At 35.5% G+C, this 60,948-nt stretch overlaps 3 protein-coding genes across 3 annotated transcripts; 2 read left to right on the top strand and 1 right to left on the bottom strand.

The window, feature by feature from the left end:
* Window positions 1-26,550: 26,550 nt before the first annotated feature.
* supt20h (SPT20 homolog, SAGA complex component) lies at window positions 26,551-44,346 on the top strand. The gene is made up of 24 exons (XM_087806791.1): window positions 26,551-26,675; window positions 27,102-27,196; window positions 28,848-28,883; window positions 28,971-29,096; window positions 29,210-29,336; window positions 29,400-29,503; window positions 29,613-29,729; window positions 29,887-29,940; window positions 31,224-31,363; window positions 31,602-31,758; window positions 33,367-33,426; window positions 33,522-33,602; window positions 34,529-34,698; window positions 34,762-34,794; window positions 34,863-34,965; window positions 35,035-35,143; window positions 36,461-36,604; window positions 38,499-38,811; window positions 38,874-38,986; window positions 39,896-39,951; window positions 40,332-40,442; window positions 41,908-41,992; window positions 42,362-42,450; window positions 44,197-44,346. The coding sequence occupies exons 2-24, from the start codon at window positions 27,194-27,196 to the stop codon at window positions 44,344-44,346; spliced, it is 2,481 nt and encodes an 826-aa protein (XP_087662917.1). The 5' UTR covers window positions 26,551-26,675; window positions 27,102-27,193.
* A 613-nt stretch (window positions 44,347-44,959) lies between these two features.
* On the bottom strand, window positions 44,960-48,855 carry exosc8 (exosome component 8). Its single transcript, XM_087806793.1, has 11 exons — window positions 48,814-48,855; window positions 48,602-48,638; window positions 48,468-48,531; window positions 48,314-48,387; window positions 48,170-48,215; window positions 47,936-48,041; window positions 46,646-46,691; window positions 46,487-46,583; window positions 46,288-46,408; window positions 46,116-46,222; window positions 44,960-45,088 (listed from the first exon to the last, which is right to left on the bottom strand). Exons 1-11 carry the CDS (start codon window positions 48,828-48,830, stop codon window positions 44,970-44,972), a joined length of 834 nt encoding a protein of 277 aa, XP_087662919.1. The 5' UTR covers window positions 48,831-48,855; the 3' UTR covers window positions 44,960-44,969.
* Window positions 48,856-49,253: 398 nt separating this feature from the next.
* Window positions 49,254-58,622, top strand: alg5 (ALG5 dolichyl-phosphate beta-glucosyltransferase). Its single transcript, XM_087806794.1, has 10 exons — window positions 49,254-49,504; window positions 51,663-51,831; window positions 52,734-52,780; window positions 53,936-54,004; window positions 54,063-54,155; window positions 54,217-54,330; window positions 54,399-54,458; window positions 54,880-55,031; window positions 56,990-57,075; window positions 58,194-58,622. The coding sequence occupies exons 1-10, from the start codon at window positions 49,433-49,435 to the stop codon at window positions 58,307-58,309; spliced, it is 978 nt and encodes a 325-aa protein (XP_087662920.1). The 5' UTR covers window positions 49,254-49,432; the 3' UTR covers window positions 58,310-58,622.
* The last annotated feature ends 2,326 nt before the right edge of the window (window positions 58,623-60,948 follow it).

Genomic DNA, 60,948 nt, shown 5'->3' on the forward strand with positions numbered 1-60,948 from the left:
GATCGTTGTTAGAGTTTCCTCTCGTTCCTGCCACTGACGCCGAGTCACCAGTGATTTTCAGGACGTGGTCCAGATCTCACCTGTCCAGCAGAACCAGGAATAAAAGGTCAATCAAGCTGTGATGCCTTCAATGTTGTAGGAAAAGTAAGCGATGATTTGTGCTTTTACTTTTAATAAAGCTTATTTTTAATATTATATTCGACTTTATTATTGCACGTATTTTACCTCACATTGCCCTTTATTACTTAATTATAAATAAAGTTCATTGTTGTCAAATTTGTCTAAAATTTACTTGTAATTAAATGTTACTCGCTACTAAAATGTTTATTAATTTAATTATACAATGTACTACGTCTAGAGGCTATTTATCTCTAACTATTATTGAATTTATATTTTGTTTTTTTCTTTAAGCATCTAACATAAGATAAGTCTCTTGCTGTCATTCATAAAACTTAATTTTAATTAACTTTTACATTTCTTTTTAGGTTATTATATAAAAATCCCATATTATATTACTAAATATTGTTCAGAGAATAAAAATCTTTGCCATTGGACTTTGTATATGAATTTCGCTTCATTTTTAAAGCATCAAAATCAAACTTCAAATAAAAAAAACATTGCATTTTATACACTATTATTTTTATTATTATTTTTATTTAATGAATAAAAAAAATTCTGTGTCAAATTCAATTTGTAAAAAAAAAAATCTGTTTAAATGTTTCAATGTAAAAATGTATATATAAATATATATATATAAAAAAAATTAAATCTAAGAAAAATTCAATGTTTGAAAAAATTAAATGTAAAATGTCAATGTTTCAGTGTAAGAAATATATTTTCAAAGTCCGATGTCACAGATTTACTTCCGTATCTTTCACCTGGAATTTTCTACCGTCTGAAAATGACGTTGTGTTTAAAAAAAGGATGTGATTTGTAGCAGAGAGTCAAGGTAATGTATATATATATGTATATATATACACGTCAGGTCAGATCTCGCCCACGGTCTCAGTCCAGATGAATTTACTCTGAGATTTGCTCCCCGTCTGCAGACCTGAACCTTCCGCCCTCACCGACGTCCACTTTCTAACTTTTCCGACTGAAACCCTATATTCCTTCTCCCACTCGGAATTCCGACTCCGTGGACAGAACATCTGCGATGGCTGGATCCGAATGTGTGAAATAAAAGAAGGTTCAGTTTCCAGACATACGATCAGATTTATTCATTATTACGAACATGAGATGATGACTTTGAATGATCGCTCTGAGCTCACGCTTGTTGACTTTGAACCTGGAAATCGATGATCGTCTCTGGAAAATGTTGAAAATCAATTTCTTCCGATGGAGGATTTTTCCGCTCGTCCTGGACCGGGAGTCACCTGAAGACCTTGGGAAGATGATTGCTCTGTGGGTGTGAAAGGAATCCTGGATGGACCGGCGGAGGTCGCAGACACATATTTGACAATTAGAAAGAGAAAAAATCCAGAACCGTCTCCTTCCCTTGAAGCGTGAATAATCAAGGACTACATGAAGCAGAGCTCGAAGGGTTTCAATTATTACTCTCATCAAATGTCATGAAGAATCTTAAAAGAGCCAAAGAGCAAACCTAGAGCTAATGTTTTGCTACTTGGCTACGTGAGGAATAAAAGATAAAAAATCACCTCCATTAGTTCTTCATCTTGACAGTGACTTTTATAATCCTACTAGCGACACCAAGTGTGACCAGACCCTGATAGTTGCGGGGCCACAAAAAAACAAAAAAAGATTATAGTTTATCGATTATTACTGTCTGAAATGTGTTTTAATATTGAAAAGCGACCGTGTTTTTCTCTCAATTAACATCAGCTTGTGACTCTTGACGTGTCAAGAGGATATTTTCGGTTAAGGTTTCTAGTAAAATAAACATGTCAACTAGCAAAAATAAGAAAAACACAAACACTAATGGTTGTTTTTTTTTGTGGAGAAACCAGCCCAGGGCTCCTGCTGATTCAGCGTTTTGGTGAGATGTACTTTTTAAGCAATAAATGTTTTTGTCGTGCTACTTTGAAACAAAAAATCATTTTCTTTAGGACCAAATTGAAGCAAAACAATCTCCAACATCTTATGTTTCAAACAATCTTAGATGTAGTTTAAATTGAGTAAAGTACTCAGAGAAAAACCCTAAAATAAAAAAGCTTATACAAGTTTATGTTAGCTACAAGCTAACGTAGCAAAACTGCATTACAAAATAAACTTCAAATTCATTAGCATTAATACATTTATTGCAGAAGCTCTTCTTTTTAAAGAAAAAAATAATAACAAATACATTACTGTCAAGTTTTGAGATCAACATCAGGAGGTTTTCCCAGCATGCAATGCAACAAAAGTGCCTGTTCTTCTGATAACACAGTTAAGCTAACTTGGTGTTTTAAAGCATTTTTGAACAGTTAAGTGATGTTTCTCTGGTAGTTTAATGACATTTTATCTGTCTTTTAGATTTTTTTGCAGTTTCCATTTTGTTTTGCGGTCATAGAACAGGAAAAAAGAACCTAAATATACAAAATAGATACATGATTTGTGTCATGAATCACTGCTTAAGCACGGTCAAGAAACTAAAACATGAACGTTCAAGATGATCCACATTTTGTTCCCCGAAAACTTTGACTGGTCTTTAATAAATATGTAAAAGTTATTCATAAGGAAAAATCAAAACCTTCTAACCATAAACTAACCAACTATAATCTCTCAGATTGGCGAAGACGTTTGCGTCTCCGGGACGAAGTCGACAAGTGATATTTTCATCATCAAGTAAATGCAGATTATGAATCATTTCAAAAACAAGGCTTCGCTCACAGATTCATTTTCCTTTGACTCCGGCTGGTGTTTGAATGTTTCATCTATTGGGCGACAGTCGATACCCTCACCTCCCTCGGCGCCTCGGCTCCCGTCCACCTCTGGACTTTCCAAAACTAATTCATGTGGTCGGTCCGTCTGTGTTTGCAGCCAGCGGAGCGAGAAAAGAGATCCATTAAATACCCCACGACTGACATTAATGGAATAAACAGACTTGATACTCGGAGCCTGATGTGGCACCGACAGTGATGTCATCGCTTAAACACACACTCAGACACACACTCTGTTGTTCTCGCTCGACACTCTTTCCTCTGCCGCTCTGACAGGTCCGTCGAGAGCGTTCACGCCGAGGAATTTGAGATGAATCCCCCTCACGGTTGTTTGCGTTGCACTGACAGCTGCATGTGTTTCTCCCGATCCTGACCCCGAACATCCGTGGCCAGATCTGGAGCGCCGCCATCCGTCCTGTACCCGAGACCAGAGGCTCACTTTCACCAGATGACAGGTTCGATTCCGTCTCGTGACGGCTCTCACAACAGGATTAAACGATTGATCTGGTGGTGAAACGGATTCTGGATCAGTCACGTAATCAGTTTAAGGATCCGTCTCGTCTGCAGATCCTAAAAAACTCTGCAGCCAGAATTCTGAGCCGCTCTAGTAGAAGAACTCACATTTCTCCGATCCTTAAAACTCTTCACTGGCTGCCAGTTTCTTTTACTTGGGTGACTTAGGTCAGTCTGTCAAACTGAGCCTGAGAGACCTGGGTGTTATATTTGATAAAGACATGTCTCTAGTTCAACACTGTAGAAAACTGACCGCAAACTGTTTCAACTGAGAAAACTCTCTAAACTTAGGAAAATTATGTCACAACACGATCTGGATCTTATAATCCATGCGTTTGTGTCTTCTCGTCTGGACTGTTTCAACAGTTTGTTTTCATGTCTAAACAAGAAGGATCTGTCTCGCCTGCAGTTCATACTAAACTCTGCAGCGAGAATTCTGAGCCGCTCTAGTAGAAGAACTCACATTTCTCCTGATCCTTAAATCTCTTCACTGGCTGCCAGTTTCTTTCAGGATTAACTTTAAAATTCTGGTTCTTACTTTCAGATCTATTCATGGTCAGACCTTCCATCACTGATCTGATCCAGACTAACACCCCAGCTCGGGCTCTGAGGTCTGTGGATCAGAATCTACTGATGGTTCCTGAACTTCCGGACCAGAGGAGAGAAATCCTTCCAGACTGTTGCTCCTAAGCTTTGGAACCATCTCTGTGTTTGATGATATACTGACTCCTTCAAGAAACATCTGTGTTTGATGATCTACTGACTCCTTCAAGAAACATCTCTGTGTTTGATGATCTACTGACTCCTTCAAGAAACATCTCTGTGTTTGATGATCTACTGACTCCTTCAAGAAACATCTGTGTTTGATGATCTACTGACTCCTTCAAGAAACATCTGTGTTTGATGATCTACTGACTCCTTTAAGAAACATCTGTGTTTGATGATCTACTGACTCCTTCAAGAAACATCTCTGTGTTTGATGATATACTGACTCCTTTAAGAAACATCTGTGTTTGATGATCTACTGACTCCTTCAAGAAACATCTCTGTGTTTGTTTGATGATCTACTGACTCCTTCAAGAAACATCTGTGTTTGATGATCTACTGACTCCTTCAAGAAACATCTGTGTTTGATGATCTACTGACTCCTTCAAGAAACATCTGTGTTTGATGATCTACTGACTCCTTCAAGAAACATCTGTGTTTGATGATCTACTGACTCCTTCAAGAAACATCTGTGTTTGATGATCTACTGACTCCTTCAAGAAACATCTGTGTTTGATGATCTACTGACTCCTTCAAGAAACATCTGTGTTTGATGATCTACTGACTCCTTCAAGAAACATCTGTGTTTGATGATCTACTGACTTCTTCAAGAAAATAGCAAAACGAACTATTTTCTTTGCGATATTTCCTTCGATCTATGTTCTTTATACTTTGTCATCTCTTACACTTTGATCTTTTGTTTGCACTTTAGTCTTGTTCCTGTTTTTATGAAACTTGGATGGATGGATTGGATTAATCCGGATTTTCCAAAGGAGTATAATCCATCCATCCGTCCATCCGTCCATCCATCCATTTCTTTAAAGTTTTTCTACATTTAATTCCCATAATCCAACTTGTAATCCTGCCACGTCTCAGGATCAAATGTATTCTTATCCAACTGAAGACACAACACAAACTGAAGGTTTTATCCAGATTAAAACAAGAATCCAAATCTGATTTTTAAGAATCCTTCTTTTCATTCTGAACAACCAACTCTTCTAAGATTGTATTCAATCCACTAACTGAGATCTGATCACATTACCTTTGACACAACATTCTCATGGAGTATTAGTTAAGAATTTTGGCATTAAAATGTTTTACAAAACCATTGGAAAAGAAACAGAGAGTAAAGTGACAATAATGTATTATTAACCAGGAATGAAACGACTGTTTATACGACTAACCCTAACTTTGCGTCCGTGAACGGCTACCATTGTTTTTTTCCCAAGAAAAGCTAAATATTCTCTCTCCGCTTTCTTGGAATTCAAACAGTCTTGTGGACTTTCATCCTCGTGGGCATGTTTGGAGTTCTTGGCCTGAAGCGTGAAGCCTTCAAGCAGACGGACAGCTACAAGGTGATGAGACGTCTCTCTGTTCGCAGATGAAAGATCTGTGGGTTTAGAGGAAGGTCGTCCTCTCGCTTTACATCCAAGTGTCAACTCGTCACCGAGTCTTCTCCCCGGTCACACCTTGGGAGCAGACGTTTACATCTGTTTTCAGGGGAAAGGCTGCTCTAAATCGGAGACAGTGGTCCTCAGTGGAGAAAACTGTGAAAAGCGATTCAGTGTCTTCGGTCTAGAGGAGAAAGATCTGAAGCAAAATGCAAAGTTCTGTTTAAAGGACTATCTATGGTCCTACTTTCATGTGTGGTCACATAAATAAGCGTCAGAGGTAGGATGTCTTGTTGACGCCTGCCTGGGTAGACGTTCAAGGGCATGTCTGAAAGGAGTCCCCGGGACATTTCGGAAACTTTTAGGAAGACCTAGAAGAGATTTGTCTGGGATTTTGGGGGATTTTACTTCCATTGTGACCAGATCCCAGAAAAAAAGATTGATTTATATCTGTTTATTTTGGGAGAGTCGATACAAGGAACTCACGATTTGATACTGTGGCAATATTTGGCCCCTGATAATTATAATAATATCACGATGTATGCGATATTTAATATGTTGCGAGAAATTTCATGAATGCTATATATCAGGATAAACTGTATGTGACTGAAAAAAATACCCACAAAATGAGACAAGATGAGATAAAGAATAAATATTTCATCAAATAATTCATTTGCAGGTTTAACACACTCACAGACAGGACAAGAGATTAAGTACTGACAGTGACAACCAGTTAAATCTGTTATGTGTGTCGTAAAATGTCAATATATCGATGCACAGATATATATTGACATCTTTTTTTTTTCTTTCTTCTTCTTATTCCACATTACTGTATATTATTAAAAAGAAATACTGTATATTATATACACAAATCATATTATATTTTATCATAGTTCTTTTATGGTTTATATTTCAATAATATGTGTATAGAATATAGAAAATATTCACAGCGTTTGTTCATTTTTGTGTTGCAATTACATCCTCCCGTAGCTAAAGCGACAACAAAATCCTGTGAGATCCTGGCAATGACTGAGGACGAGAGGATACAGTCAACTGTTAGCAACTTTTAAAGCTGATGTCTGGACATATTTTGAGTTTGCAGTTCGAATAATTAAACCAAAAAAAAGGGGGAACCATCACAAATACTTTATATTGTATTGGATCCTATCGTTAACGGAATATATTGTATCAAATTGTGTTGTAGAGTGTATCGCTACAGCTCTAACTTGGGTGTTTTTTGGGTGAATTCTTGACTATAGTAACGCAGAAATTATGCTAAAAAGCCACTAATAAACAGGAGGGATTAAGTACTGACAGTGACAACAGGGTACATTTGTTATGTGTGTTGTAATAAAATGTCGATTTATTGAAACACAGACATAGATCGATATCTTGTTTTCTTCTTTTTATATATATTTATATATATAAATATATATATTTTATAATATATTATTATATAATAATTGGGGGGTGGCACAAATCCTATTATATTTTATCAAACTTCTTTTATGGTTTATATTACTAATACTATATTACTTTTTCTATAGAAATTATATAAATTGCATTTTTTATTAACAAAATATTAACAGCGTTTGTTCACGAAATCCTGTGAGATCCTGGCGATGACTGGGGACGAGAGGATACAGTCAACTTTTAAAGCTGATGTTTGGACAGAGTTTTCGGTTTTGCAACCAAAAAAAACTGTCACAAATATATTCGGATCAGATCCAATCGTGTATCTCGAATCTTTAAGGCCCTAAAACTGAAATGATGCTAAAAAACTATCTAACAGGAGAGATTAAGTATTAAGTATTTTTCTCACTCCTACTGTTATATCTATAATTTGTGTATATTTTCTGGGAGATCTTCATTGTTACTCCCTTAAGATCGTCAGTGTTCATAATCACGGAACAATGGAAGACATGTCCAGTAGATTGAAGGACAGATAATCCTCCCCAAACATCTGAATCATGTCCTAACAAATGTTTCTTCCATTAGAAAAATCTGCTGCTTGAATATGTTTTTCATTGTCATCTGGACCGGCCTCGCCTCTAATGGAACGTTTGTGCCGCACATTTGTGAAGTGATTGCAGCCTGTAGATAATTACGCCGGACAAACGCAGCCTTGACCAGATGAATCATTGATGGATCGCTCGCGTCTTTAGCAAATAAACACAAACAGAAGGAAAAGTTCAATCACAAGTTTAAACATTAAACGGCTTTGGAATTTGGAGTCAAACTCTGAGCTAATACGTCGACTATCAAAACTTTCTAAACACTTGGAAACTGCAATTATTATGTAACGTGTTTTTCTTTCACTTCTGATGGTCTAGTGTCTTCGAATGCTGCTACAGTATTAGCTTGAGTGAAATACATTGATTTAATAAGAGATTAAGAGAAAACGTTGGCAGCTCTGGGTCACAAACTGGTTCCATGTTCCCTTCTACGCTGATGACACGTGAGTATACGTTTGAAAATCGTTCTGACTGACTCGCGGTGGTTTTTTCAAGTGATAGTTCTCCCAAATTTTTAAATCCAAAAGGCAGATTTACACAATATGATGGAAGTGACCAGTGATAGTCTTCTTTGTACACAAAAATTACAATTGAAAACAAATACATCGAAACTGCTCACCTGTAATTTACCTTTGCTGTTGAAGCCCCAACATGAGAAAATACTGATAACTCTAATAAATTCTTCAACAGGAGGGTGAGTAAAAAAATGAAGAAGAAATGTTGACTGAACAATCACTTTAAAAGACGATAAGAATTTTTTTCAGCTCTTTTCTTTAGCTTTTATCGAAGATCACCACATCTTTATGGGGTTTTTTTTTCAAAATAAAAAGCGATGTTTCTTAAATTATAATTACTAAAATGCAATTTCATCTTTGTGTGGTTTGTTTTGGGTTGTTTTTTTTTTTCTAAATAAAAGGCAATATTTTTAAAGTTTTAACAAAAAACATAAAATGCAATTCAATTATTTGGGTTTTCATTTTGGGATTCTTTCAAAATAAACTAAAACTTTGCGTTTTTTAAAAATATAATAACTAGAATGCAATTCTTTTTTTTTTCAAAATAAAAAGTGTTATTTTTAACGTTATTATAACTAAAATGCAATTCAATTGTTGTCTGTTTTTTGGGGTTGTTATTTTCAAAATAAAAAAGCAATACTTTTAATGTTATAATAAATAAAATGCAATTCAATTTGTGGTGATTTATTTTGGTTTCTTTCAAGATATAAAGTGACATTTAAAAAGTTATAATAACTAAAATGCAATTCAATATTTGTGTGTTTTTTGGGGTTGTTTTTTTTTTCAAAATAAAAACCAATACTTTTAAAGTTATAATAACTGCAATTATAAAAAATGCAACTCAATTTTTGGGAATTTCTTTACTCATTTTGTCTAATAACATTGTTTTCTATTTAAATTTAGAAATATTTTTTTCATGCAGACACGTTCATCTTCACCGTTTATTTATCAAGCTCGTCTGACAAAAAAACATACCAGACAAAATTTTGAAAATAATTGAATCCCATTAATCGCAAAATTATACTTTCCTGAAGTGTTTTGTTCATTTTTTGTTTTCAGAAAAAAGTTTCAATCCTCCAAACAGTTTCAAAAGTATCTGAAACCTCCTCATTCTTGCCTCCTCTGTGAGCCTCTGTTGACCGGGGGTTCCAAAAGGCTGGGCTCACTGGGGGTACCCTCATTTACCAACAGTAAACAGAGCAACAGTAGACTCGCCTTCAAGTCGCCGCATTTTTTGCCGTTGAGGTCATGTGACTGCGAAGCGAAAGTATATGTGACGAGTGTTTGTTTACTGTGCAAACAGAGCGTTCTCATTACTGCAGTATGTTCGCTGTGTTTGTGGCCCACAGAGAGGAAACACACCTACACACACACACACTTGGCATTTCTCTGCCACCTTGAATTGTTTATCACGATGTTTGTTTGTGTAAAAGCTTCAAGAGATATTCAATCATAATCTGCTCCCGCTGTGCGCTCATGGCGCTGCTTTTTTTTCCCCTTTAACCTGAACAACATTGAGTGAACTTGAGAACCCCTGCAGGTCGGAGCCAGTCCCGCTCAACACATATCTGTTTGGCCCTCAGAGTGCAGGGCTGGAATGTTTTTTTGGTGGGTTGTGTGTGTGTGTGTGTGTGTGAGCGAGTGTGTACTTCTCATTAATCTTCATTATCACTACCAACTATTATTTGAAAAACCTTTCATTTGTGTTGAACGTAAGTTATCTTTGAATCCCTTCCACACGAGCCTGGTCGACGAAAACAAAGATATTTTATTCTGTGTTTATTTAAATCCACTCTTGCTCAGATCCTTCAAAGTGTTAACACGTTCTCATTTTCACTGTACTTTGTGTTTGTTCTTCAGCTCAACATCTAGAGCTGAAGTCATCGAGCACAAACATATATTTACTCTACTTGTCCAGAAGTTTGTTTAATTGTAAAAATGCATCATGGAAAAATAATATAAATCGTGAAGTGTTTGCTCACGCCTTAAATCAGGCAACAAACATTGATAGTCAACTAGAAAGAGTGCATTTCCCAGCATTCACACAATAAACAAATATGCATTAAATTATTGTATCGATATATTTTTGTTCTTCTTCACTTTTTACTTAAGTAAACAGACGTGTTTTTTTTCCAAATTGTTTGTTTTGGTGGTGCAGTAACGTCCTCCTGCAGGGACAATGAAATCCCCAACAATGACTGGGGATGAGAGGATACAGTGGACTTTAAAGCTGATGTTTGGACATATTTTGTTTTTCAGTTGTATTAATTCAAGAAGAGAAGAACAACAAGAAGAGAGTGAAACAACAACATTCAGTCAACTGTATTGTAACTGCATTGAATTGTATCATTAACTGTATTGTATCTGTTTATAATTGTATCGCGAACTGTATTGAATTGTATCGTTAACTGTATTGTGACTGTATCCAATTATATCGTTAACTGTATCCAATTATATCATTAACTGTATTAAATTGTATCGTTGACTTTATTTTAAGTGTATTGAATTGTATTGTTAACCGTATTGTGTCCAATTATATCGTTAACTGTATCAAATTGTATGGTTGACTTTATTTTAAATGTATCGAACTGTATCGTTAACTGCATCAAATTGTATAACTAACTGTATCGAATTGTATCGTTACCTGTATTGAATTGTATCATTAACTGTATTAAATTGTATCACTAAATATATTGTAACTGTATCAAATTGTATCATTAACTGTATCGAATTGTATCGCTGACTATATTGTAACTGTATCAAATTGTATCGCTAACTATATTGAATTGTATCGTTAACTGTATCAAATTGTATCGCTAAATATATTGTAACTGTATAAAATTGTATCGCTAACTGTATTGAATTGTATCGCTAACTATATTGTAACTGTATCAAATTTTATCGTTAACTGTATCGAATTGTATCGCTAACTGTAATGTAACTGTAACGAATTGTGTCGTTCAGATTAGTTTATGGCTAGATACCTAACTTGGCTTGTTTGTTAACGTGAGCGCTAGCAACGTTGAAATGATGCTAAAGCGCTAGCTTATATGGTACTAACACAGATGAGTAAAGTCGCTTTTTATACTTGTGTGTTTTTTAAAACGCAAATTGCTCCACTAAACGTTTGTTGTTCAAAACATGCCTTTTTGTGTCATTATTGTGACATTTTGTGTCATTAATGCAAACTCCAACTAGATTGTTAAAGCCTAAGGCAGAACCACTGCCACCTAGTGTTTAGGTTTATATTCTCAACTAACTACTTCTTCTAAATGTTTTGTTAAAAACACTGCATTATAAAAAAAAGTATAAACGCAGTGGTGTATTAGAGTTATTTATGAGTAACCACATGAATTATGAGTGTGTGTGTTACTAGAAAGGCCTATTTTGGAAACACAGGGTAACTCAAGTTAAAATGCCAAAGTGAGACAAGATGGACGACTGTGTCTGTCAGTTTTATGAGGTTTGTGTTGAGATGTGTTGAAGCTTGTTCAGTCGCTCTATCATTTTAGCGCTCGGCTGTGATGGACCATTAATCACGATGATTAAATGAACAATAGAAGTTTCCCGTAACTTGTCAAACACTGGCTTCGGTCGGGCGACGAGCAGCCAAGGCTGGAGAGAGATCAGTGTTGATCTTTGAAGATCATGTACAAACAAAACACCAGTGAAGCATGTGAGCCTCCAGTGGTCGAGGGTTTGAATGAACCTGGTCCTCGTGAGATCAGCGTTAATGTTGTGTTCATGTTATTTTAAGTTGCTGTTTTAACATTTCAATTTAATCATTGAATAGCGTTTTATAACACATTATTTCAGCCTTTTTCTACCAGTTTCCTCTATTTTCCTTTTATATTTCTACTTATATTGTGTTTCTTTATTATAATTCTCAACTGTTTATTATATATTTTTGACATTTCAAGTTACGATAAAATTAGATACAGTTAACGATACAGTTAACGATACAGTTAATGATACAATTCGATACAGTTAACGATACAATTCGATACAGTTAAAGATACAATTAGAAAAAGTTAAAGATACAATTAGATACAGTTAACAATACAATTAGATACAGTTAAAGATACAATAAGATACACTTAATGATACAATTCGATACAGTTAAAGATACAATTAGAAACAGTTAAAGATACAATTAGATACAGTTAACAATACAATTAGATACAGTTAAAGATACAATAAGATACACTTAATGATACAATTAGATACAGTTAACGATACAATTAGATACAGTTAAAGATACAATTAGAAACAGTTAAAGATACAATTAGATACAGTTAACAATACAATTAGATACAGTTAAAGATACAATAAGATACACTTAATGATACAATTAGATACAGTTAACAATACAATTAGAAACAGTTAAAGATACAATTAGAAACAGTTAAAGATACAATTAGATACAGTTAACAATACAATTAGATACAGTTAAAGATACAATAAGATACACTTAATGATACAATTAGATACAGTTAACAATACAATTAGAAACAGTTAAAGATACAATTAGAAACAGTTAAAGATACAATTAGATACAGTTAAAGATACAATAAGATACATTTAATGATACAATTAGATACAGTTAATGATACAATTAGATACAGTTAACTATACAATTAGATACAGTTAAAGATACAATTAGATACAGTTACGATACAATTCGATACAGTTAACGATACAATTACGTACAGTTAACAATACAATTAGAAACAGTTAAAGATACAATTAGATACAGTTAAAGAAACAATTAGATACAGTTAACAATACAATTAGATAAAGTTAACAATACAATTAGATACAGTTAAAGATACAATAAGATACACTTAATGATAAGATTAGATACAGTTAACGATACAATTCGATACAGTTAAAGATACAATTAGAAACAGTTAAAGATACAATTAGATACAGTTAACAATACAATTAGATACAGTTAAAGATACAATAAGATACACATAATGATACAATTAGATACAGTTAATGATACAATTAGATAAAGTTAACAATACAATTAGAAACAGTTAAAGATACAATTAGAAACAGTTAAAGATACAATTAGATACAGTTAAAGATACAATAAGATACACTTAATGATACAATTAAATACAGTTAATGATACAATTAGATACAGTTAACGATACAATTAGATACAGTTAACGATACAATTAGATACAGTTAACGATACAATAACATACAGTTAACAATACAATTAGATACAGTTAAAGATACAATTAGATACAGTTAAAGATACAATTAGATACAGTTAACAATACAATTAGATACAGTTAAAGATACAATTAGATGCAGTTAAAGATACAATAAGATACACTTAATGATACAATTAGATACATTTAACGATACAATTCGATACAGTTAACGATATAAATTGATACACTTAATAATTCATAATGACAGTATCATAAACATATATATTGAATATTGTACTAACCTTATTATTGCAAGATAACATAAATAATGTAATGATTAAATTATACTTGTATTTGTCCAAACAACATCTTTGAATTGTTCAAATGACTTTAGTTGCTAAATCATGTCAGTCGATCCCTCACATAAGCTTATGGTTCATTAGTTTAGATGCCAAACAAAAGTTGAGTCTAAGGACGTGAAGTGACAAATCTTCAGACGGCCACAGGCTTCATCTGAACTATGAAGTTTGACCTACATTTGTAACCCTGCAGACGGCGTTAAACAAAAACCTCATTAACAACAAAACGCCTGGAGTTTGACAGCTGGAGAGTCTCTGACAGTTTAATGGTGATCCAGTCGTCCTCGAGTGACCTCTGACCCCGGAGATGAGTTTAAAGAGCTTCTTCCTCTCGGGGTCACACTTGGATATTACAAACAAAACGTCTATGAATCAACTCCTGAGATGTTTTTTTTTAAACTGACACACGTGGTTTCATTTCAAGAGTGTGTTGGCTTGAGTAGAAGGACACGTTTAATTAAAGCCTCGACTGAACGACATAAATAAAACAAGGAACATATTTTTGAACGACGTCCAGAGCGAGTGGACGAGTCTCTCTTCTCAGAAACCAACCCTGAGATCGACAAGAAAAAACTTTCCATCAGTGGATGTTAGTGTAATTAACTGTACGTCTGTTTTTACCGTTTATATCTCGCATATCTCTCTTCTTCACGTTGGATTAATTAAAGGTATTTTTTTATTTCTCTGTCCATTGTGAATATATGTAATACATGAGGTTAGACAGCATTTTTAAAGTGGTAAAAGAAATTGAGTTAAATCTATTAAATCTCACAACGAAAGCTCATTTCTATTTAAGTATCTAGAAAAATGAAGAAAAGAAAAATAATAATAAAGATTTACTAATTATCTGAGAGAAACGTATTCATATTTACTGATTGTTTCTGTGAATGCATTTGCATTAATATTATTCGGATTAAGTCAATTAATATATATTATTATTATAAAATAATAAACTATATTAATAATAATTGTAATAATTACATTGTCACTTTGTATATAAATGGTATTTAGAAATATTGTGTCAACAAAGACAAATAGTAAAATTAAATTGATAATCAATATTGATTTAAAAGTATTGATTACATGAACTAAAGTTTAACCAAAAACTAAACAAGTTAAGGTAAGGTAAGGTAAAACTTTATTGATCCCTCAGGAGGTCTCCTTTGGGAAATTGTTTTTTCCAACAGCCAGCAATTTTCCATAAACAATACAAAATAATAAATACAAATAAAATAAGAAGAAGAACATAAAGAGAAAAAGAACAAGATGACACAATCTAAGAATAAAGATAAAGAAAAAGAACAAGATGATACAATCTAAGTATAAAGATAAAGATAAAGAACATAGATCAAAGAAAAATAACAAAGGATACAAAGACTAACATAGAACAGAACATCCAGATACTCTCACTCCACTCCTGCCCCCGAACTCAGAATTGTACAATTTAATAGCCCGAGGGACGAATGAGTCCCTGAGTCTATTTGTCTTGCATCTGGGTAGGAGCATCCGTGCTTCATCTGCTTCTCTGCTCACTGATGACAGTGTTGAGAGGATGACTGTCATCATTCATGATGGACAGTAGTTTGTTCAGTGATCTCCTCTCAGCAACTGTCACCAGTGAGTGACCAAGTTACAAGCTGATAAAAGCAACAGTTGAAAGGGGTTGGATTTATATTTTGAGTAATTCCGAAATCTGAAGAAAAACAAAGTAGGATTTATTAAATATCAGTGGGAAACTTGTTCAAATCAACTGACGTTGTTTTCATTTTTGGGGGGTTTTCAAGTCATATTTTACACAGTCCTTTATTGGTTCATGGTTCATTAGGTTTGTTTAAAATAAAATAATGTAATTTTTGGCAAATATTCTCTGCGTCTTTTCATTTTTGTGTTGCAATTGATCTTCCGGCCACTAGATGGCAGCTGTCATTACATCCTTTGCCATATAAGGAACGATCAAATCAGACTCGGCTGATGACTGAGGACAAGAGGATGCAGTGGACTTCAGCTGCTTTTTACTTCTCACACATCTACTATCAAACTCTCTTGTACCTTCTATCAAACTTTCTCACATCTACTATCAAACTCTCTCGCACCTTCTATCAAACTTTCTCGCATCTACTATCAAACTCTCTCACACCTACTATCAAACTCTCTCACACCTTCTATCAAACTTTCTCACGTCTACCATCAAACCCTCTCACATCTACTATCAACTATGGCAAATATTCTCTGCGTCTTTTCATTTTTGTGTTGCAATTGATCTCCCGGCCACTAGATGGCAGCTGACATTACATCCTTTGCCATTTAAGGAACGATCAAATCAGACTCGGCCGATGACTGAGGACAAGAGGATGCAGTGGACTTCAACTGCTTTTAAAGATAATGTTTGGACATATTTTGGCTTTTTATTTCAAATAAACTCTCTGACATCTACTATCAAACTCTCTCACACCTTCTATCAAACTCTCTCGCACCTACTATCAAACTCTCTCACATCTACTATCAAACTCTCTTGCACATTCTATCAAACTTACTCACGTCTACTATCAAGCTCTCTCGCACCTACTATCAAACTCTCTCACATCTACTATCAAACTCTCTTGCACCTTCTATTAAACTTTCTCACGTCTACTATCAAACTCTCTCGCACCTACTATCAAGCTTTTTTACACCTACCATTAAACCCCCTCACATCTACTATCAAATATAATATATTCTCTGCGTCTTTTCATTTTTGTGTTGCAAGTTATCATCCAGCCACTAGATGGCAGCTGTCATCACATCCTTTGCCGTTTAAGGAACAAACAAATCAGACTCGTCCGATGACTGAGGACAAGAGGATGCAGTGCACTCCAGCTGCTTTTAAAAATTAAGTTTGGACATATTTTGGCTTTTTAGTTCTAATAAACTCTCTGACATCTACTATCAAACTTTCTCACACCTTCTATCAAACTTTCTCACATCTACTATCAAACTTTCTCACATCTACTATCAAACTCTCTCGCATCTACCATCAAACCCTCTCACACCTACTATCAACTATGGCAAATATTCTCTGCGTCTTTTCATTTTTGTGTTGCAATTGATCTCCCGGCCACTAGATGGCAGCTGACATTACATCCTTTGCCATTTAAAGAACGATCAAATCAGACTCGACCGATGACTGAGGACAAGAGGATGCAGTGGACTCCAGCTGCTTTTAAAGATAATGTTTGGAAATATTTTAGCTTTTTAGTTCTAATAAACTCTCTGACATCTACTATCAAACTTTCTCACACCTTCTATCAAACTCTCTCGCATCTACTATCAAACTCTCTCGCATCTACCATCAAACCCTCTCACACCTACTATCAACTATGGCAAATATTCTCTGCGTCTTTTCATTTTTGTGTTGCAATTGATTTTCCGGCCACTAGATGGCAGCTGACATTACATCCTTTGCCATTTAAGGAACAAACGAATCAGACTCAGGCGATGACTGAGGACAAGAGGATGCAGTGGACTCCAGCTGCTTTTAAAGGTAATGTTTGGACATATTTTGGCTTTTTAGTTCTAATAAAGCGGAGAAAAAAACACAGTAAACCTAAAATTTAGTGTCCTCTAACACTGCTTCGAAAATTGTGCAAATGCTTTGAAATATAGTATAGAAGTTTACATGCACTTCCTTTCAGAACATCATATTTTGTCCAATACAATGTATTGTTTTTGTCATGTGGTACATAAGAATTATAACAACAACACACAAGCATTGTTAAACGTTACATTTCTCTCTGCGTTCGGACAACTTTGGACAACTTTGGACAACTTTGGACGACTGTGGACGACTGTGGACGACGCTATCGGTTCCTGACGTCCACCACGGGGCCGACACCTCCCTCGCTCCCCACGTTTCCTCTGGTTCCTCCCAGAGTTTCAGGCCAACAGTGACGTCCAGCCTCACGTATCCAGCTTCGTGTGTTGAATCTCTCGCTGGAATCTTTTTTTCTCGACTCGACACAGGCGACTGTTGGACGTGATCCTCTCCTGGAGACGATGCCAGTAACCACAGCATGAGAATGAAATACTTTTACATTCATGAAGGTCGATACTTTGGCTCGTCCAGTAATAATTTAATAGTTCCTTAAAAAACAGATGTGATATTCCACTAAAAAAAGAATGGATTTTATTGTTTAATTAATAAGTCGTGTCAATCTCTTTCAAGTGTCTGTTATAGACATATAACGAGCCCATAATGCACTGCAACAGTTTATCATTAACATTTTAATGACTACTATACTAATAGCTCTCATCGATTCAATGTGCGGTTTGAGGTTCAGATGGCGGTCCATCTGTGTGAGCAGCTGCACCAACACGTTACAACAACAAGTCATATTGAGAGTTTGGGAATACTTCTGAGATACTTCTGAGAACTTCATTCGTTGGAATCATGAACTCAGCCGCGAATTATCCGAACGTCAGCGTTTGAATCGCCAGCCGGTGACATCATCGCCATGGAAACGGCTGCTGAGTAAAAAAAAACAAAAACAAAAAAACATTATGAATTGATATCAATGTGAGTTTGATTTTTTTGAACCAAACATTTCATATCAGACCCTCTCACACCTACTATCAAACTCACACGCCTACTGTTAAACTCTCTCACACCTACTATCAAAATCTCTCACATCTAATATCAAACTTTCACACATCTACTATCAAACTCTCTCACACCTACTTTAAAACTCTCTCACATCTACTATCAAGCTCTCTCACACCTACTATCAAACTCTCTCACACCTACTTTAAAACTCTCTCCCATCTAATATTAAACTTTCTCACACCTACTATCAAACTCTCTCACATCTACTATCAAACTCTCGCACATCTACTATCAAACTCTCACACATCTACTATCAAACTCTCTCACATCTACTATAAAACTCTCTCACCTCTACTATAAAACTCTCTCACATCTACTATCAAACTCTCTCACACCTACTATAAAACTCTCTCACATCTACTATACAACTCTCTCACATCTACTATCAAACTCTCTCACATCTACTATTAAACTCTCACACATCTACTATCAAACCCTCTCACATCTACTTTCAAACCCTCTCACACCAACTATCAAACTCTCTAACACCTACTATAAAACTCTCTCACACCTACACTCAAAGGCTCTCACATCTAATATCAAACATTCTCACACCTACTATCAAACTCTTTCACACCTACTATAAAACTCTCTCACACCGACTATCAAACTCTCACACACCTACAATCAAAGGCTTTCACATCTACTATCAAACTCTCTCACATCTACTATCAAACTCTCTCACAACTACTATAAAACTCTCACAACTACTATAAAACTCTCACATCTAATCTCAAGCCCTCTCACATCTACTATCAAACTCTCTCACATCTACTATCAAACCCCTTTCACATTTACTATCAAACTCTCTCACATCTACTATCAAACCCCTTTCACATTTACTATCAAACTCTCTCACCCCTTCTATCAAACTCACTCACATTTACTATCAAACTCTCACACCTACTATCAAACTCTCTCACATCTACTTTAAAACTCTCACATCTAATCTCAAACCCTCTCACATCTACTATCAAACTCTCTCACATCTACTATCCAACTCTCACACACCTACTATCAAACTCTCTCACATCTACTACAAAACTCTCACATCTAATCTCAAACCCCTTTCACAATTACTATCAAACTCTCTCACATCTTCTATCAAACTCACTCACATTTACTATCCAACTCTCACACACCTACTATCAAACTCTCTCACATCTACTATAAAACTCTCACATCTTATCTCAAACCCTCTCACATCTACTATCAAACTCTCTCACATCTACTATCCAACTCTCACACACCTACTATCAAACTCTCTCACATCTACTATAAAACTCTCACATCTAATCTCAAACCCCTTTCACATTTACTATCAAACTCTCTCACCCCTTCTATCAAACTCACTCACATTTACTATCCAACTCTCACACACCTAATATCAAACTCTCTCACATCTACTATCAAACTCTCTCACATCTACTATCCAACTATCAAACTCTCTCACATCTAATCTCAAACCCTCTCACATCTACTATCAAACTCTCTCACATCTACTATCCAACTCTCACACACCTACTATCAAACTCTCTCACATCTACTATAAAACTCTCACATCTAATCTCAAACCCCTTTCACATTTACTATCAAACTCTCTCACATCTTCTATCAAACTCACTCACATTTACTATCCAACTCTCACACACCTACTATCAAACTCTCTCACATCTACTATAAAACTCTCACATCTTATCTCAAACCCTCTCACATCTACTATCAAACTCTCTCACATCTACTATCCAACTCTCACACACCTACTATCAAACTCTCTCACATCTACTATAAAACTCTCACATCTAATCTCAAACCCCTTTCACATTTACTATCAAACGCTCTCACACCTTCTATCAAACTCTCTCACATTTACTATCAAACTCTCTCACCCTTACTATCAAACCCTCTCATATCTACTATCAAACTCTCTCACACTTTCTATCAAAGTTTCTCACATCTTCTATCAAACCTAGCCAGCCGGTGACATCATCGCCATGGAAACGGCTGCTGCGGTAAAAAAACAAAAACAAAAAAACACTTTGCATTGATATCACTGTGAGTTTTATGTCTTTGAACCAAAGATTTCATATTAAATGCAGCTTTGAGATGAACGTGTGAAAAACAATCTGCTCAACTGGACGTATTTTCCCCCCTTTTTTTGGCTGATATCGTGTAATTACGTGTCGTAACGTACAATATTTCAATAACAAACCTCGGGCAGACAAACAGCTACTAATGAGTCCATTTACGAGGCTTTATATCTTTCACAGCCAAACCTGTTATCTTACGAGTCTGTGGCTCAAATCTGACTCAATCTCACTTTATAATGACTCGTTTTTTCCTCCAAAACTTATATAATGACTTAGATTTCGGTGCAGCGTCTACATCTTTTATTAAAAAAGATTTTGAAACCGTTTAATAGGTTATATATTTTTATATCCTCGTTGCCTCCGGAGAGTTGGATCCATTTACTTTGGCCACGATTCATGTGGAACCAAATTAAAGATTAAATAAATCCAGGATATTTGATATGAAGCAGGATTTTGTACATGTTTTTTTTTTAATAAATGTGTCTCATTATCAGAGTTTAACTATATTTGACATTAAAAAGAACATGATAGTGTTTCAGGTTGAAAAATTAATAAAGAGTGATAAACGTTGTTTCTTGTTTTTAACCAATATTGACATTTATTTGATTGACATGATTTGTATTCTTTAATAGTCTTAGTAAAAACTACTATCAGGATTAAAGAGCTCGCTTGCACAACACACACAGTAATAGTGAAGAAGACCCGCCGCTCTCTTTACATAGAAAGCGAAGGATCCCGCAAAGGATTTTGTGGATCCAGATGGTGATTTAAAGACACTTTTTAATTGAAAAACATCCGCTTTGATGATAAATGTTTACCTAAAAAATGTAAAGAGACCAATACCAATCCAAAAGTTAATCTAAATCTTACTTTACTTTAAATTAAGTGACAATTTAATAAAAAATAGCTCATCTCAAGCATTGAGCAGGATTAAAGTTTTCAATTTTCAATTCCATATGACTGTTTGATAAATGACTAGAACTGAAATGTAAACTATTATATTGTGACATCACTGACGCCTCGATGGAACCTGATCTCCGGTTCAATAGTGAACTGGAGGTCAATAGATCGTGAAGTTTGACACAAACCTCTGGTTGTTTGATCTTCTCGCTTCATCACCAGAAAGAACCTCCAAGTTATGACTCTTTAAATTCCATTCCTGTGATGCATATTTAATTTATATTGACTAAATGCAGGTTGAAGGTTGAGTGTCGTTCACAAATGTTGCCTTTGAGCAACAATAAAAAAGGATCCTGTGGTTCTTGAGCAAACAAACTGATAAAAGACTGAAACGTTGAGCAAAGTTTCTACATGTGATCCACAGCACTGATGGAAATATATGGATTATTGTTGACATGTGGTTTTAAATGAGAGAAGATTATGTTTTTCACACTTTGAATCAAACTCACATTTACTATCAAACTGTCTCACACTTTCTATCAAACTCTCTCACATCTACTATCAAACCCCTTTCACATCTACTATCAAACTCTCACACCTTCTATCAGACTCTCTCACATCTACTATCAAACTCACTCACATCTACTATCAAACCCCTTTCACATCTACTATCAAACTCTCACACCTTCTATCAGACTCTCACATCTACTATCAAACTCACTCACATCTACTATCAAACTCACTCACATCTACTATCAAACCCCTTTCACATCTACTATCAAACTCTCACACCTTCTATCAGACTCTCTCACATCTACTATCAAACTCACTCACATCTACTATCAAACCCCTTTCACATCTACTATCAAACTCTCACACCTTCTATCAGACTCTCTCACATCTACTATCAAACTCACTCACATCTACTATCAAACCCCTTTCACATCTACCATCAAACTCTCACACCTTCTATCAGACTCTCTCACATCTACTATCAAACTCTCTCAGACCTTATATCAAACTCGTTCACATCTACTATCAAGCTCTCTCACATCTACTATCAAACCCTCTCACATTTACTATCAAACTCTCTCACACATCTAAGGTAAGGTAAGGTCAAACTTTATTGATCCCTATCAAACTTTCTCACATTTACTATCAAACTCTCTCACATCTACTATCAAACCCTCTCACATTTACTATCGAACTCTCTCACATCTACTATCAAACCCTCTCACACCTTCTATCAAACTTTCTGACATTAACTATCAAACCCTCTCACATTTACTATCAAACTGTCACACATCTATCAAACTTTATCACATTTACTATCAAACCCTATCATAACTACTATCTAACTCTATCTCACCTACTATCAAACTTTCTTACATCTTATATCAAACTCTCTCACACCTACTATCAAACCCTCTCACATCTTCTATCAAACTCTCTCACATCTACTATCAAACTCTCTCACACCTACTATCAAACTTTCTCATATCTACTAACAAACTCTCTGACATCTACTATCAAACTCTCACACCTTCTATCAAACTTTCTCACATTTATTAACAAACTCTCTGACATCTACTATCAAACTCTCACACCTTCTGCCAAACTTTCTCACATCTACTATCAAGCTCTCTCACATCTACTATCAAACTCTCTCAAATCTACTATCAAACTCTCACACATCTACTATCAAACTCTCTCACATCTACTATCAAACTCTCTCAAATCTACTATCAAACTCTCACACATCTACTATCAAACTCTCTCACATCTACTATCAAACTCTCTCAAATCTACTATCAAACTCTCACACATCTACTATCAAGCTCTCTCACATCTACTATCAAACTCTCTCAAATCTACTATCAAACTCTCACACATCTACTATCAAGCTCTCTCACATCTACTATCAAACTCTCTCAAATCTACTATCAAACTCTCACACATCTACTATCAAACTCTCACACATCTACTATCAAGCTCTCTCACATCTACTATCAAACTCTCTCAAATCTACTATCAAACTCTCACACATCTACTATCAAGCTCTCTCACATCTACTATCAAACTCTCTCATATCTACTATCAAACTCTCACACATCTACTATCAAACTCTCTCACACCTACTATCAAACTTTCTCATATCTACTAACAAACTCTCTGACATCTACTATCAAAGTCTCGCACCTTCTATCAAACTTTCTCATATCTACTAACAAACTCTCTGACATCTACTATCAAACTCTCACACCTTCTGCCAAACTTTCTCACATCTACTATCAAGCTCTCCCTCACACCTACTATCAAAAATGGATTCATCCAGTTTTAATAATTCAATCTAAAAATGAAGTCAATTAAAAAAAAATGCTCTATAGAGAACTTAATGTCACAAATTCAGAGAAAATAAGGCTTTGAATTTTTAAAAACCTTTATATTTTAAGCAATTTGTACACTAAATAGTTTTCCACTGACTCATTGTACACGTTATTTTTACGCTGAAAAATGTTGTTGTTTTAAAAATTGAGAAATAATTCTTCACACATTTTCATATTATCTTGTTTCAAAGAACATCTTGATTAGCAAATTAATTCACTTGTTAAACTCAAGTAAGAAAGGATTTAGATCTGCTATCAAACTGGCAAATGATTCTGGAGCGAGAAGGTCAACGAGTTACTGGAAACCTGCAGCAATGCATGAGATACAAGCAGGAACCGGTCCTGAACAGAACCACACCCAGAACCATCTCTGCCCTCCTTCATGACCTGCTGAGGCTGAAGCAGCAGTGATGACAGAATCCTTCCAGAGTCAAAGCAAAACAAACACAAAAAAATCAAAAAGAAATCACGTGGCTTCAAAACCACAGATGTCACAGTAGACTTACGTAAGTTTACGTCACTTTTCCATCAGTCGAACAGAACATGCTTGTTTCATCTCAGTGGCTCCTGATGATGACGTCATCACTGAAGTTTACTTTATCTCATCATTAAAAGCAAAAAAAATTCTACCTTATTTTAACAATACAAAATAATAAATCAATGTATAAAGTGTTGGCTTTTATACATACGTTTCTAGTACCTGAAAAAGCTGTTGAAATAATCCAAAACAAATACGATTAACAAGCCTTGACTTCAGTGAATATACGATCCTGTTCTGTCCCCTAGCGGCCAGACGGAGAATCTACAGAACTAACGATCAAATGCCTTCTTTTTTTTTTTTTACATTTATACAGGTTTTATTTATTATTTTATTTTATTTTATTAAACACATGTGTGAAAAATAGTAATGATATTTTAAGTGTATATTTTATTGAGTATTGTTTTGATTGTTTAAGCGCTTTGTGACCCTGGTCTGGAAAAGCGCTATTAAATATTATTTACTTACTTACTTATAAAAATCTCTAAATGATAAATTATAGAGCATAAATTAAATGACCTCGCATGATATCAGAAGTAGAAATTGGATCGAAAATAAAAATTACAAGTGGTAAAAAAATTTAAAAAAAAGCAATCGAAAACAAAAATATGTTTTAAGAAAACTTTAATTTTAATATTTATGTTTAAAATTAACATAACTTATATAAAATTATACAATTTAAAAGTAACTGCCAAACAATTATCTACGGGGTATTTTAAATACAAAAACCACATTAAATTAATATAGTTGTTTTTTCTCTGCTTGTTTAATAGTTTTATTTTGACCTCATTAATTTAATTTTAAATAAACAAATGTGTGAAAGGAAAGAAATTGGATCGAAAATAAAAATTACAAGTCGTAAAAAAAACAGCAATCGAAATAAAAAAAGATTTTTTTTTTTTATATATATATATATTTATTTTTTATATTTCAAAGTAACGTAGTTTATGTGAAATTATACAATTTAAAACATACTGCCAATAAGTTATCGTCGGGGTATTTTAAATACGAATACCACATTTAATTAATATAGTGTTTTCTTCACTACTTGTTTAATAGTTTTATTTTTAGCTCATAAATATATTTTTTAATAAACACATGTGTGAAGGGAAAGAAATCTGCGAAAAATAGTGATTAATCCCGAGGTATAAAAATCGTAAAATGATAAATAATGGAGCGAAAATTAAATGACCAGCATCATATCAGAAGTAGAAATTGGATAGAAAATAAAACTCACAATTCGTAAAAATAACAGCAATCGAAAACAAACAACAACAAAAAACTTAAATTATAATTTAATATTTATGTTTCAGATGTATATATATATATATGTATTTAATATTTCAAATTAACATAGCTTATGTGAAATTATACAATCTAAAACATATTGCTAATAAGTTATCGTCGGGGTATTTTAAATAAAAAATACCACATTTAATTAATAAAGTGTTTTCTTCTCTACTTGTTTAATAGTTTTATTTTGACCTCATAAATATATATTTTTTACTAAACACATGTGTGAAGGGAAAGATATCTTCGAAAAATAGTGATAAATCTTGAGGTATAAAAATCATAAAATGATAAATAATAGAGCGGAAATCAAATGACCAGCATCATATCAGAAGTAGAAATTGGATCAAAAATCAAAATTACAAGTCGTAAAAAAACAGCAATCGAAAACCAAAAAAAAAAAATGTAAGAAAACTTTTCATTTAATGTTTATGTTTTAAATTAACATAGCTTATATGAAATTTCAAATTTAAAACATACTGCCAATAAGTTATCGTCGGGTTATTTTAAATACAAATACCACATTTAATTAATATAATGATTTCTTCACTACTTGTTTAATAGTTTTATTTTGACCTCATAAATATAATTTTTAACAAACACAAAAATCTGCGAAAAATAGTGATTAATCTAATAAAAACCGTAAAATGATAAATAATAGAGTGGAAATCAAATGACTAGCATGATATCAGAAGTAGAAATTGGATCGAAAATAAAAATGACGTCGCAAAAAAAAAAGCAATCGAAAACAAACAATTAAAACATTTTAAGAAAATTTTTATTTAATATTTATGTTTCAGATGACCATTGCTTATGTGAAGTTATATAATTTAAAAATAGCTGCCAAACAATTATCGTCGTGGTATTTTTAAATACAAATTCCACATTAACTTAATACAATTGTTTCTTCACTACTTGTTTAATAGTTTTATTTTTAGCTCATAGATGCGAAAAAAGAATGGGGTGGTCGAAAAATCACCCCTTTTATTGTTTTTATTTAGTGATTAATATTGTTAGTACTTGTGTGATCGTTACTACTAGTGTTGCTACGTAAACTTCCATCTTAGGCCCCGCCCATCGTTACCTACACCGGAAGTTTAGCTGTTGTTGTCACACTGGGAGAAAATGGCTGCTGTTCCGACTTTTTTTCAATGAAGACACAGATGTTCTATTTCATTTCGTTTCCTTTCCCTGGAGCCTCCGCCCGGCGCTATGCAATCTGACAGGTGAGTCCGTCCCGGTCCTCCTGTGGTCGCCGCTCACTTTTATTCGGCGTCTTTGACTCGCTAACGCGATTAGCGAGGCTGGTTCCTCGGAGACGAGCTAGCCGGCTAACGTTAGCCTCTCATCATCATGGAGCTTGTTGCTGTTTCTGCCTCTTTCTCTGTGTAACACACGCACATCCTCACGTTTTACCATCATCTCGTGCACGAAGGCGTCCACACACACACGTCCTTTGACTCCCTTTATTGGTTAGGGTCAGGAAAATATAGTTAAGTCGGAGGATAACTTTGATGGAACATGAAATATGAAGTGTATTATGTGTGCATCAGAAGTGACTCAGGATGTCAACAAAGCGTTAGTTTCCTACAGAGACTCTGTGATGTTCGTTCCATTAAATGTTGTGTTGATCTGGTTGTGTTGATGTCCAGAGCGTGAATGGTTTCTCCGGGAAGGTGACACTGGGGCCAGAAAGGACAGCATCGTCTCCGGGCACTCGCCTCTCATCTGGCGGTGGACCACAATGGTACGTTTTTAAACTCTACTTTTATCTCCTTTTCACAACGTAAATATAGAATATTGTCAACTTATTAGACACTAAAATGTTTGTTTTTAATGATAATTGTACACCTAACTATTGTTTGAATAATGTGTTTTAATGTGAAACAATGAAACTTGTTCGAAGTTGTAAAAATGTTATTGCAAAGTATGTACTTTGTATTTGTGTGACGAGTTGTTTACCAGATCAAGAAATAGTTATAAATATTGGGAGTAAATATAAGTCATGACTCGGTTTGTTCCTACCGATTATTAAAAAGTCTGCCATTTAATTCATGAATCTAAAAAAAAGGGCCTTCATGTATTTAAATCAAATTTTCAGAAGTCTTATAGTAAACAATAGGTTTATTTATTTATTTTTTAATAAAGATTGAAGCTCATTAACAAAGCCGACTATAACAAAACGGACATTAGTTCCTAAACATTAGCTCAGAGAAACATGGGGGAAGATGACATTAAATTATTATTATTTCTTAAAGTAATACTTTTTGGTTAAATTGTCCTTAACCTATTTAATTTATTTGGTGTTGGCTTTCAGTTTTGATATATTGTTGTATAGTGGCCTTTAATTTTATTATTTCAAATGTTATTAAAACAATGGTACGTTTTAACTCTACTTTTCTTTCTTTTTCGCAACGTAAATATAGAATATTGTCAACTTATTAGACACTAAAAATGTTTTTGTTTTTAATGATGATTGTACACCTGATGACAGAACTATTGTTTGGATAATGTGTTTTAATGTGAAACAATGAAACTTGTTTGAATTTGTTAAACATTGTAAAGTATAAACTAGTTATTTGTGTGACGAGTTGTTTACCAGATAAAGAAACAGTTATAAATATTGGGTGTAAATATGGGTCATGACTCGGTTTGTTCCCACGGATTCTTAAAAAGTCTTAAATGGCATTTAATTCATGAATCTAAAAAGAAAGGCCTTCATGTATCTAAATCAAATTTTCAGAAGTCTTATAGTAAACAATAGGTTTATTTATTTATTTTTTAATAAAGATTGAAGCTCATTCACAAAGCCGACCCTAACAAAACGGACATAAGTTTCTAAACATTAGCTCAGAGAAACATGGGGAAGGATTATATTCAATTAGTATTATTTCTTAAAGTAATATTTTTTGGTAAAATTGTCCCTAACCTATCATTTATTTGTCATTTATTTGGTGTTGGCTTTCAGTTTTGGTATATTGCCCTTTAAAGTATATACTTTATTGAGTATTGTTTTGATTGTTTAAGCGCTTTCTGACCCTGGTCTAGAAAAGCACTCTATAAATATAAATTACTTACTTACTTATATAGGTCTTTAATTTATTAAAACAGTCTTAAAAAGTTGAATTAAACTGTAGGAACAATATGTACTGTCTATGTAAACCAGAAATTGGGCATAAACACATAGAAGGAAACTATTTGTAGAATGGCATTAAAAAGAAAATAAACAATAGAGTGCAGTTACTATAATTAATTAAAAATATATATTTATTTATTTTATCCCTTCTATTACATTTGTTGTTCAACTTTTCACTTATTTTTGTATGTACTGAAAAACAAATCTCTTTTCCCTTGAACTTTTCCTAAATGGTAATATTTTTATTTTCTAATCTGCATAGCAACAAGGTTTGGAATATGCATTGGACCGAGCCGAGGTACGCTTTTAATATTTTCCTTTTTTTTTTTTTTTTAGTGCCAGCAATTCAACTAAACTCTCTCTGTGTGTATTTCTTTCAAAACAGTACATTGTTGAAAGTGCTCGCCAGCGACCAGCAAGAAGAAGAATATCATCCGGCGGGAAAAAGAGTTTATATCAGAAACTCTACGAGCTGTACATAGAAGAATGTGAGAAAGAACCAGAGTTAAAGGTCAGTCGTCTTCTTTCATTTGGAAATTTACTGCACATATAGACGGTTATTTTACGCTGTTTTGTTCTTATCCTGATTTTTTCTTATGCTTTACCTTTTTTGTCTTCTTGTAGAATTTAAGAAGAAATGTGAATCTATTGGAAAAGTTGGTATCTCAGGAGTCCGTGTCATGTCTGGTCGTCAACCTCTACCCTGGAAACGAGGGCTACTCGTTGATGCTCAGGGGAAAAAATGGATCTGGTAAGTAAAGCGACGCATTCGTTTACGGTCGACTGCGAACATTAACTTTGACCTTTTGAACAGATTCTGAAACTATCCGCCTGCCATACGAAGAGGGGGAACTTCTGGAGTACTTGGACGCGGAAGAGCTGCCTCCCATTCTGGTGGATTTGTTGGAGAAATCACAGGTATTTATCGGAACAAAATCAGATTACATTTGTTTATGTGACGCATTTTAAATGACGTGTTCGATTTAACAAGTACATCCTGCTATTGTGGAATGTTTGTTGGTTCCAGGTCCACATCTTCCACTGTGGCTGCGTCATCGTGGAGGTGAGAGACTACAGACAGTCCAGTAACACCAAGATGCCGACCTATCAAAGCAGACATGTTCTGTTGAGGCCGACGATGCAGGTAAAAAAAATACAACATTATTTTGCTGTTGACTTCTTGAAGTTACCAAGTCCATGTATTTAATATATTATTTATTATTATTTTATAATGTATTTCTTTTAACCTCGGAATGAAGTTGCACTTTTCTTTACATTTAAATTTGTTTCATGTTTTCCAGACTCTGATCTGTGATGTCCATGCAATAACCAGTGAGCATCACAAGTGGACACAGGTGAAGTATTTTTTTAATGTAAATACAAATAAAGTTTATGGGTTGAAATAAAAATAAAAGTATTTATTGAAGGCAAAATAAAGGCCTCTTCAAATAAAATCTATTACTGTCATAATTAATTCACAACAGGACGTCTTTTAAAAAATAATCAAAATTAATTAAAAAAAATAAAAAATGATGGTAATAATTAAGGCCCGAAAACAAATGTGTTTGAGGTATCCTTTGTGTTTTCTCTGGGTCAAGTTGACCCAAAGGTCTGAAAACAAATGTGTTTGAGGTATCCTTTGTGTTTTCTCTGGGTCAAGTTGACCCGAAGGCCCGAAAACATATGTGTTTGTAGTATCCCTTGTGTTTTCTCTGGGTCAAGTTGACCCGAAGGCCCGAAAACATATGTGTTTGTAGTATCCTTTGTGTTGTCTCTGGGTCAAGTTGACCCGAAGGCCCGAAAACATATGTGTTTGTGGTATCCCTTGTGTTGTCTCTGGGTCAAGTTGACCCAAAAGCCCCAAAACATATGTGTTTGTGGTATCCCTTGTGTTGTCTCTGGGTCAAGTTGACCCGAAGGCCCGAAAACATATGTGTTTGTAGTATCCCTTGTGTTTTCTCTGGGTCAACTTTGCCCGAAGGTCTGAAAACAAACGTGTTTGAGGTATCCCTTGTGTTGTCTCTGGGTCAAGTTGACCCAAAAGCCCCAAAACATATGTGTTTGAGGTATCCCTTATGTTTTCTCTGGGTCAAGTTGACCCGAAGGTCTGAAAACAAATGTGTTTGTAGTATCCCTTGTGTTGTCTCTGGGTCAAGTTGATCCGAAGGTCTGAAAACAAATGTTTTTGAGCTATCCCTTGTTTTGTCTCTGGGTCAAGTTGACCCAAAAGCCTCAAAACATATGTGTTTGAGGTATCCCTTATGTTTTCTCTGGGTCAAGTTGACCCGAAGGCCCAGAAACAAATGTGTTTGTAGTATCCCTTGTGTTGTCTCTGGGTCAAGTTGACCCGAAGGCCAGGAAACAAATGTGTTTGCAGTATCCCCTGTGTTTTCTCTGGGTCAAGTTGACCAAAAGGTGTGAAAACAAATATGTTGTCTCTGGGTCAAAAGTGTATGACTTCCCTGGTTTCCATAAATACATATGCAGTGTTGCAGGTCGTTCGTCTTGACCTGAAGCAAACACAAGGGATACCACAAACACATTTCTTTGCAGGCCTTTGGGTCACTTTGACCCAGAAACAACACATGGGTTAAAAAAAATGTTGCTCATAAATGCTTTTTTTTTCCCTGTCTTTCAGGACGACAAGTTGCAACTAGAGAGTCAGTTGATCCTGGCCACAGCAGAACCTCTGTGTCTGGACCCGTCCATCTCCGTCAGCTGCACAGCCAACCGTCTGTTCTACAACAAGCAGAAGCTGAACACGCGATCAATGAAACGGTACTTGTGGATCCATTACAGGGACGAAGGTTTCGAGGGGGGGGTTATGGACAGGGTTTGAGGTGAAGTCAAGACTGTGTGATAATGGAGGCTAAGAAGAGAAGAAGAAGGTCAAAGATGCTTCATAGCAAATGATAAGAGGAAGTGGTGAGCGTGAGGAGGAGAACAGTAGCTGATGGAAAAGGTTAGAAAATGGGGGTCATATCCTGATTGAGAATCGAACCCTCGACGTTTGCAGATGTTTCAAGAGGCACTCTCGAGCCGCCCTGAACAGGCAGCAGGAGCTGTCTCACCTCCCGCTGCCACCGCAGCTACGCCTTTACGACTACCTGCAGAAGAAGAAGGAGAGGAAACCGGCGCCGAGCATCGACCTGAAGATTTCTAAAGTTGGAAACGTAAGATATCGGCTCATTTAGTTCATCTTGAAAGATGCTTAAAATGTTCTTTTTCAGTCAATATTATGATCAATAATAAGTAAGTAAGTAAGTCATTTTTATTTGTATAGCGCTTTTCCAGACCAGGGTCACAAAGCGCTTAAACAATCAAAACAATATTCAATAAAGTATATATTTTAAAGGTCAAGATAACACTGAGAACACAACAGGAGTTCCAGAAAATCAAGGAAAAGCCTGAACAAATAAAAACGTCTTAAGATGTTTCTTGAAGGAGTCAGTAGATCATCAAACACAGATGTTTCTTGAAGGAGTCAGTAGATCATCAAACACAGATGTTTCTTGAAGGAGTCAGTAGATCATCAAACACAGATGTTTCTTGAAGGAGTCAGTAGATCATCAAACACAGATGTTTCTTGAAGGAGTCAGTAGATCATCAAACACAGATGTTTCTTGAAGGAGTCAGTAGATCATCAAACACAGATGTTTCTTGAAGGAGTCAGTAGATCATCAAACACAGATGTTTCTTGAAGGAGTCAGTAGATCATCAAACACAGATGTTTCTTGAAGGAGTCAGTAGATCATCAAACACAGATGTTTCTTGAAGGAGTCAGTAGATCATCAAACACAGATGTTTCTTGAAGGAGTCAGTAGATCATCAAACACAGATGTTTCTTGAAGGAGTCAGTAGATCATCAAACACAGATGTTTCTTGAAGGAGTCAGTAGATCATCAAACACAGATGTTTCTTGAAGGAGTCAGTAGATCATCAAACACAGAGATGTTTCTTGAAGGAGTCAGTAGATCATCAAAAACAGATGTTTCTTGAAGGAGTCAGTAGATCATCAAACACAGATGTTTCTTGAAGGAGTCAGTAGATCATCAAAAACAGATGTTTCTTGAAGGAGTCAGTAGATCATCAAACACAGATGTTTCTTGAAGGAGTCAGTAGATCATCAAACACAGATGTTTCTTGAAGGAGTCAGTAGATCATCAAACACAGATGTTTCTTGAAGGAGTCAGTAGATCATCAAACACAGATGTTTCTTGAAGGAGTCAGTAGATCATCAAACACAGATGTTTCTTGAAGGAGTCAGTAGATCATCAAACACAGATGTTTCTTGAAGGAGTCAGTAGATCATCAAACACAGATGTTTCTTGAAGGAGTCAGTAGATCATCAAACACAGAGATGTTTCTTGAAGGAGTCAGTAGATCATCAAACACAGAGATGGTTCCAAAGCTTAGCAGCAACAGTCTGGAAGGATTTCTCTCCTCTGGTCCTGAACCTTGTTCAGGAACCATCAGTAGATTCTGATCCACAGACCTCAGAGCCCGAGCTGGGGTGTAAGTCTGGATCAGATCTCTGATGGAAGGTCTGACCATGAATAGATCTGAAAGTAAGAACCAGAATTTTAAAGTTGATCCTGAAAGAAGCTGGAAGCCAGTGAAGAGTTTGAAGGATCAGAGAAATGTGAGTTCTTCTACTAGAGCGGCTCACAATTCTCTCTGCAGTTGTGTATCAACTGCAGGCGAGACACATCCTTCTTGATGAATTTACTTACGAACTCAAAATTGATGCATATTCTCATGGACTGGTGTTTTGGTTGCAGTGTGTTGACATGTGGAGGCAGAACAACAACTGTCAGCTGACTGTACCAAAAGAGATCGATGTAAGTAGAAGGTCCAGCGTTTATTTTGTGCTGTGAAGTCGTCTTGTTGTGCGGATGAAAAAAAACGAGTGTTACGTCTGTGTTTTGTTGTGTAGGTGGAGAAGTTCGCTGTTGTGGAGAAATCTCTGCAGATGGATGCAGACTCTCAACCCACGACAGTCATTTGGCCGGCGGAGGTACTGAAGAGACAGAAAGAAGGGGAAAATGTTTAGAAATATTCATAATTAATAACATAATATCGTGAAAGCAATGGTGTGTCAATCAAATAGGATTTTGTTGATAAAACTAGTTTTATGTTTTATTTACTTATACATGCTTGACTGAAAGTGACTTTTTTAATATTAAAATGATCTATAATTTTAACAATTAAAACAAGTTATACACAAAAAGTTATTTACAACAAAACAAGGAAAACATGTGGTTAAAAAATGAAGTCACGTGACTCTAATTATTAGATCTACTATTTTATTTGTCTGCGTGTACATCAATAAAAAGTCCCCCTAGAAACAACCGTGAACAATAGTTCCGCACAAGGAGTAACTTTTAAAATACAATACAAGATGCAATTATCTCATCTAGTAAATACTTATTAATATTAAATACATTCTTGCATTAGATATTATTCCTCTTTATTATTATTTTATTATTAGTTTTATTGCATCTCTACAAAACTACCAGTACATGGCAGTAACATCTAGTATATTTTATTTGACTTTTTTTATTTCATTGTTAGGATAGTGAGCAATGTTTCAATTACAACCTGAAGAGATTCGGATTCTGAACATACTAACCTCAGAGAAAAATATTTTTTAAATAATGGCTAAATTACCACAGTTTTTTATCATTCAAAAGCTTTTAAATTATATTTCAAATCACTTGTTTTATAGTTTAAGAGAATGAATGATCAAAACTGAAAACTTTCATTCTGTCTTCTCAACTTTAATCAACTGAAGTTTTGTTTTTAAATTTACTTCAGAGCCTCTGCTGAGTTTAAGTAATTAAAAAATACTAAAAAAAATGTATCTTATTCTCTTGTGGTTCACTGGTAGTTTTCAAGGGGAACTATTTGTTGGTAACACAAAGATCAACTTGTCCTCCACAGGAAGTCATAGACGACTACACTTTCGAGTGTGAAGTTCGAGGCCAAGTCCAGAAGACCAAGGTGTCTATTTTCCAGTCGATAGGTGACCCGCTGGTTTATGGGAAGATCTACTGCGCTAAAGAACCCAAAGCAGAAGAAGACAGCACAGACCTTAAGCTCATCCATCCTCCGTGAGTTGCCTTGACGATCATCTCTTATGAAAGCCTTTTGAATTAATTCTCTCCGCGTCACAGATTCCTCATCGGATCAAAGATCGACGCCGAGCGGTAACATCCCTCTTTAATCCTTCCTTTCAAATGTCTACGGTTTTCTTATTCTCCTGCTCTTCCTTCAGTTTTCTTACTCATTACCAAAAAGTATGTGAGACTGAGGCCAACTGTGAGGTCAAGATGTCTCATCACGTGGGACAGATGCCGCTGTCTCCGAACAAAGATGAGGTGAAAGTCCAGCATTTAATCAGTTTAAATTCAAGACGCTGTTATTTATTTTATATTTTTTCTGGTCAGCCACAGGCGGACGGAGCGTCTTTACTGACGCCTGTTTTGGGAAAAGGGGCGAAGCACCGGCCGCCCCCCATCAAACTGCCTTCAGGGTCCGGCAGCAGCTCCTCCTCAGGTTCGTCTCACCAGCATTGATGGTTGTAGATGAATGTTCATGTCGACATGGTGACCTGCCAGTGTTTAAGATAAGAGATTATGGACGTCAACATTAGATACAGAGACTCCTAATAACAGTAAAACTGACCTTTGTGGATGTTTGGTACTTCCTGATAAAGACAGTTAATGTAGGAAAGAGCGAGAGTTGACAACTGGACTGAGGGACGACAAACTTTCCTCTATTTTTATTAGTACTTCTTTAACTGAATATTAGTACTTCTTTAACTGAATATTAGTACTTCTTCCTCTGTCAGTATTAGTACTTCTTTAACTGAATATTAGTACTTCTTTAACTGAATATTAGTACTTCTTCCTCTACATTAGTACTTCTTTCTCTTTATTAGTACTTCTTCCTCTATATTAGTACTTCTTCCTCGTTATTAGTACTTCTTCCTCTATATTAGTACTTCTTTAACTGAAAATTAGTACTTCTTCCTCTATATTAGTACTTTTTTAACTGAATATTAGTACTTCCTCTATATTAGTACTTCTTCCTCTTTATTAGTACTTCTTCCTCTTTATTAGTACTTCTTCCTCTATATTAGTACTTCTTTAACTGAACATTAGTACTTCTTCCTCTATATTAGTACTTTTTTAACTGAATACTAGTACTTCCTCTATATTAGTACTTCTTCCTCTATATTAGTACTTCTTTAACTGAAAATTAGTACTTCTTCCTCTATATTAGTACTTCTTTAACTGAAAATTAGTACTTCTTCCTCTATATTAGTACTTTTTTAACTGAATATTAGTACTTCTTCCTCTATATTAGTACTTCTTTAACTGAATATTAGTACTTCTTTAACTGAAACAGTAAACCAGCAATGAATTGTTGTTGTTTAGGTTACAGTGCAATAAGTGTGTTTAAATAAAGTAATTCGATTTTTCTATACAATAAACATGCAAGTATTCACATAATTAAACTTTCAGCCTCTAGAGGGCAGCAGTCATCATGTTATCCGTAGTTAATGTAACAATAGAAAGATCCTGGCGATGACTGAGGACAAGAGGATACAGTGACTCCAGCAGCTTTTAAAAGCTGATGTTTTGACATAATTTGGTTCGAAAACAAATGAAAGCAGTTACGACTTCTGTTACGACCTCAAGTACTCGACAATACTACAAAGATATCCTCGTTCCTACAGTATCACTATATATCACAATATATCGTATCGTATCATCGGATTCTTGACAATACTCACCCCTACTTTCTAGTGATTAATGACTTTTATACACACATTTTATGCATGATTTATAGATGAGTTTGTTTCTGTAGGTAATCCTTTTAGCTCGGGTCTGATCAAAGGTCCCACCACCCCGCCCGCCAAAAGCCAGTCTCTGAACAGGAAACACTCCATAGAACTGGGTCAGATGGGTCTGTTGTCTCCGGCCTCCCTCTCACCGATGGGCGCCTCGCAGAGTGAGTCTCTGCTCTTATCGCTGTCAATCAATGTTTGGAAGTAGATCATGATATTAGAATGTTTTTTATTGAAAGGGTTTTTTTGATTTTTTTTTTCTCTTAATTATTGATTAAAAATTGAAATTCAATTCAATTATAAAGGTTGAATTCTTTATTGTTTTTCAATTATTAATTTTGCACGTTCACAAAAACAAAAGTGCATTTACAAAAACAACAGTGCATTTACAAAAACACAAGTGCAATTACAAAAACAATAGTGCATATAAAAAACAATAGTGCATTTATAAAAACAATATTGCATTTACAAAACAAAAGTGCAATTATAAAAACAATAGTGCATATGAAAAAACAAAAGTGCATTTACAAAAACATAAGTGCATTTACAAAAACATAAGTGCAATTACAAAAACAATAGTGCATGTAAAAAACAATAGTGCATTTACAAAAACAAAAGTGCATATAAAAAACAAAAGTGCAATTATAAAAACAAGAGTGCATTTACAAAAACATAAGTGCATTTACAAAAACAATAGTGCATGTAAAAAACAATAGTGCATTTACAAAAACAAAAGTGCAATTACAAAAACAATAGTGCATGTAAAAAACAATAGTGCATTTACAAAAACAATAGTGCATGTAAAAAACAATAGTGCATTTACAAAAACAAAAGTGCATATAAAAAACAAAAGTGCAATTATAAAAACAGTAGTGCATATGAAAAAACAAAAGTGCATTTACAAAAACAAGAGTGCATTTACAAAAACATAAGTGCATTTACAAAAACAATAGTGCATGTAAAAAACAATAGTGCATTTACAAAAACATAAGTGCAATTACAAAAACAATAGTGCATGTAAAAAACAATAGTGCATTTACAAAAACAAAAGTGCATATAAAAAACAAAAGTGCATTTACAAAACAAAAGTGCATATAAAAAAACAATAGTGCATTTACAAAAACAAAAGTGCAATTATAAAAACAAAAGTGCATATAAAAAAACAATATTGCATTTACAAAAACAAAAGTGCAATTATAAAAACAATATTGCATTTACAAAAACAATATTGCATTTACAAAACAAAAGTGCAATTATAAAAACAATAGTGCATTTACAAAACAAAAGTGCAATTATAAAAACAATAGTGCATATAAAAAAACAATAGTGCATTTACAAAACAATAGAGCATTTACAAAACAAAAGTGCATTTACAAAACAAAAGTGCAATTATAAAAACAATAGTGCATATAAAAAAACAATAGTGCATTTACAAAAACAAAAGTGCAATTATAAAAACAAAAGTGCATATAAAAAACAATATTGCATTTACAAAAACAAAAGTGCAATTATAAAAAACAATAGTGCATATAAAAAAACAATAGTGCATTTACAAAAACAATAGTGCAATTATAAAAACAATAGTGCATATAAAAAAACAATAGTGCATTTACAAAAACAAAAGTGCATTTACAAAACAATAGTGCATTTACAAAAACAAAAGTGCAATTATAAAAACAATAGTGCATTTACAAAACAAAAGTGCAATTATAAAAACAATAGTGCATATAAAAAAACAATAGTGCCTTTACAAAAACAAAAGTGCGTTTACAAAAACAATATTGAATTTACAAAAAACAATAGTGCATTTACAAAAAACAATAGTGTATTTACAAAAACAATATTGAAATAAAAAAACAATAATGCATTTACAAAAAAAAAGCAGATTCAAAAAGGAAAGGCACATTTATAAAAATGAAGGGACATTTACAAAAACAAAAGCACAAATAGAAAGAAAACATTGAATATTCTGATGAGAGGACCAGTGAGGAGCTGAAGGTGTCACACACACTTTCATACACGTTTAACAAATATATATTCTTTTTTTGACACCTAAAGGATCGGGAACCCCCAAGCCATCCACCCCCACGCCCACCAACACACCGTGCTCCACGCCGCACCCCTCTGACGTCCTGAACGCGCCCCTCTCCGTGACGCCGACCCCCTCGGACGCCGCCTTGGTCCAGACTCAGTCGCAGACCACCCTGTTGACTAACTTTGCCCAGCAGCAGCTCTCCCTGAGTCAGCCTCTGCCCGTCATGACCATCCCCCTGCCCACCATGGGGACCCCCATCACCACCGGAACCACGTCGTCGCAGGTCATGACCAACCCGGCGGGGCTGAACTTCATCAACGTGGTCAGCTCGGTTTGGTAAGACGTGTTTTGACCGGTTGAGGGTCGACTCTGTACTGACGCTAGACTGTGTGCAGCAGCCCTCAGACGCTGATGAGCGGCTCCAACCAGATGCTCGGTCCAGGCCTTAACTTGAGTGGAATACTGCCATCGGGGGGGCTGATGCCCAGCATGCAGTCGGCGGCACAGACGGGTGAGACTCAATAGTGTTTGATAATACTTGCTGTTGCTTAAACTTGTCAGTGTTGAGTAGACGTGTCACTATAATGTCAACGCTGGGCTGTAGCGAAACGCTAATCTCAACATTCAGTAGGATGTATTCACCTCACGATATTATATATGTCCATATACTAGAACAACGATTTTAAGGGAAATTGAATTTTAGTGGTATAATGTGATTGTACGTCGGGATCTCGCTGTATTTCATTGTTAGCTTTAGCTGCGGAGGACATAACGACTGCTGCCATCTAGTGGTCGGAAGTTTAATTGCGACACAAAAATGAACAAACACTGGCATTTAAAAAAAAAAATTGAAATTATCTATTATTTACACTTTATTGGCGGTCTATGATAACAACTATAATGTGATTTGAAAGTGCAAAAATGTACCTAAGAAATCGACACGGTGCTCTTGGATATCCTTTTAGTTACGTAAAAAAGCTTTTTAATCCAAAAATAATCTAAAGAAAATGTCCTTTTCCGTGTTCATTATTTCTACATGCAACAGCAGTGCTCAACAAGCAGTTAAGATGTGAAATAAAGATCTGTGATTTCTCTGTTATGTTGGCTATATATATATATATATATATATATATAAATAGTTCCCATTTGAAGTGGCTCTACAGGACTACTTATTTGTCTGATAACTACCGGGATGGCTTTAATGTAATGGGATTAAAAGGTGTTTTATTGGAGACAAAACTTAAAGCGTTTTGTTATATTATGTTTTATGTATAGCATTGACGAGTTACCGGTTACACGACTGTTAGAAGCTCGGATTTCACGCGAAGATAAATCATTTGACGTTGACCAAGCAATAACACTGTTCTTGCACTAGAGGGAGCCACAAAAACATGTCAAATATCTGCCTCTCTGTTCAAAGGGGGCCACTTTGGTTTGAACAGCGGTGCCGGCTTGAGGCAACTGAACCTTCTACAGGTATTTCCTTCTCACTCATTCACGTCAGCAGCATGTTCTTGTGACGTACTTCCTAACCCTGCATCGGTGGGACCTCGAGTTCGCCTCTTGATATTGTGTATGTGGTCACGTACCCCCCTCAGAATCCAGGAAGTAGCATGTAGACCTTCCCCAGAGAATCCACTCACCCCAGCATTAGTTTCCCCACCAGTGACGTGAAGACTCCACCATCTGCATGTTGTTGAAGAGCTTAAAGTCATTATTAGACGTGCTGTAGTTTCCTGGTGTTGTTTGCCTTGTATAACGACCACTTTCCCTTCATCCTTGTGCATCATTCTTCTTCTCCTCCCTCCATCCTCCCCCTTGCATCTCCGGCCTGCATCTGTGTGTCCGACCCTCAGCTCCCCACCGGTCCTCTCATCTTTAACCCTCTGCAGCAGCAGCAGGTTCCTCAGTTCTCCCCACAGCAGAGTCAGTCTGCGACCTCCAGTCCTCAGCAGCAGGGGGAGACGGTGAGACCGTTTACTGTGTATTAGGATTCCTTCGACCACTCACGCTTCATTTTCACTTCATGCATGCTCGGCCCTCTACAGGCTGTTTTTTTCTTGGGTGGTAAACCATATTTGTAGAACCGGGGGTTATGACTGTAACTGATCTGATTCTCTAAAAAACAATATTGTAAAGTTTAAGATGGACAAAATAAAAAAAAAAATGTTGCAAAAAAGACTATGAAAATTTGTGTCATACCATGACGTTATACAATAAATTCAATATAACTTCAATGCATTAAAAAAAAACATTATTTTTTTGTTCTGTTTATACTATATTGCACTATTTTTAACTTATTAATATTTATATTCATACTTTTATATACATTCATTCTATGCAAAATTAAAAACCTATTTATTTATTCTGTTTATACTATATTGCACTATTTTTTACTTATTAATATTTATATTTATACTTTCATATACATTCATTCTATGCAATATTTAAAACATTATTTCTTTATTCTATTTATACTATATTGCACTATTTTTAACTTATGAATATTTATATTCATACTTTTATATACATTCATTCTATGCAAAATTAAAAACCTATTTATTTATTCTGTTTATACTATATTGCACTATTTTTTACTTATTAATATTTATATTTATACTTTCATATACATTCATTCTATGCAATATTTAAAACATTATTTCTTTATTCTATTTATACTATATTGCACTATTTTTACTTATTTATATTTATATTTATACTTTGATATACATTAATTCTATGCAATATTTAAAACATTATTTCTTTATTCTATTTATACTATATTGGACTATTTTAACTTGTTAATATTTATACTTTTATATACATTTATTGTACGCAATATTTAAAACATTATTTATTTATTCTGTTTATACTATATTGCACTATTTTTACTTATTAATATTTATATTTATACTTTGATATACATTAATTCTATGCAATATTTTAAACATTATTTCTTTATTCTATTTATACTATATTGCACTATTTTAACTTGTTAATATTTATACTTTTATATACATTCATTCTACGCAATATTTAAAACATTATTTCTTTATTCTGTTTATACTATATTGCACTACTTTTAACTTATTAATCATTTTATATACATATGCTGTGTTTTTTATCGGTTGCCAAGCAAACGAAATTTCGTTGCCAGTTTCCCTGCAGTGTGTTTTCTGACCATAAAAGAAAGTCTAAAGTCTAATATTTCTTTATTACTCCCACAATGATCTGTGATTTTGGTATTACTTTATTTTATGACCATTCTTTTTAATATCTAAAATTAAATAGACAATTCGTGTAAATATGATTTTCTTTTCCTTAGTTTTGAGTTGCAAGAAAAACTGAAAAAATGTCAAGTTTATTATTGAAAGTGAAGGTAAATCACATGACAAAAGTGGAATCATCTGTTTGTCTTCTTCTGTCCTCCAGGGCGATCAAGGCGATCAAAGTTTATCAAACCAACAGACGGCTGTCATCAACCTGGGCGTCGGCGGGTTCATGTCTCCACAGCCAGGTACGCCGTCACACGACACCCTTCAGAAACCATCACTCATGACGTTAATGTATTGATGAGTCAGCAGCTCGTAGTCTAGTCTCACGTTCACTTGATTTCTCTGCGACATTTTTTCTTTTGTTTAATTTCTGCCTTTATTATTTCTTCCCTTTTCGTCTTGCGCTCCTGACACAACTCACCCCTTCATTTCCCTACGACAACATCCTCCTTCCTTCTCTCACTCTTCCTCACACTTTTTTTGTTTTGCTGTGTGTGAGTTCTACCGCTCTTTCTTCTCTTCCATCTTCATGCTTCTCTTTCCTGTCCCATCATCATCATCATCATCATCTTCATCACCCCCTCTGGGTCTCCCCTCCTCACCCCTCGTAGTGCTGTCCCAGTTGGGCTGTGGGCTGGACGGGTCTGGGCCCCAGCAGCCTCTCCCGAGGCTTCAGCAGCAGCACCAGCCACAGATCCAAGTAATGCAGCGACTTTAACATTTACACGCACACATCTGTGAGAGACTTTTACAGTCTTTTCTAGACCCGCTTAATGCTAGCGTTCGAGCTCATGTGTCAGAAATGTATTGGTTCTTATTAGCGTAAAACTCTAAACTGATAATCTATAAATTCATTAGTCAAGTGGTGCCGTATTTTCATTTTAAGATGATTTTATTTTGCTCAAAAAACTGCTTTTGTGTCTAAATTAACGAAATCTTAAGTGAAAATACTTTCAGAAAATCTTCACGAGTCATAATAGATTTATCAAATGATACAATATATTTTGATACACTTGTGTATTTTCTTATACGTGAAATCTTATGATTGTTTCTCTTAATGTAAGAAAGTAAGTAAGTAATTTATATTTATATAGCGCATTTTTAACTGAAGGCCTCTCGTCCTCAGTCTATCGTTGGGATCTTTACAACTGACCACTGCCATCTAGTGGCCGGAAGATTAGTCGCGAAACATAAATTTACAATAAATATCTTTGCATTTTATTTGTAAAAAAGTATTTTGTACACAATATTGACATATAAAGCTGCGGAGGACAAATGACTGCTGCCATCTAGTGGCCTGGAAGTTTAAATTCAACACCGTCAAATTTAAAGGAAAAAGGTGGATTTTTTTGTTTATTTTACACTCATTAACTTGAATATAAATAAACCAAAAATGGTCTATGATAAAAAAAAAAATGAAAACAATTATACAGAGCTTTTAAATATACAATATAGTTTCCTGGAAAAAATATCCATGTATATTAATATCTATTTTATTTATCACACTCCTTATTTTAAAGTTGCCGCCATGAATTAAGATGAATTTTAATCTATAAATCATAAACTTAAAATGTTGATTAGGAGGTAACATTTAAACCCTGTTGGCTGGTTAGTGGTCTCTTAATTATCATGAGGTCCCTATGGTTTGACTCTAATCCAACAATGGGATCCCCAACTTTTTCTGTAGGCATTCGCAAGTTCATTTTTTCAAAATAAAAGCGCGGGGGAACAACTCGTCTTACAAATACAGCCTTTTTGAAAAGTCAACAATGAGTCAACTTTAAATATACTTTACAACATTTAAACATCAGTTAAACTGTCAATATGTACAGGTCTTAAGTCATTTGGATATAATATCTTTTCGTCGTGTGTGTGTCTTTCACAACGGAGAAACAATCGCACAACTTCCAGTCACTACCTTTTTATATTATTTCACATTTGGTTGTGCATTCGTTCACGTCTGTGTTGTGTGATTGGTGGCATATGTTTGGCCCCTCGTGCTCTCGGCAAACCCAGTCAGCGGCGCTTGTGACACTCGACGGCAGCAACTAACTGTGGGCCGGTGGGGAGGGGGGGGTGGCGGTCTGTGAGAGGTGGTCTGTCAGAGGTGGTCTCTCACCGACGCTTTGGTGAACGCATGAAGGTGTGACGAGGAAAGCGGTCGCTACAGCTGCATGTCTGTCGTTGCTCGGGGGTCACGGCCGGCGGTTCTTCCAAAGCTGGTGCTGCTCAACTGAACCCTCCCTACCTTACCTCACCCCCCCCCCCGATCCTCAATATCTCTTTAACCCACCGCCACCCCATTAACCGCTCTTTTCATCAACGCCGCTTCACTAACTTCTGCCACAGTCGTCGTTTGGATTTTTCTCGAATTTTGCGTGACGTTTTTTTGGATCCTGGCGTCGGTTCTGATTGTCTCTTCTTTGTCGTTGTCGGACCCGGGCAGTTGCAATTCTTGCAGCGCCAAATGCAGCAGCAGCAAATGGCTATGGGAGCAGCAGTGGGTCCACTGGGGGGGGCGCCTCCACAGCTTACCGCCAACCAACCAAGAAGTAGGAGGAAACGAAGCACGCCGCAGCCGCTCCCCAGGTCCTAGCCTACCATGGATACCGTGCCCTGGTGTCGGCCTCACGGTGGTCCGGCGCCGACATGGAAGTTTGAGGAGCCTTAAAGAGTTTCAGTAGCAGTCTTCCACAGAAAAAAAAAAGAAAGAAAAACCCCTCCAGTTGTGAGGACTGACAGTATCGTTTCCCAGGATTCTCTCTGCTTGGTAAAAAACTGCCATCGAAGCACAGAAGTCCCAGTTCACCAGAACCACAAACATGTGAACATGCAACTCTTGATCTCGGAGCCGGGGCCCGGGAAAGGCGGCTCTCTACCTCTTACTGACGTTTGTCGTTGTTTTGTTTTGTTTTTTTTTGTGAAAAAAAAAATAATCCTGGCCTTGAGGGATCAAACCAAGGCGTTCGCGATCAACATGCAAGACTGTGTTTTTTGTACAGAAGGTTTTGTAAAAAAAAAAAAGGCGTCTCCTTTTAAACGAGTTCCACGGCTGGCGAGACACTTCTTACTGGACTTTGTGTGAGACGTTCCATGAAAGAATTTTTTTAAACCGTCTTTGTCAACAGTTTTATTGTTATAAAAAAGAAAAAAAAGAATATATATTGACAGTGAAAAATACAGCTTTTTAGATACAAAAAAATTGACGTGTGAGATTCTTTATTTTTGTGTTTTGACACTTGTTATGACTTTATCCATGAGCGTCTGGATCTCTCGGTGTCGCGTCGTCGCTCTGCTGATGCACTCCTGCAGCTTCTCTCCGGACAGCGACGTCCCGCCTGCGACACGACATGCAAGTTAATGATGTCACGATGAAAAACAACCCTTAATTATTTATTTTCATGCATTTGTCTTCAAGCCTTGATCATTTGAAGGAAAGCTCAACCTCTGAATCTCCGATTATTTACACGCACCGTATTTTCCGCACTAGTGGGCGCACCGGATTATAAGAGCGCGTAGAATAAAAGATACAGTAAAACATTTGACTGAGGTCGCGTTATGCATCCACTAGATGGAGCTGTGCTAAAGGAAATGTCAACAAAACAGTCCGGTAAAGTCAAACTTTATTAAGCGTTCTGACAACTCCGTTCACTCCCATGGTAACGATGTTCAAATGATGTTTAAAAGGCTTTCGAGCAGCAGCGCGTGAGACTGGTGTTGTGAGCAGACGAGTGTTGAGCGAGCAGCAGTGAAGTTGAGCGCGTGTATGACAGCTAGAAAGCGCTTGTATGACATGTTGAACGCATTTGTATGAACAACCAAGACACACTCGCCCAAAACGCTGGCAGTAATCTTACTCCATAGACGTCCGCCATGATGTGGCGTGTGTCGTTAATACCACCCGCTGATGACACAATGATGTAATTCCCGCCCACGGCGTGTCGGTGCAGAGTCATGAAAGTGTTTGTAAACCAAAAGGTAATGTTCATATATAAAGCGCTCCAGATAATAAGGCGCACTCTCGTTTTTGATTAATTTAACGGCTTTTAAGTGCGTCTTATAGTGTGGAAAATTAGGTATTTATTATTTTAAACGCTCAAGAAAGTTCATATAAATATGCTTAATAAATAAATGATTCAATAAATTGAAAAATAAACGGAGTGAACAGAAGTGAATTGCAACCAAAATACCATTAGATAGAAAGATCCACAGAGATAATTAAGATAAATTGAGCCTCAAATAATGGTTGGCCGGCGAGTTTGACTCCATTCTTAAGCTTTTTAAAACAAAAAAATACATTTATATTATCTTGCATCATTTAATCTCATATGAAATGACTAGAAGTGAATGTTTGAAAGATCCTACCAGGCTTGTGAAGGGAACAGAGTCGATCGTCCTCGTCCATCACGACCGTGAGCCGAGCCGTCGACAAACACTCTTCCTCTAGCGTTGGATCTACGATCAGCACGGAGCTGCAGGTGAATTAAAAAACACGGTCAGTGAAATATAAACACGAAACGATTTTGATTTCTCGTACTTGTCAAAGACGCTGAAGGAAGCCGCGACCGGGTTTTTATGGACGTTCAACGCATTTCTCTTCTTTAAGTTGACTTCTGGTGAACTTGTTTCTTTGTTGATCGTGACTTCAGGGATTCGAGCTGCAGGGAAGTCAACAACAAAATGAGTTAGAGGATTTTATCTCAACAAAGTAGTGGGTTTTTCTTGAGGTGGCGTACTGTTCTTCAAAGCGGCCAGCAGGGCGATCACGCAGGCGTCCAGCAGGTTCCCGTCGTAGTCCAGACACACCAGGTCACAGTAGAGAACCCAGCACAGCTGCAAGAGTCCGAGTGAGTGTGTGCGTTATTTAAGTGTGTATTAATTATTGAGGAAGTTACCTTTCCTCTCGCGATGCACAAATCCTCCAATTGTATCACTTGAGAGCTAGAAAATAAAAGAATATGAAAAAAAAAAAAAAGAGTATTGCTGTGTCTCAAATCACATACTTCTCTTAGTGCACTGGAGGTTAGTATGCATCAGGATAGTGTACGTACTAACTAGTAACTAATTCTCCACAGATAGTATGTCTCAAATCAAACTCTGCTGCTACACACTAACAGGAAATGACACGACAGCTTCTTCTTCTACTACTATTTAAGGATGATTTCAACCAGCTGTAGGAACACTATCGCCACCTGCTGGCAGCACGTTTGGTTTGGATCAGGAAATATGAGAAACTAAATATTGGTGAGATATTTAAGCTGGTATCAGCAGCGAAGACGTGTCGTCCTCGTACTGCAGCTGAAAATAAACCTGTAAGTATATGCATATATATGTACTGTATTTTCCGGACTATAAGTCGCAGTTTTTTTGATAGTTTGTCCGGGGGTGCGACTTATACTCTGGAGCGACTTATGTGTGAAATTATGAACACATTATTACCGGTATATCATTTCACATGTTATTTTCACACTAAACCACAAGAGGGCGCTCTAGGCCTGTGTTGATCATTTCGACGTAGAAGAGGAAGCGCCGCATCTTCTACCTCCAGAGTTAGTTAGTTGTTTAAAAGTGACACGAGGATGAAGATTTCATTGGATTTGAGATATTTGGAGTTACACGGATGGTTTGGTAAACTTGTTAGTTATTTATGCTATAGTTCTCTGAATAACTCTTCATATGTTATGTTAACATACCAGGTTCTCAGTTCATGTAACGTAACGTACAATTATCAGCCTGTTGTTGCCTCTATTTTTATTTTAAATTGTCTTTCAAGATGACATGTCTGTTCTTGGTGTTGGATTTTATCAAATCAATTTCCCCCAAAAATGCGACTTATACTCCAGTGCGACTTAAATATGTTTTTTCCTTCTTTATTATGCATTTTATGGCTGGAGCGACTTGTACTCCGGAGCCACTTATAGTCCGGAAAATATGGTATACTGTATATGACATAACTTCCGTTAACAACGTCAACGTCACTAAGATGGAGCCGTTTAGAAAGTGTAGAAAGTGTCCATCGATCCATACTCAGTTTTGTGGGTGTTTTAGTGACAATTTAGTGTGTATGGAGCACTACTTTTCACATACTAAGAATTGAGACGCACTTATTCACTAAAAATACGCAAGTATGCGATTTCAGACACAGCGTTGGTATTATTATATATTATTATATAAGTATTATTTACCTCTCAATTATATCAGCCATGAACTGGCTCGCTGCCTGTGCCTGTTCCCCTGGAGGGCCGGGACGAAACTGTGAGGAACACAGAGGAGGGAGGTCCACGTTGGGGACTAAAAAAAAAAAAAAAAAAGAAGGGAGAAGAAACACTTTTTTGACTTGATTCCAAGTTGTTTTTTAAAACATTTAAAAAGGTCTGCTAGGTTTATTTCTTGTTAGATTTTTTTTAAAACAATCTCACCGATGAAACCTTTAGTTGGAGCCTCTACTGTGGGGTTTGACAGCTCCTGGAAAGAAGAACACAAACAGAGCAGTTTGAATAAATAAAAGTGTGATTTAAATAAATAAAAGTGTGATTTAAATAAATAAAAGTGTTGTGTTTTACCGCTTTGACGCCACAGATGACAGTCGTGTTCCCAACTTTAACGAGCGCGGATCCATCTGCTGTGGAGATCGAACCTGGTAGAGATTTTAAAATTAATAATAATAATAATTGTTCATTATTGTAACTAAATAAGTAACGTTTAAGGGATCGTTACCTATGTTTAATGTGGTGGTTCTGAATTGTAACAACTCGCGTCCATCCGGTCGACAGTTTTCCTTCTAAAAATAATAATAAATAGTTGTATTTAAAAACAGATTATTGGTGTCAATGCAACAGTTGTTTATTTACCAGGAAGCTCCTGTGATACTCCAGAGGCTCGGCGGTTCTAAAAGAAATATATCAAAATAAAATGTAACGTGACGTTACTAAGGTCGTATAAATCTAACGATTATAACATTAACACGTGATAACAAATGTATTGATTTACGAGTTAGACCATGTATTAAAGTTTTAATTTAAAATAAATGTTATTGGATAAAAAATAGAAATATAAACCTTACTTAAATCCAGCCGCCATGTTTTGATGAACCACGCGGGTTGGTGACAGAGTGTACGGTGGCCGAGGCGTTCAAAAGGCAATTTTAAATTGCAAATAATAATTATATACAAGGGTTTTATTTGAATTTGCCACTTAAAACAACTCTCAAATCCACTGATACGTATCCTAGTAATAAGTATTATTATTATTATTATTTAGTATTACATTTTTATTTCAAGAATTCTTGCACATCGCATACGATAGTTATTTAATATCAAAGTCAATTAAGACAACCGTAGACTTTTTAACTTAAAATAATTTTTTCTTGCTAAAAATCGAAAATATATATATAAATATTTTTATATTTATTTAATAATTCTTTTTTTTTATTTAAAGTGTCATTCTACTCCCGTCCGGCAGGTGTCAGCACCCTGATCTGATCCCACCGCGAACTGATGATGTGTCGACGAACACGTCCACTTCCGCTCCGCACTGTGTTGAGTTGTGATTGGAGGGAACATGGACGACCCTCGCTGACATGGAAATAACGCCGTTTACAAGATAAATATTGACCGTTTTCTCCACCAAAGTGCAGCGAGTCTCAGTAGAACCACCTTCCGCGGTGGAGACACGAAGGGAAGATGGTTTGTCAGTGTCAACTAGTTCAGGCTCTGCTGGCTCTGGTGGCTCTCGCTGTTCTAGCCTTTATTCTGGTAAGAAACTTTAGTTATAATGACCTTTAAATGATACTATGTTTACTCTTAGTAGTGCGTGACAATATGACAGATATACCTTCTTGTTTATTATATATAATTCAAAGTTTGAATGACCATATGTTCGCTGACAAAATTGTAGCTTTATGTTTGTAAAATCATGAAGATTAATTGATTTATAATGAAAATAATGTTATCAGAAATGGATTTTAAAGTTGATTCCAGTGACACAAGTGTCATTGTTCTGTGATAGATGTCAACAAAGTTATGGATTTTTAAAACAGGCGACCATGAACTTCTTAATACTGAGTCTCTAGGGTTCAATGTTTTTGGTCTAACCCTTCAAAATCTGACTTTGTAAAGGTCTTGACCTGCTTAATGTTGACCTCATTTAATAAATGTTGCTTTGGAACGATCTCCCTCTCTTTGCACTTGATGGATCTACTGACTCCTTCAAGAAACATCTTAAGACGTTTCTATTTGTTCAGGCTTTTCCTTGATTTTCTGGAACTCCTGTGTTGTTCTCAGTATTATCTTGACCTTTAAAGTATATACTTTATTGAATATTGTTTTGATTGTTTAAGCGCTTTGTGACCCTGGTCTGGAAAAGCACTATTTAAATACAAAATACTTACTTATTTACTTACTATCATATAGAGGCTTTCAAAAAAAATCCAGAACAATAAAAGTTAATCTTATTATTGTTATTATTTTATATTATCTTATTATTAGTTATGTTATAATGGTGTTAATCATTTTAATCAATAAATTAAGGTTAAATTAGAAAATCTGGCTCTAAAAATCGTCTTTTTCTTTAGGCTGCTCCTTTCAGGGGTCGCCACAGCGAATAAACCTCCTCCATCCAAACCTGTTCTCTGTATCCCCCTCTCTCACATCAACCAACTTCATTACCTGCTCTAGTAGAAGAACTCACATTTCTACGAACCTTCAAAGTCTTCACTGGCTGCCAGTTTCTTTCAGGATCAACTTTAGAATTCTGGTTCTTACTTTCAGATCTATTCATGGTCAGACCTTCCATCAGTGATCTGATCCAGACTTACACCCCAGCTCGGGCTCTGAGGTCTGTGGATCAGAATCTACTGATGGTTCCTGAACTTCAGGACCAGAGGAGAGAAATCCTTCCAGACTGTTGCTCCTAAGCTTTGGAACCATCTCTGTGTTTGATGATCTACTGACTCCTTCAAGAAACATCTGTGTTTGATGATCTACTGACTCCTTCAAGAAACATCTGTGTTTGATGATCTATTGACTCCTTCAAGAAACATCTGTGTTTGATGATCTACTGACTCCTTCAAGAAACATCTGTGTTTGATGATCTACTGACTCCTTCAAGAAACATCTGTGTTTGATGATCTACTGACTCCTTCAAGAAACATCTTAAGACACTTTTATTCTTGCAGGCTTTTCCTTGATTTTCTGAGACTCCTTTGTTTGTCTTGGTGGTGTCTTGAACTTTTAAGCATATATTTTATTGGGTATTGTTTTGATTGTTTAAGCGCTTTGTGACCCTGGTCTGGAAAAGTGCTCTACAAATATTATTTACTTACTCTTTCACTACATCCATAAACCTTCTCTTTGGTCTTCCTCTAGACCTCCTGATCTGGCAGTTCCAACCCCAGCATCCTTCTACCAAAATACTCACTGTCCCTCCTCTGTACATGACCATCTCACTCTCTCTGACCTCATCTCCAAAACATCTAACTTGTTTCTATGATTGACTCATTCCTGATCCTATCCACCTCCGTCACTCCCGAAGAGATCCTCAACATCTTCATCTCTGGCTCTAAAAATGCGCGTAGAAGAAGCAAATGAATTGCTCAGTTTGAGCAAACACACCATAAGTAGTTTAAATATACAGTGATGGAAAAATAAAGCACAGTTACAATATTATTTTAATTGATTGAATTCATGAATTTAGTGTTTGAAGTGATAAAAATGGCTGGTCTGACAAAAAAAAACAATGTACAAATCGATCTATTTTAAAGATACTAAACCGACTCAGAGATGAATGTGTAACTTATATTGTTGTAGGGATTCCAGTCAAAAAAACTTGTGTTTTCTACATCAATATTGTGTAGTGCTGATGAAAGCAGCGAATACACACATTCCTAAATATTTTTTATTTTATATTTTCCAGCTGCTGGTCGTTGCTCACGTCACTGCTGGGATGATAAACCTGCGACGCCACGAGAAGGAGAAATGTTTCCTCACGGCCTCTGGTCAGAAAGAATCCTTTCCGAGCCTCCATGACCCTCACTCCGTGGACCTGTCGGTGGTGGTGCCGGCCTACAACGAGGAGCTTCGGAGTGAGTCCTGCACCTTCCTTCAGCTTCTCAGACTTTAAGTACGAACGTTTTTGGTTGTTAAAGGTTTGAATCTTACCCTGTCCTTGAGCAAGACGGTGTTTAACTATTATAAGAGCTCAGGCCATCTTGGCAAAAAAGGCAAAGTAAGCGATTAATGCCAGAAAATGTCATATTTTTAAAGCAAATGAAAATGTTTTATTTTTATATTTCATTGTAGCACAGTGTTTTTTTTTAGAGTAAACCTAGTTATTTTAATAAACTATTAATATGACTTAAATTTTAGTGTTATATTGTTATGATTAATGACTTGTTTTTTGTTAAAACTAAAAAAGCTATTATATCTAAGTTTTACTATAATTATATTATTATTACTATATATATATATATATATATATATATATATAGAGAGATTGATGGATGGATGGATAGATGGATAATAATTCAAACCTTATCAAAAGTACTTAAATAACATTAATAAGACATAAATCCCACTGCTATTAAATAAAAAGTACACAATTCCGTGACAATACTTTATTTCTAATGTATAGCTGAACGTAGTGAGAGATATTTCCAGTTTTCTTTTACCCTTTATTTATCTGATTTTGTAGATAAGTACAGACCTAATCATTAAACCAAAAATGAAAACAAAAGTCAGTAGATACACAAGAAAATAAGAAGGTACCAGACCAAAGATTGTGGGTGGTACAACAATTTCTAAAGTCCAAATTACTTTGCACATAGTTATTCCATTTTGTCCATCTTTTCCTATAAGCGTTCCTCCTAAGGATTCATTGACTACGTTTACTGCGAGTAAATACATTTTATATGTCTATTTGAAAATACCATGTTATACACTTGAAGTTGCATTTAAGATAAATAAAAATATGATTGCTTGTTTCCAGTGCCTTTAATGATGGATGAAGCGATGGAGTACTTGGAAAAAAGACAGGTAAACAAGAAGATTTAACAATTTGTTTCATTCAGTTGTTCGACTTTTACTTCTCGTAAAATTAAGCAGATGGATCTAATTTAAAGATTATTTAGAGTATTTGGCAGGATATGTTCTTTCGACAACCTCACTAGAATAATGTATAATAATAAATATATATCGACACAGGGTTGTTAAATATTTCATACGTGTACCATGAGAAATAAAACATTGCGATGTGTAGCAATTGGGAGTCTAAGAAAATATCATTATAACAATACATCGCCATATTTTTATTCAAGATACTGTATCGATATTCAATAGCACCGTATCGATATTTTATTTAAAAAAAAAAAAAAATCTTTTTACATTTTTTTACCTTTTTAAATAGCATTTTATTTTAATTCAAAGTGATTTTATGGTTTGTATTTCAATAGTCTGTTTATAAAAGACAATCACTTGATTTCACAAATAACACTTAATATTCACTGCGTTTATTCATTTGTTTGCTGCAATTAAACCTCCGGCCACTAGTTGGCAACATTCGTCATTTCAAGACGTAACAACGTAACATTTCAAGTAACAACAAAACTGGTGAAATGACAGCAATGAGTGAATTCATTCCTCGGGCTATTAAATTGTATAATTGTGGGTTCGGGGGCAGGAGTGGAGTGAAAGTATCTGGATGTTCTGTTCTATGTTAGTCTTTGTATCCTTTGTCTTTGTTGTTTTTCTTTGACCTATGTTCTTTGTCTTTAGACTTAGATTGTGTAATTGTGTTCTTTCTCTTTATTTCTCTTGTTCTTATTTTATTTTGTTTTTTTTTTGTTTTTTTTATATAAAAAAAATTGCTGTATGTATTGGCAACTGGAAAAAAACAATTTCAATAAATCAATAAAGTTTTACCTTACCTTACCTTAAAAGAAACACCAGCTTGCTCTGAAACAAAGTTTAAAGTAAAACAGTTAAACACTGACAGATACTGGATATGAAAGTAAACTTGACCAACAATATCACGTGTGAGTATAAACCACAGAAACCTGAAAACAAGCGTAGCTTTAACTCCATTTTCCTACATGTGAGCTCGTTTGTAAACAGTGGTTGTTTCTAAAGAGGCCACTAGGTGGCGGCATTTAGTTGTTGGCTAAAGTGACGGGTTGCTTCTACTCCCTGCAGAAGGATGACGCGTCCTTCACCTACGAGGTCATCGTTGTGGATGATGGGAGCAAAGACAAGACCACAGAGGTGAGTTGTTGACGCCGTAAAACCTGTTCAAATCTGAAGTGTTGTGACGTCACTGCAGGTGGCGCTAGGCTACACCAGGAAGTACGGTTCCGACAAGGTGCGCGTCCTGACGCTGGTGCAGAACCGAGGGAAGGGCGGCGCCGTACGGATGGTGAGACCAGAGCTTCTCATCTGGATCATCTCGATCCTGAATGTGCTGGTTTTTTAAAAAGGGAACCATGAGCTCCAGAGGGAAGCTGGTCCTCATGGCCGACGCCGACGGCGCCACCAAGTTCGCCGACGTGGAGAAAGTGGAAGCGGGTCTGAACGATCTAGAACATAAACCGGTCGGTGCTGAGATGTCTGGTTGTTTTGAGGAGATGAAGACATGTTCGGTTGATGATGTGGTTCGTAGGAAAACATGGGGATTTCCTGTGGATCCAGAGCTCACCTGGAGCAGGACTCAGTGGCTCAGGTGAGTCTGAGGCGGAATCTTGATGGAATATTTAAAATGTTTGAAACATTTTATGTCGTTTTATAAGCATTTATTATTTTATTTTTCAATTGAATCATTTCTAAATTTAAAGTTTGAATTTATTTTTATTGAATAATTGAATAAAAAAAAAAGTGAATATTTTTTAAAATTAATTAATTTAATTGAACACATAGAGTTTGATATTCTAATCACAATAATTCCTAAATATTCTTTCTTAATTCAACGTTTTTTTTAATTCTTTATAAAGATGTTGGTGTAATAGACCAAACCAATAGAATACCGATCTACTTGATCAATCTTTCAGCCAATCATGTGACACGTTGACAATTATGGTTAGAATACACTGTGCAACGAATACATACATTTATATTTAAACTTTTTTTTTTGTTTGGTGCCACAGCGCTCCATGTTCCGCACGTTCCTCATGTACGGGTTCCACTTCCTGGTCTGGTTCTTCTGCGTGAGAGGGATCAAGGACACACAGTGTGGATTCAAGCTCTTCACGCGCGAGGCTGCACTCAGAACCTTCTCCTCCCTCCACGTGGAACGATGGTGAGAACGTTTACTTCCTGTTTCAGAGCTAATGTGTAAACAGTCAGTGAAGTTTCTACATCAGGTAGTATCTGTAGATACTACAGTAATCTGTTTATACAAAACGTATCACGGTACAGGGTCAACAATACGATATACAGTGATAGTGTAGTAACAAGTATATATGTGTAGTATTGTCCAGTACTTTACTCTGGTGTTGTGATAGTGTAGTAACAAGTATATATGTGTAGTATTGTCCAGTACTTGACTCTGGTGTTGTGATAGTGTAGTAACAAGTATATATGTGTAGTATTGTCCAGTACTTGACTCTGGTGTTGTGATAGTGTAGTAACAAGTATATATGTGTAGCATTGTCCAGTACTTGACTCAGGTGTTGTGATAGTGTAGTAACAAGTATATATGTGTAGTATTGTCCAGTACTTGACTCTGGTGTTGTGATAGTGTAGTAACATGTATGTATGTGTAGTATTGTCCAGTACTTGACTCTGGTGTTGTGATAGTGTAGTAACATGTATGTATGTGTAGTATTGTCCAGTACTTGACTCTGGTGTTGTGATAGTGTAGTCACAAGTATATATGTGTAGTATTGTCAAGTACTTGACTCTGGTGTTGTGATAGTGTAGTAACAAGTATATATGTGTAGTATTGTCAAGTACTTGACTCTGGTGTTGTGATAGTGTAGTAACAAGTATATATGTGTAGTATTGTCCAGTACTTGACTCTGGTGTTGTGATAGTGTAGTAACAAGTATATATGTGTACTATTGTCCAGTACTTGACTCTGGTGTTGTGATAGTGTAGTCACAAGTATATATGTGTAGTATTGTCAAGTACTTGACTCTGGTGTTGTGATAGTGTAGTAACAAGTATATATGTGTAGTATTGTCCAGTACTTGACTCTGGTGTTGTGATAGTGTAGTAACAAGTATATATGTGTAGTATTGTCCAGTACTTGACTCTGGTGTTGTGATAGTGTAGTAACAAGTATATATGTGTAGCATTGTCCAGTACTTGACTCAGGTGTTGTGATAGTGTAGTAACAAGTATATATGTGTAGTATTGTCCAGTACTTGACTCTGGTGTTGTGATAGTGTAGTAACATGTATGTATGTGTAGTATTGTCCAGTACTTGACTCTGGTGTTGTGATAGTGTAGTAACATGTATGTATGTGTAGTATTGTCCAGTACTTGACTCTGGTGTTGTGATAGTGTAGTCACAAGTATATATGTGTAGTATTGTCAAGTACTTGACTCTGGTGTTGTGATAGTGTAGTAACAAGTATATATGTGTAGTATTGTCCAGTACTTGACTCTGGTGTTGTGATAGTGTAGTAACAAGTATATATGTGTACTATTGTCCAGTACTAGACTCTGGTGTTGTAGTATTTACAGACCACATGACTCTTGATGAAGTCGTGCTTTCATTTGTTTTCAAACCAAAATATGTCCAAACATCAGCTTTAAAAGCTGCTGGACTCACTGTATCCTCTCGTCCTCAGTCATCGCCAGGGTTTCATTCTTCCTTTAGCTGTGGAGGACGTAACGACTGCTGCCATCTAGTGGCCGGAAATTTTAAGTGCAACCCAAAAATGAACAAATACTAGAAATATTTAAATCATAATTGTAATTAAAATAATAATAATCAGTTTATTACACACTATTGAAATATAAACAACAAAGAACTATGATAAAAAATGAAATGTGATTAAAAAATAATAATAATTTAAAATTCCTTTTGAATATACAGTATAAACAGAATCATAAAAAGAAAATATCACGTTGTTAAATGTTTGGCTATTTTCCTACGTCACTGATTTCATTGATGTTTTTATTTGAAGTTTAATGTCTTTTTAAAGGCTTTTAATTTCATCAGGAAGTGTGTGTAATAAGTGTGTAACGTCTCGACAACACTCAACACTCATCGTGTCGGACATTTTGTGTAACTGTGTTCTTCCTCAGGGCCTTCGATGTGGAAGTGTTGTTCGTGGCCCAGTGTCTGAACATCCCTGTCGCTGAAGTGTCCGTCAACTGGACGGAGATAGAAGGTGTGTTTTCTCTGGAATATGTCGACATCTGTGCGACAACAAGGCTGCCCTAAGTCTGCCCGACTAAAAATAGCTCTGCTGGCAGTTGATGCACAAATGCTGCAAGTTTTTGATTAGTTTTCTTTAATCACGTTTAATGATCTGCAGCCTCGGCTTTTATTTTTCATCATCTTTAATATCACCTGTCACTCAAAACTGTCCGACCAATGGGGAAGAACCCGCGTCAAACTTTTATTTTCTTTAATAAACGGCTTTAAAACTTTTTTAAATTCACCTAAAAAATAGGTCTTGCATTTATTTTCAACTTCAATCAATGAAATGACTTCATATTTTGTTAAATTCTATTAAAAATAAGGACTTAAACTTTTGTCACTTCAATAAAATAAATAAAAAATTTAACCTTTTTAATTTCTATCGAAACGTACGACTTGAACTTTTCGCTTCAATAAAAAAATTGCTTCAAAAGTTGTTTTCACTTCGTTTGAAAAAAGGCTTAAAAACCTTTTTCTCTTTATTTAAACAAAAATATGACGTCAAAACGTTTTTAAGTCGATAAAAAAAGGACAAACTTTTTTCACTTTGATTAAAAAAAAAATGGCTTCAAAACTTTTTTCACTTTATTTAAAGAAAAAAATACGGCGTTAAAACCTTTTTAAGTCTATAAAAAAAATGACCGTCTTTTTTTCACTTTAATTAAAAAATGGCTTCTAAAAATGTTTCACTTCACTTTATTCAAATAAAAATAGGACTTCAGGGAAAAAAAACACTTTTCACTTCTATCAAAACATACGACTTGAACTTTTTTTTCGCTCCAATAAAAGAAAAACAACGTGAATTTTTTTCACTTCAGCCGAAAAAAAATACCTTTTTATAACCTTTTTTCACTTCATTGAAATAAAAAGCCTTGAAAACGTTTCCACGAACTTCACTAACTATTATGTAAATAATCAACATTTGGCCCGAAGACAAAAATCGATCATATCAAAGAACATTTAAATCATTTAATAAAAAGAAAATTCATTATTAAAATATATATTTTGTATTAATAAATGTTTAGTTATTTTGATTTTAACAAATAAACAAATAAATTTTAATAAATAACTGATATTCTCCCCCAGGATCCAAACTGGTCCCGGTCTGGAGTTGGCTGCAAATGGGTCGCGACCTGGTCTTCATCCGCCTTCGCTACATCACCGGAGCCTGGAAGCTGCAGTCGCCGCAGAAGAGCGACTGACCATCACACCAAGCCTTTTATTTCTGGACTCTTCTGGCCACCGTTGATTGGACGAGGTGTGGGATCCACGTTCTGTAGTCTCGACTCCGGGTACTTGTCGCTGCAGCTGCTCGTCCTCTCGTCCTCGATTTCTCTTTCGTTTTGCTCGAGCTGTCCGTCCGTCGTCGCCATGGAAACCTCTTTCTTCACGATGGGCGGAGCCTCGAGGGAAACCGTCGCACCAACAGGATCCGATTCTTAAAATGTTGCTGATGTCGCGTTAAAAAGTGGCTCGAGGGCCTTTTTCAGGATTAAATCATGAGCTCGAGGTCAATGTTGTTTCACTTCCTCTTTTTTTAAATAGTTTTGGTGACAAAAGTCAATCCGTCTCATCGGAAGATTAATAAAAACATTGAATTGTTTATTAAAATGTTGTTTTTTAGAAGCACTTAATTTATTTTTTAATAGCTAAATTCTAAATATCTTTATTTAAATGTTAAATATGTTATAAATATACTTATAAAACATTTTAATATTGAATATAAAAGGCTACGATTTAAACATTAAACGTTAAATTGATATTCAAATCAAAGTTTTTGTGTCAAATTATGTCTGGAAATTTTATTTAATTATTTAAAATTCTTACCCTTCAATTAAAAAATTCAAATTTACAACAATTTAAATGTTAAATTCAAAGGTTTAACTTATAATCAAGTTCAATTTTAGGTGATCTTCCGATGGCTCTGATCCACCTCCATAATAATGAAGTCTAAGGTATATTTATATGATCATGTGACCCTGACTTTGACCTTCCGTCGACCTGATGTTGATTCACGACATTCCTTCGCACGACCCTCACACTCTCCACAGAGAGAGAGTTGAGCAAACGAAGACGTGCGAGTGTGAAACTCTCCGTCCGGATGACACTTCCTGTTTGCAGCCGCGGCGTCTACGGCGTCTACGGCGTCTACGGCGTCTACGGCGTCTACGGCGTCTACGGCGTCTACGGCGTCTACGGCGTCTACGGCGTCCGTCTGCCTTGAGACTTCATGTGGTTCACGGCTCGGTCACTCAGGAGTCGAACCACACGTCGACTTCATTTTATTCATCAGTGGATCCATTAGAGTCCAGTGATCCTTTTATCTCAAGGTTCCTGTGGATCGTTTACAAAAATAAAAGCCTTAATTGGATTTTTTTTTTTTTTAATCAAATGTTCAAAAGTTTTTAAGTAAGTAAGTAATATTTATTTATATAGCGCTTTTCCAGACCAGGGTCACAAAGCGCTTAAACAATCAAAACAATACTCAAAACAGTACATACTTTAAAGATCAAGATAATACTGAGAACAACACAGGAGTTCGAGAAATTCAAGGAAAAGCCTGAACAAATAGAAACGTCTTAAGGTGTTTCTTAAAGGAGTCAGTAGATCATCAAGTGCAAAGAGAGAGAAGATTGTTCCAAAGCTTAGGAGCAACAGTCTGAAAAGATTTCTCTCCTCTGGTCCTGAACCGTGTGCGTAGAACCATAAGTAGATTCTGATCCACAGACCTCAGAGCCCGAGCTGGGGTGTAAGGCTGGATCAGATCAGTGATGTAAGGAGGAGCCTGACCATGAATAGCTCTGAAAGTAAGAAAATATTAAAAAATGTAATGTAAACACATAAGTAGTTTTATTTTTAAATCTAAATATATTTACTTACAATAAATATATTTTTATAGATTTATGTTCAACTTTTGGCAACATAAGTTCAAATAAATTCAATAAGTATTCACTGTCGAACCATCGATTTTATATTTTAATTTTCCTTGATTGTTGGTCTTTAAATGTGTTGGTTATTTTTAATCTTATTTAAGGAACTCCCAAATCAAGAATATTGTTTTGAATTAATAGTCACCTCTTTTAATTGATGCTTAGGTAACTCTTAATAATACAAATAGATCCAACAGATCATTAGAAACAAGAAGTTTGTTTTTGAGTTGAATATTAAATATTATATATTTATTTTTTATATTATTTATCTACATAATATTAAATGGTTCACTCGAAGTTGTGTTTTCATAGGTGAGAGTCTTTATGATTGATTAGGTTGATAAACTGGGAGGAAAAAAGCGACAGTATATGAGTATTTATTAATTGTTGCTGCAGGTATTTGACAAATCAATAACGTTTCTCAGCATCAGCGTCACCTTTAACCTCTGTGGTGCCTTTAGGTGCAGCAACAGATGGTAGGAAAAAAGAAAGCATGGAGTGAATCTGTGTGACAGCATCACAGCAGCAGCTTCACTCCGGACTATTGTGACGCTGAGCAGCAGTTGCTGTAAACTGTTAAAATGTCAAACTTGTAGACTGACTGTCGCCAGTCTGCCGTCATTAACTGGACCAGGACGCAGCACCGCCAATAAAGGCGCGTATCCCTCCGCCGCTGCTGTGGTGATGAAGGTAAATAAGAAGAGAGACGTTTTTACATCTTCGTTTTTTCCAGCGTCTCTTTATGAATAAAATACAAATAAAAAAAATGTTTTTTAATTATTCCTCATCTGTTTCCTGTCTCGCCTTTGAATACAACTTTATTGACATCTTAATGAAAGCATAACACCATTGTATACAGTATTGGTTACAAACGTTAATTTCGAACCTTTTTTTTAGGTTTTTAGTTGTGA

This window comes from Callionymus lyra, chromosome 14 (assembly GCF_982586985.1).
Source record: "Callionymus lyra chromosome 14, fCalLyr1.hap1.1, whole genome shotgun sequence".
Taxonomy (NCBI): domain Eukaryota; kingdom Metazoa; phylum Chordata; class Actinopteri; order Syngnathiformes; family Callionymidae; genus Callionymus; species Callionymus lyra.

Coding starts and splice junctions, on each gene's coding strand:
- exosc8 (XM_087806793.1), bottom strand. Junction 48,388..48,467: donor AACCACCACATTAAACATAG/GTAACGATCCCT, acceptor AATCTCTACCAG/GTTCGATCTCCACAGCAGAT. Junction 45,089..46,115: donor CTGTTCCCTTCACAAGCCTG/GTAGGATCTTTC, acceptor GTCGTGTCGCAG/GCGGGACGTCGCTGTCCGGA.
- alg5 (XM_087806794.1), top strand. CDS start 49,433: ATGGTTTGTCAGTGTCAACTAGTTCAGGCTCTGCTGGCTCTGGTGGCT. Junction 54,156..54,216: donor AGGGCGGCGCCGTACGGATG/GTGAGACCAGAG, acceptor TTTTTTAAAAAG/GGAACCATGAGCTCCAGAGG. Junction 54,331..54,398: donor ACGATCTAGAACATAAACCG/GTCGGTGCTGAG, acceptor TGTGGTTCGTAG/GAAAACATGGGGATTTCCTG.
- supt20h (XM_087806791.1), top strand. Junction 38,987..39,895: donor GCAGTCGGCGGCACAGACGG/GTGAGACTCAAT, acceptor CTCTGTTCAAAG/GGGGCCACTTTGGTTTGAAC. Junction 39,952..40,331: donor GGCAACTGAACCTTCTACAG/GTATTTCCTTCT, acceptor TCCGACCCTCAG/CTCCCCACCGGTCCTCTCAT.